We start from the raw sequence: 65,266 nt of genomic DNA on the forward strand, positions 1-65,266 counted from the left end.
GATGATGGAATGATAGTCTGAATCCTGGCAGGAAGGTTTGTGGCAGAGTGATCATTCACCAGGCACATGACTCTTTCCTCACCATCAAACCCAGTTTTCTCAAAGCCTGCATTGCTATATAATGCTTGTGGATCAAGGGAGATAGCAAGAAGTGAGGTGCAGTCTGTGACATCTACTACCTGAACAGTTTGGCAACGCTTTCTGCAGCAATATTTGCTATGGAAACCAGTGAACTTGGCAATTCTACCTTGCATTTTTATCCAGCCTTGGTATTTCTCCATCTGGGATCTCTGGCACAGAGAGCAAACTCAGCTCTGAACAGCACAGGGACGGTGAGGATTGGAGACACCAGGATCTTTCTGCTTGTCTGGTGAAAATAATATTGAGAGAATAGGAGAAGTGGAAAGAAGTGCCATCAAGCTGTACCCTGCAAGAGGGTGTGGTAGCAACACTACAGCGGCAGGGCCACAGCAGGAAGAGGGGAAGGAGAACAGCAGGTCTGGGAAGAGCAGAGGGGAAGGTCCTGTTCTACAGTTAGGAAAGCCCAGGTCCAAGAGAGTCCTTGCTGTCATTCTGAATTTTATTCAAGTTTTGCCAAAAAGTTGTTCTTAGAAGAACATTTGTGGTGAGAATTACAACCAATGTACACTGGTCCTAAATCACCGCATTTCATAAACTAGGGTCTTTTAGAAGTACAGGGGGAAGAGCCCAACTTTTCTTACCAAGATAAAAACAGAGGGTTTGGGACACTAAGGGAGCCCCTTTCTCCACTGGACTCCAGAGGAAAACCGGATTTCTCCACATCACCACTGGAGCTCCGGAGGGAAACTGCACCTTGTACAGGAGCACTGCTCCAGCTGAGCCACATCTGTCACTGCAGGAGGATGCAGCCACCATGGAATGGGACTGCTGCCAACACCCTGCCTGACGGGTGTCAGGTTGTACTCTGACTGTGTCAGGGCTTGGAATTTGTTTCTTTGTAGTACTGTATTTCTATTTTAATTTCCCTAGTAAAGAACTGTTATTCCTATTTCCCATATCTTTGCCTGAAAGCCTCTTGATTTCAAAATTATAATAATTTGGAGGGAGGGGGTTTACATTCTCTATTTTGAAGAGAAGCTCTTGCCTTTCATAGCAGACACTTGTCCTCCAAACTAGGACAATAATCTAAAGGAGATCAAGTCAAATCTCTTGTTTTTACATTTTTATTGAGAATTAGATATCAGTAAGCAATAAGACAGTACTGGAACAGGTCAGCCAAAGTAGGAGCTCCAAATATTTCCTCCTTTGAATATTTCTAGACACACATCTAGATCACTTCTTAATGGATCTTATCTGGTGTTGGCTGTAGTTCTGATTTGAATAGTTGGCCAAAAGTCCCTTCTCACCAACATTTCTATGACTGTGAAAGTTTGTCCAGAAAAGTACAAAAACATATAGTAATGTGGTACAAAGAAACACAAGCTTAGAAAATAGCATAGAAAACATCTACAGGCAAAGAAAGCAAATATTTTTAAAGAAGAAAATGTAGTTATTTTCTGAAAGTGAGCTGTCAATAATCAGTCACAAAACTCAAGTAGGACTATCATCTATGTGAGATTACATCAGCAACACTAACAAATACTTATTTGGTAAAAAACCACAGTGTATAAAAGCTTCTGAGCAAAGGACACATCATAAAAATTACAAATTACAAATAGAATGGAAATTAACTGTTGTTCTGGTCAGCTGGAAGGGACTGATACTGAGCCCGAAAGCTTCCACTGGAATATGTGGAGTCACTGTAAAACCTGACAGACATGAGGTTTGAAGATGAAGTGTATGTGAGAGGAGAAGTAGAACAAATTCTTCCAAGCAGAAGAGAAGATTTGGGTGGTCCATCATAGATCTCAACATACTCATTCTGGCATGCACCTTGCAACCTGAGAAAGAAATGAGAATATATAAAAAAATGTATTTGCTAAACGTTGGGTTTTAAATGCTGAACAAACAACATAATACGATTCTGCACTCACACATTTCCCATGTATATGTATCATTCACTTATAAGATGGGAAATATGCCCAGGAACTGTGCATGCAGTTGATATTTGGAATTTTCTTATTGCCCAAGCAGAAAGTGGTTTACTTACTGAATGTTGTCAAATGTGAGCGCAATGTGGAAGTTGTTTGTTACATGTATTTGCCACAAACAATCTGCTTTATCTAAAGAATTCAAAGAAGGACTCTGAAATGTTCCAGAGGGCTTTAAAAGTGTATCACCACAAATAATTTTTTGACCTGAAAAAGTAAAGGAAAAAAAAAGAAAATAAGGGATAGAAGTGATTAATTTAGATTTACTTCTGCTCAAATAAAAACATGTTCTATGTACTGAAACTGTGGCATCACAAGGTTGAATCTCAAAAGGAACATAATGATTGTACTCCTCCCAGTTAGGATACAAGAACAATGAACTCTTAGCAGAATTATGACCTGTGCTTATGGTTAGTAACTTTGTGGGCTTCAGGCACCTAGGTGTGAAATAAAGTAAAAGGTGTGGCCTAAATACCATAAAATCAGAGACTAAACAGTAGAAAATCTCCCATGTAATCAGCATACTCTGAAATGTCCTCTCAGCAATAGAATCATTCAAACACAAAAGCCCACGGTGTAGCATATAAAGAATTAACGCATTAAGGATTTTTTTCCAATGTATTATACTATGCAAATGAGACAGATCACACCTGCAAAATAGTAATTATTATACTTCCAGAGTAATGGTTCAGAGAAATGGGAAAAAACCAGATAAACATCTAAACCTGGAGTATTTTTAACAGGGGCTACGCTTGTGGCAGCTGTATGTGACGAAAAAAAGGAAGCAGGTGAGGCACTGGAGGATGAAGGAGCATGGCAATGTTTTCTACTACACCTGAGGATGTTGGTGCTACCCAGCCATTTGAGCAAAAGAGAACCTGGGGGTCTAGGCAGAATGCTCCCACATAGGGGAGATCAACCAAAAATATAACCCTCCATGCATCCCAAAATTACAGTTAAAATCCAGTCAACACAGAACACAAGGACGAGGCCTCCCTAAACGGTTTCTTGGAATCACTCTATGATTTTGGGCTCCCACAAATCTCAGTTTCAAATGAATTCAGCTGTGATGTTCTCAGGTTTAGCTGAGCTTTAGAAAAGACTAAACAGCAAAATCAGAGGCACTAATTCTTTTTCCAGTAAACAGAAGACAGACAACACAGGAGAAATTTGGACGCACCTGAACGTGCAGAAATGACGGGGCTGGGTGTAGGTATAGTTATGGCAGCTGTAGGGAAGGAAAGGAAAGAGGTAGGTGAGGCCGGATGGATGGAGGTCTGTGACTGCTTTTCTGCCAGTGCTGGGCATGTTGTTGCCAACAGGAGACACTTTGTGAAATTGTGCCAGCATGCAGACAGTCAAATGAGTGGTACCTGAGCACACAACACCAGCATCTTCACTGTGGCCACATTTGTGGCTGCCCCATCCACGGTGGTTACACTGGAAGAGGGACGATTCTGACCCTGTGCAGTTCACATCGTCCAGGTAGATGCTGCCATTGCCTTGTCCAAAGGAGGCGCTTGATGTTGCAACAATAGCAAAACCACATCCCAGCTGCCTGCACACCACCTCGGCATCTCTCAGGTCCCAGCCGTCATCACAAACGGTGCCCCGGCTTCCAGAGCTTGAAATCTCCACACGCCCCTCGCAGCGGTTCCTGCCGTTCACCAGGCTGATGGTGTAGCCCACTGCTAAAGAAGGACATACAGAAAACTCAGCATGAGGCTCCAGAAAAGGCACCTTCTCTTGCAAAGTTGTTGCCTTTTTTAACCTAGAAATGAAACAGTATAGCTTTGGGGATAAGTTTCCTCTAGGAAGTAATATAAAAGTGGATCCTTATTTGGAGGTCTCCAGGGCAGGTATGGAAAAATATATGCAAAAGCCTGCCCTCATGGGGTTGCCTTCAGGTTCATACGATGGGACAATTAGCATAATTGTGAAAAAGCATCAAGTAGGAGCGGACGTGGTGATGCAATTAGCTCTACCCAGTCCACGTCCCTTCAAAGTCCTCTCTGCCACAGAAGGGACTGTACTTTGTTGATGAAAATGTGTCTGAAGAGTTGTTTCCTGGTCTTGGTATCCAGGAAGAACTAAGAGAACATAGGGATCCAGGAACAAGTTTTGACTTCTCTCCGAGGAATTGTTGTAGCTAAGTTACAATAAGAAGTGACAAAGCCACAAATATATGTCAAAAGGATACAGAGAATACATAAAGAAAAAAAAGATAAAAAACAAAAAGGCATCAGGGCCTTGGAAGTACTCTATGAGTTTCACACGACCACAACTCCCAGTCTCAGCTTGGTTAAACTGCTTTTCCAAGCTGCTCCTCTCCCATGGAGGAAACGTAATGCAAAATTCTGGGACACTAGATGATTCTGCAAAAATCAGTGTCCAGAAAATGCAGGAGAAATTCAGACACATAGTAGGGACAGAGAAGGTGGTGCTGGGTTTAGTTGTGGTTGTTGTTGTGGCATCAGAAGGGGAGGAAAGGAAAGAGGCAAGTGAGGTCTGTTGGATGAATGTCCATGACTGACTTTCTCACAGTGCTGTGCATGATGCTGCCACCTTGGCACATGGGAGATGAAGGGTCTGGGCGTGTCAGCAGAATGGTCTGTCTTGGTGGGATCATTCAACATCATCATCCCACACTCATCCCCAACACACATGAAATTCCAGCCAATAGGGTACACCAAAAAAGTGTGCCAGCATGCAGGCAGTCAAATGAGTGGTACCTGAGCACACAACACCAGCATCTTCACCGTGGACACAGTTGTGGCTGCCCCATCCACGGTGCCTGCACTGGAGGAGGGACGCCTCTGACCCTGTGCAGTTCACATCATCCAGGTAGATGCTGCCACTGCTTTGTCCAAAGAAGGCGCTTGATGTTGCAGCAACAGCAGAGCCACATCCCAGCTGCCTGCACACCACCTGGGCATCTCTCAGGTCCCAGCCGTCATCACAAACGATGCCCGGACCCCCAGAGTGCCAAATCTCCACGTGGCCCTCGCAGGGGTTGCTGCCATTCACCAGGTGGATGGTGACATCTGCCAAAGAAGGAAGAATGGAAACCCTGGTATGAGGCTCCAACACAAAGGCAGCTTCTCTGGCCAGGGCCTTAGCAGCACTCTGTGAATTTCAGACCGCCATTTCTGCCAGCCTTGGCTGGGTTCAACTGCTTTTCCAAACTCCTACTATCCCATGGAGACATGCAGCCCCCCAATTATGACATGTTAATTGTTTCTGGAAAAAGTGACAGCCATAAAACCCAAGAGAAATTCAGACCCACTTAGTGGTGTGTGGGGTTGGGTGTAGTTGTGGTTTTGTCAGCTGTAGGGGAGAAACGGAAAGAGACAGGTGTGACCTGAGGGATGAATATCCATGACTGGCTTTCTGCCTCTGCTCGGCATGCTGCTGCCACCTTTGCACATGGGCAGTGAAGAGCTCCCACCTATATCCTCAACACACGAATTCCAGCAAACTTAGACTACAGTAATTTCATGACCATAAGGCACACAGGACTATAAGGCGCACTGCTGGGAGTCGGCAAATTTCACAACTTTATACATTATATAAGGCACACCGGACTATTAGGCGCACTTTTTATTTGCAGCAAGGATCCGCCCCCAGCTCCCCCCCGTGCAGTTGCTGGCCGAGTCCCCGCCTCAGCCCAGCAGTCATGGGTCCCCTGGCCCACAGGTACCTGGCGGGGTTGGGCCTGCCTGCCGCTGCTCCGTGCTACCTCCCCAGGACAGGGGCATGCCCGTCGCCAGTCCGTGCTGTCTCCCTGGGGCCGGGCTATGCCTGCCGCTGCCCTGCCCCGCCTCCATAGGGCCAGGGCATGCCTGACGCCGCTCTGCACTGCCTCCCCAGCGCCAGGGCATGCCCGCCACTGCTCAGTGCCACCTCCCCGCGGCCCGGGCATGCATGCCGGGGTGCCGCGGGCACCCGGGCTCGCCTGTACCCTGCAGAAGGGGCGCTGCGGGTCCCCGGATCACCCTGCATACGACAGCTGTGGCCTCACAGCCCCGCCTCCACCCGGCAGCCGCGACCCCACGGCCCTGCCTCCACCTGGCAGCCGTGGCCCTGCTGGTTCTCCCTGCGACTCGCGCCTCAATCTTCCGGATTGGGAAATTTCGCAACTTAGTACGTTATATACGGTGCACCGGACTATAAGGCGCACTTCTGGGTTCAGGCCAAAATTTTAGTCAAAAGGGTGCGCCATACAGCTGTGAAATTACTGTACATTCAGGTCCATTGCCTTGACTGGGTCCTGAAATTCTCAGTGAATTTCGGGATACTACAACTCCCAGTCTCAGCTGCATTCTGCTGTGCTTTTCCAAGGGTCTCCACTCCGTTGGAGAAGACCTGACCGCAAATTCTGAGGCAATAATTGTTTCTGCAGAAATCAGAGGTCAGAATACCCAGGAGAAACTCTGACTCACCTGCAGTAGCAGAGTCAGTGAGGCTGGATATGTGTGTGGCATCTGTGTAATCTACAAGGGAGGAAAGGAAAGAAGCAAGTGAGGCCTTATTGGATGAAGCAGGATGGCCAGCTCTCTCCCAGTGCTGAGCATGTACCTCCCCTTTGCACATGGGCAATGGAGAGTCTTGGGATGACAGCAGGATGGTCTAGTTATATAGGATCTATCAAAAACATCATCCTATACTCATTCCCAAGACACACAGAATTCCAACCAACAGGGGACACTTTGTGAAAGTGTGCCAGCATGCAGGCAGTCAAGTGAGTGATACCTGAGCACACAACACCAGCATCTTCACCGTGGCCACAGTTGCTGCTTCCCCAGCCACGGTGGCCACACTGGAACAAGAATGACTCTGACCCTGTGCAGTTCACATCATCCAGGTAGATGCTGCCACTGCCTTGTCCAAAGGAGGCGCTTGATGTTGCAGCAACAGCAGAACCACATCCCAGCTGCCTGCACACCACCTGGGCATCTCTCAGGTCCCAGCCATCATCACAGACGGTGCCCCGGCCCCCAGAGTGGGAAATCTCCACACGCCCCTCGCAGCGGTTCCTGCCGTTCACCAGGCTGATGTTGTAACCCACTGCTAAAGAAGGAGATACGGAAAACTTGGCAAGAGGCTCCATTAAAAGGCACCTTCTCTTGCAAGGCTGTTGCCTTTTTTAACCTAGAAATGAAACAGTACAGCTTTGGGGATAATTTTCCTCTAGGAAGTAATATAAAAGTGGATCTTTATTGGAGGCCTCCAGGGCAGGTATGGAAAAATATATGCAAAAGCCTGCCCTCATGGGGTTGCCTTCAGGTTCATATGATGGGACAATTAGCATAATTGTGAAAAAGCATCAAGTAGGAGCGGACGTGGTGATGCAATTAGCTCTGCCCAGTCCACATCCCTTCAAAGTCCTCTCTGCCACAGAAGGGACTGTACTTTGTTGATGAAAATGTGTCTGAAGAGTTGTTTCTTGGCCTTGGTATCCAGGAAGAACTAAGAGATCATAGGGATCCAGGAACAAGTTTTGACTTCTAGGATTTGCTGTAGCTAAGCTACAACGAGAAGTGACAAGGCCAGAAATATATGTCAAAATGGTACAGAGAATATATAAAGGCAAAAAGAAAAAAACGCAAAAAGGCATCAGGGCCTTGGAATTACTCTGTAAGTTTCAGGCCACCACAACTCCCAGTCTCAGCTTGGTTAAACTGCTTTTCCAAGCTGCTCCTCTCCCATGGAGGAAATGTAATGCAAAATTCTGGGGCACTAGCTGATTCTGCAAAAATCAGTGTGCAGAAAATGCAGGAGAAATTCAGACCCACGGTAGCAGAAGGGAAGGTGGTGCTGGGTTTAGTTGTGGTTGTTGTTGTGGCATCAGAAGGGGACGAAAGGAAAGGAAAGAGGCAGGTGAGGCCTGTTGGATGAAGGTCCATGACTGACTTTCTCACTGTGCTGGGCATGATGCTGCCACCTTGGCACATGGGAGATTAAGAGTCTGGGAGTGTCTTGAAGAATGGTCTGTCTTGGTGGGATCATTCAACATCATTATCCCACACTCATCCGCAACACAAATGGAATTCCATAAACCAGGGGACACTTTGTGAAAGGGTGCCAGCATGCAGGCAGTCAAATGAGTGGTACCTGAGCACACAACACCAGCATCTTCACCGTGGCCACAGTTGTGCCTGCCCCATCCACGGTGGCCACACTGGAACAAAGATGACTCTGATCCTGTGCAGTTCACATCATCCAGGTAGATGCTGCCACTGCCTTGTCCAAAGAAGGCGCTTGATGTTGCAGCAACAGCAGAGCCACATCCCAACTGCCTGCACACCACCTGGGCATCACTCAGGTCCCAGTTGTCATCACAGACGGTGCCCCAGCCCCCAGAGCGCCAAATCTCCACACGGCCCTCGCAGCGGTTACTGCCGTTCACCAGGCTGATGGTGGCATCTGCCAAAGAAGGAGGAATGGAAACCTTGGCACGAGGCTCCAGCACGAAGGCACCTTCTCTTGTCAGGGCCTTGGCAGCACTCTGTGACTTTCAGATCGTCATTTCTGCCAGCCTTGACTGGGTTCAACTGCTTTTCCAAACACCTACTATCCTATGGAGACATGCAGCCCCCTAATTATGACACATTAATTGTTTCTGGAAAAAGCGACAGCCATAAAGCCCAAGAGAAATTCAGACCCACTTAGTGGTGTGTGGGGATCGGTGTAGCTGTGATTGTGTCTGTGGTAGGGGAGGAATGGAAAGAGGTAGGTGAGACCTGAGTGATGAATGTCCATGACTGGCTTTCTCCCAGTGCTGGGCATGTTACTGCCACCTTTGCACATGAGCAGTGAAGAGCTCCTACCCATATCCTCAACACACGATTTCCAGTAAACCAAGACTACAGTCAGGTCCCTTCCCTTGCCTGGGTCCCGGCAATTCTCAATGAATTTCGGGATACTACAACTCCCAGTCTCAGCTGCATTCTGTTGTGCTTTTCCAAGGGTCTCCACTCCATTGGAGAAGACCTGACCGCAAATTCAGAGGCAGTAATTGTTTCTGCAGAAATCAGAGGTCAGAATACCCAGGAGAAATTCTGACTCACCTGCAGTAGCAGAGTCAGTGAGGCTGGGTATGTGTGTGGCATCAGTGGAACCTACAAGGAAGGAAAGAAGCAAGTGAGGCCTTATTGGATGAAGCAGGATGGCCAGCTCTCTCCCAGTGCTGAGCATGTACCTCCCCTTTGCACATGGGCAATGGATAGTCTTGGGATGGCAGCAGGATGGTCTAGTTATATAGGATCTATCAAAAACATCATCCTATACTCATTCCCAACGCACACGGAATTCCAGGCAACAGGGGACACTTTGTGAATGTGTGCCAGCATGCAGGCAGTCAAACGAGCGGTACCTGAGCACACAACGCCAGCATCTTCACCGTGGCCACAGTTGTGCCTGCCCCATCCACGATGGCCACACTGGAACAAGGACGACTCTGACCCTGTGCAGTTCACATCGTCCAGGTAGATGCTGCCGCTGCCTTGTCCAAAGGAGGCGCTTGATGTTGCAGCAACAGCAGAGCCACATCCCAGCTGCCTGCACACCACCTGGGCATCGCTCAGGTCCCAGCTGTCATCACAAACGGTGCCCCGGCCCCGAGAGTGTGAAATCTCCACGCGTCCCTCGCAGCGGTTCCTGCCGTTCACCAGGCTGATGGTGTAGCCCACTGGGAAAGAAGGAGATAGAGAAAACTTGGCATGAGGCTCCAGTAAAAGGCACCTTCTCTTGCAAGGCTGTTGCCTTTTTTTGACCTAGAAATGAAACACTACCACTTTGGGGATAATTTTCCTTTAGGAAGCAATATAAAAGTGGATCCTTATTGGAGGCCTCCAGGACAGGTATGGAAAAATATATGCAAAAGCCTGCCCTCATGGGGTTGCCTTCAGGTTCATATGATGGGACAATTAGCTTACAGTAATTTCACGATTATAAGCCGCACTGAGTATAAGCCGCACTTCTGGGTTTCAGCAACTTTTTGTTTTTTTTGTCCATATATAAGCCGCACCTGATTATAAGCCGCACGTTACAATACAGAGTGTGATAAAATCTATCTATTCTATCACCGTCTGTTGAGGGTGGGGACAGTGATCCTTATCTCAATGGCAGATATTCTGCTAATGGGCCATCCATTGAAACCAGGCGGGGCATTGTTCTTTATCTTTTCACAATCCATCCTTCCTCCAGCGAGTCATTTGCTGCTAATGGCCCATTGAGTCCCATTGTGGGACTGATAAAATTACTGCATCCCATTGGAAGTTGCTCCAGCCAGGGGGAAGAGCCCAACATTTCTTACCAAGATAAAAACAGAGGTTTTGGGACACTAAGGGAGCCCCTTTCTCCACTGGACTCCAGTGGAAAACCAGATTTCTCCACATCACCACTGGACCTCTAGAGGATGCAGCCACCATTTAATGGGACTGCTACCAACACCCTGCCTGACAGGCTGTCAGGTTGTACTCTGACTTTGTCAGGGTTTGGAGTTTGTTTCTTTCTAGTACTGTATTTCTATTTTGATTTCCCTAGAAAAGAACTGTTATTCCTATTTTCCATATTTTTTGCCTGAAAGCCCCTTGATTTCCAAATTATAATAATTTGGAGAGAGGGGGTTTACATTCTCCATTTCAAAGAGAATTTCCTGCCTTTCTCAGCAGCCACCTGTCCTCCAAACTACACCAGCAACTTTTCATTCTTTGTCCATATATAAGCCGCACCTGATTATAAGCCGCACTTTGGGTTCGGACCAAAATTTTTTTCAAAATGGTGCAGCTTATAATCGTGAAATTACTGTAATTGTGAAAAAGCATCAAGTAGGAGCGGACGTGGTGATGCAATTAGCTCTGCCCAGTCCACGTCCCTTCAAAGTCCTCTCTGCCACAGAAGGGACTGTACTTTGTTGATGAAAATGTGTCTGAAGAGTTGTTTCTTGGCCTTGGTATCCAGGAAGAACTAAGAGAACATAGGGATCCAGGAATAAGTTTTGACTTCTAGGATTTGCTGTAGCTAAGTTACAACGAGAAGCAACAAAGCCAGAAATATATGTCAAAAGGGTACAGAGAATATATAAAGGCAAAAAGACAAAAACCAGAAAGGCATCAGGGCCTTGGAATTACTCTGTAAGTTTCAGGCCACCACAAGTCCCAGTCTCAGTTTGGTTAAACTGCTTTTCCAAGCTACTCCTCTCCCACGGAGGAAACGTAATGCAAAATTCTGGGGCACTAGCTGATTCTTCAAAAATCAGTGTGCAGAAAATGCAGGAGAAATTCAGACACATAGTAGGGACAGAGAAGGTGGTGCTGGGTTTAGTTGTGGTTGTTGTTGTGGCATCAGAAGGGGACGAAAGGAAAGGAAAGAGGCAGGTGAGGCCTGTTGGATGAAGGTCCATGACTGACTTTCTCACAGTGCTGAGCATGATGCTGCCACCTTGGCACATGGGAGATTAAGAGTCTGGGAATGTCAGCAGAATGGTCTGTCTTGGTGGGATCATTCAACATCATCATCCCACACTCATCCCCAACACACATGGAATTCCAGCCAATAGGGGACACTTTGTGAAAGGGTGCCAGCATGCAGGCAGTCAAATGAGTGGTACCTGAGCACACAACACCAGCATCTTCACCGTGGCCACAGTTGTGCCTGCCCCATCCTCGGTGGCCACACTGGAAGAGGGACGACTCTGACCCTGTGCAGGTCACATCATCCAGGTAGATGCTGCCACTGCCTTGTCCAAAGGAGGCGTTTGATTTTGCAGCAACAGCAGAGCCACATCCCAGCTGCCTGCACACCACCTGGGCATCGCTCAGGTCCCAGTAGTCATCACAGACGGTGCCCCAGCGCCCAGAGTGCCAAATCTCCACACGGCCCTCGCAGCGGTTGCTGCCGTTCACCAGGCTGATGGTGGCATCTGCCAAAGAAGGAAGAATCGAAACCCTGGCATGAGGTTCCAGCACAAAGGCACCTTCTCTGGCCGGGGCCTTGGCACCACTCTGTGGCTTTTAGATCATCATTTCTGCCAACCTTGGCTGGGTTCAACTGCTTTTCCAAACTCCTACTCTCCCATGGAGACATGCAGCCCCCTAATTATGACACGTTAATTGTTTCTGGAAAAAGCAACAGCCATAAAACCCAAGAGAAATTCAGACCCACTTAGTGGTGTGTGGGGATCGGTGTAGCTGTGATTGTGTCTGTGGTAGGGGAGGAATGGAAAGAGGTAGGTGAGACCTGAGTGATGAATGTCCATGATTGGTTTTCTCCCAGTGCTGTTCATGTTGCTGCCACCTTGGCACATGAGCAGTGAAGAGCTCCTACCCATATCCCCAGCACACGATTTCCAGTAAACCAAGACTACAGTCAGGTCCCTTCCCTTGCCTGGGTCCTGGCAATTCTCAATGAATTTCGGGATACTACAACTCCCAGTCTCAGCTGCATTCTGTTGTGCTTTTCCAAGGGTCTCCACTCCATTGGAGAAGACCTGAACGCAAACTCTGTGGCAATAATTGTTTCTGCAGAAATCAGAGGTCAGAAAACCCAGGAGAAATTCTGACTCACCTGCAGCAGCAGAGTCAGTGAGGCTGGGTATGTGTGTGGCATCTGTGGAATCTACAAGGGAGGAAAGGAAAGAAGCAAGTGAGGCCTTATTGGATGTAGTAGGATGGCCAGCTCTCTCCCAGTACTGGGCATGTTGCAGTCACCTTGGCACATGGGCAATGGAGAATCTCGGGATGGCAGCAGGATGGTCTGTTTAGGTGGGATCTAACACAAACCTCATCCCACACTCATCCCCAACACAGAGAGAATTCTGTGCAACAGGCAACAAATGCTTTGTGAATGTGTGCCAGAATGCAGGCAGTCATATGAGTGGTACCTGAGCACACAACACCAGCATCTTCATGGTGGAAACACTTGTGGATGCCCCAGCCATCGTGGCTACACTGGAAAAGGGACGCCTCTGACCCTGTGCAGTTCACATCGTCCAGGTAGATGCTGCCACTGCCTTGTCCAAAGGAGGCGCTTGATGTTGCAGCAACAGCAGAGCCACATCCCAGCTGCCTGCAAACCACCTGGGCATCGCTGATGTCCCAGCCATCATCACAGACGGTGCCCCAGTGCCCAGAGTACCAAATCTCCACACGGCCCTCGCAGCGGTTGCTGCCGTTCACCAGGCTGATGGTGGCAACTGCCAAAGAAGAAGGAATGAAAAAGTTTGCAAGAGCATCCACCATAGACACCTTCTCTTGCCAGAGCCTTGGCAGCACTCTGTGACATTCAGTCACCATGACTGCCAGCCTTGGCTGTGTTCAACTGCTTTTCAAAGCTCCTCATCTCCCATGGTGACATGCAACCCCCTAACTATGAAGCACTAATTGTTTGTGAAGAAAGTGACAGCATTAAACCCAAGAGAAATTCAGACCCACTTAGAGGAGCCTGGGGCTGGGTGTAGTTTTGATTATGTCAGTTGTAGGGGAGGAAAGGAAAGATGCAGGTGAGGTCTGTGGGATGAAGATCCGTGATTGGCTTTCTTCCAGTGCTGGGCATGATGCTGCCACCTGGGCATGTGGTCAATGAAGAGCCTGGGGGTGTCAGCAGAATGGTCTATCTTGACAGGGTCAACCAGGTTCCCATATTCATCCACAACACACACCGATTTCCAGCAATCCAAGACTACATACAGGTGCCTTCACTTACCGGTACCTTGGCAATTCTCTCTGAATTTTGAACTACTGCAACTTCCAGTCTGAGCTGCATTCTGCTGTGCTTTTCCAAGGGTATGCTCTCCTTCTGAGAACACTATACTCCAAACTCAAACTCTGGGGCAATAATTGTTTCTACAGAAATCAGAGGTCAGAACACCCAGGAGAAATTCTGACTCACCTGCAGTAGCAGAGTCAGTGAGGCTGGGTATGTGTGTGGCATCTGTGGAATCTACAAGGGAGGAAAGGAAAGAAGCAAGTGAGGCCTTATTGGATGTAGTAGGATGGCCAGCTCTCTCCCAGTGCTGGGCATGTTGCAGTCACCTTGGCACATGGGCAATGGAGAATCTCGGGATGGCAGCAGGATGGTCTGTTTAGGTGGGATCTAACACAAACCTCATCCCACACTCATCCCCAACACAGAGAGAATTCTGGGCAACAGGCAACAAATGCTTTGTGAAAGTGTGCCAGCATGCAGGCAGTCATATGAGTGGTACCTGAGCACACAACACCAGCATCTTCATGGTGACCACAGTTGTTGATTCCCCAGCCACGGTGGCCGCACTGAAAAAGGGACAACTCTGACCCTGTGCAGTTCACATCGTCCAGGTAGATGCTGCCACTGCCTTGTCCAAAGGAGGCGCTTGATGTTGCAGCAACAGCAGAGCCACATCCCAACTGCTTGCACACCACCTGGGCATCGCTCAGGTCCCAGCTGTCATCACAGACGGTGCCCCGGCCCCCAGAGTGTGAAATCTCCACACGGCCCTCACAGCGGTTCCTGCCGTTCACCAGGTTGATGGTGGCATCTGCCAAAGAAGGAGGAATGGAAACCTTGGCACAAGGCTCCAGCACAAAGGCAGATTCTCTGGCCAGGGCCTTGGCACCACTCTGTGACTTTCCGACCGCCATTTCTGCCAGCCTTGGCTGCGTTCAACTGCTTTTCCAAACGCCTACTATCCCATGGAGACATGCAGCCCCCTAATTATGACACGTTAATTGTTTCTGGAAAAAGCAACAGCCATAAAACCCAAGAGAAATTCAGACCCACTTAGAAGAGCATGGGGCTGGGTGTAGTTGTTGTTTTGTCATCTGTAGGGGAGGAATGGAAAGAGGCAGGTGAGACCTGAGTGATGAATGTCCATGACTGGCTTTCTCCCAGTGCTGGGCATGTTGTTGCCACCTTGGCACATGGGCAGTGAAGAACTCCCACCCATATCCTCAACACATGATTTCCAGCAAACCAAGACTACAGTCAGGTCCCTTCCCTTGCCTGGGTCCTGGCAATTCTCAGTGAATTTCGGGATACTACAACTCCCAGTCTCAGCTGCATTCTGCTGTCCTTTTCCAAGGGTCTCCACTCCATTGGAGAAGACCTGAACGCAAATTCTGAGGCAATAATTGTTTCTGCAGAAATCAGAGGTCAGAAAACCCAGGAGAAATTCTGACTCACCTGCAGTAGCAGAGTCAGTGAGGCTGGGTATGTGTGTGGCATCTGTGGAATCTACAAGGGAGGAAAGGAAAGAAGCAAGTGAGGCCTTATTGGATGTAGTAGGATGGCCAGCTCTCTCCCAGTGCTGGGCATGTTGCAGTCACTTTGGCACATGGGCAATGGAGAGTCTCGGGATGGCAGCAGGATGGCCTGTTTTCATGGGATATATTAAAACATCATCCCACACTCATCCCCAACACTCGTTGAATTCCAGTCATTAGGGGACACTTTGTGAAAGTGTGTCAGCATGCAGGCTGCCAAATGAGTGGTACCTGAGCACACAACACCAGCATCTTCACTGTGGCCACAGTTGTTGCTTCCCCATCCACGGTGCCTGCACTGGAAGAGCGATGACTCTGACCCTGTGCAGTTCACATCGTCCAGGTAGATGCTGCCACTGCCTTGTCCAAAGGAGGCGCTTGATGTTGCAGCAACAGCAGAGCCACATCCCAGCTGCCTGCACACCACCTGGGCATCACTCAGGTCCCAGTCGTCATCACAAATGGTGCCCTGGTCCCCAAAGTGCCAAATCTCCACGCGGCCCTCGCAGCGGTTGCTGCCGTCCACCAGGGTGATTGTGGTATCTGCCAAAGGAGGAATGGAAATCTTGGCACGAGGCTCCAGCACAAAGGCACCTTCTCTTGCTAGGGCCTTGGCAGCTCTTTGTGACTTTCAGACCACCAAGTCAGCCAGCCTTGGCTGGGTTCAACTGCTTTTCATGCTCCTCCTCTCTCATGGGTACAATCAATCCCTAAGTTCTGAACACTAGCTTTTTGTGAAGAAAGCGGAAGACATAAAGCCCAAGAGAAATTCAGACCCACTTAATGGAGCATGTGGCTAGCTGTAGTTGTGATTGTGGCAGTTGTAAGAGAGGAATGGAAAGATACAGGTGAGGTCGGTGGGATGAATGTCCATAACTGGCTTTCTCCCAATGCTAGGCATGATGATGCCATCTTGGCACTTGGGCAATGGAATGCCTCGGAGTGCAAGCAGAATGGTCTTTTTTGGTGGGATCATTCAACACCGTTATCCCACACTCATCCCCAACACACACAGAATTCCAGCAAAAAGGGGTACTCTGTGAATGTGTGCCAGCATGCAGGTAGTCAGAGGAGTTGTACCTGAGCACACAACACCAGCATCTTCACCGTGGCCACAGTTGTGGCTGCCCCAGCCATCGTGGTCACACTGGAAGAGGGACGCCTCTGACCCTGTGCAGTTCACATCGTCCAGGTAGATGCTGCCACTACCTTGTCCAAAGGAGGCTCTTGATGTTGCAGCAACAGCAGAACCACATCCCAGCTGCCTGCAAACCACCTGGGCATCACTCAGGTCCCAGTCATCGTCACAGACAGTGCCCCAGTGCCCAGAGTGCCAAATCTCCACACGGCCCTCGCAGCGGTTGCTGCCGTTCACCAGGCTGATGGTGGCATCTGCCAAAGAAGGAAGAATGGCAACCTTGGCATGAGGCTCCAGCACAAAGGCACCTTCTCTGGCCAGGGCCTTGGCAGCACTCTGTGACTTTCAGGCCACTAAGACTGCAAGCTTTGGCTGGGTTCAACTGCTTTTCCAAACTCCTCCCCACCCATGGAGACATGCAACCCCCTAATTATGGCGCTCTAATTGTTTCTGGATAAAGGAACAGCCATAAAATCCAAGAGAAATTTCGACCCACTTAGTGGAGGATGGGGCTGGGTGTAGTTGTGATTGTGGCAGCTGTAGGGGAGGGAAGAAAATTGGCGAGTGAGGTCCGTGGGATGAATGTTCATGACTGGCTTTCTGCCTCTGCTGGGCATGTTGCTGCCACCTTAGCACATGGGCAGTGAAAAGCCCCCACAAACATCCCCAACACACACCGATTTTCAGCAATCAAAGACTATTCAGTTGCCTTCTGTTGCCTGGGTCCTGGCAATTCTTAGTGAATTTTGGGCTACTACAACTCTCAATATCAGCTGCATTCTTCTGTGCTTTTCCAAGGGTCTTCGCTCCTTTGGAGAAGACCAAATACGAGTCTCTGCCGTTATAATTGCTTCTACAGATATCAGAGATCAGAATTACCCAGGAGAAATTCTGACTCACCTGGAGTAGCAACCTCAGTGAGGTTGGGTATGTGTGTGGCTTCAGTGGAATCTACAAGGGAGGAAAGGAAAGAGGCAAGTCAGGCTGTATTGGATGGAGTAGGATGTCCAGCTCTCTCCCAGTGCTTGGCATGTTGCTGCCACCTTGGCACATGGGCAATGGAGAGTCTTGGGATGGTAGCAGGACGGTCTCTCTTAGTGGCATCTATCAAAAACATAATCCCACACTCATCCCCGACGCACACGTAATTTCCAGCCAATAGGGGACACTTTGTGCAAGTGTGCCAGCATGCAGGCAGTCAAATGAGTGGTACCTGAGCACACAACACCAGCATCTTCACTGTGGCCACAGCTGTGGCTACCCCATCCACGGTGGCCACACTGGAAGAGGGACACCTCTGACCCTGTGCAGTTCACATCGTCCAGGTAGATGCTGCCACTGCCTTGTCCAAAGGAGGCGCTTGATGTTGCAGCAACAGCAGAGCCACATCCCAGCTGCCTGCACACCACCTGGGCATCGCTCAGGTCCCAGCCGTCATCACAGACGGTGCCCCAGCTGCCAGAATGCCAAATCTCCACGCGGCCCTCGCAGCGGTTGCTGCCGTTCACCAGGCTGATGGTGGCATCTGCCAAAGAAGGAGGAATGGAAACCTTGGTACGAGACTGAAGCACAAAGGCACCTTCTCTTGTCAGGGCCTTGGAAGCACTCTGTGACATTCAGGCCACCATGACTGTGAACCGTGGCTGGGTTCAACAGCTTTTACCAGCTCCTTGTCTCACATGGATACATCCAAAGCAATAAATTCTGAAGCCTTGATCATGTTAGTGGCTGAAAGCAGCAGCCATAAAACCCAAGAGAAATTCAGACCTGCTTGGAGGAGCAGTGAGGGTGGACCTGGGTGAGGTTGTGATTGTGTCAGTTGTAGGGGAAGAAATGAAAGAGGCAGGTGAGGCCTGTGGGATGATGTCCTTTGATTGGTTTTCTCCCACTACTGGGCATGTTGCTGCCATCTTGGCACATGGGCAATGGAGAGTCTTGGGGTGCCAGCAGGATGGTCTCTCTTAGTGGGATCTATCAAAAACATCATCCCACACTCATCCCCAACACATATGGAATTTCCAGCCAAGAGTGGACACTCTGTGAATGTGTTGCCAGCATGCAGGCAGTAAAATGAATGGTACCTGAGCACACAACACCAGCATCTTCACTGTGGAAACACTTGTGGTTGCCCCAGCCATTATGGCCACACTGGAAGAGGGACGACTCCCAGCCTGCACAGCTGACATCATCCAGGTAGATGCTGCCACTGCCTTGTCCAAAGAAGGCATTTGATGTTGCAGCAACAGCAGAGCCACATCCCAGCTGCCTGCACACCACCTGGGCATCTCTCAGGTCCCAGCTGTCATCACAGACGGTGCCCCGGCCCCTAGAGTGCCAAATCTCCACGCGCCCCTCACAGTGGTTGCTGCCGTTCACCAGGCTGATGGTGGCATCTGCCAAAGAAGGAGGAATGGAAACCTTGGCAAGAGGCCCCAGCACAAAGACACCTTCTCTTGCCCGGGCCTCGGCCGCACTCCATGACATTCAGGCCACCGTGACTGAGAGCCTTGGCTGGGTTCAACTGCTTTTCCAAGTTCTTCCTCTCCCATGGACACATCCAAATTCCCACATTCTGAAGCTCTATTTGATTCTGCAGAAAGTGGCAGCCAGAAAATTGAGGAGATATTCAGACTCACCTGGAGGAACGATGACGGTAGGGCTGGATATAGTTGTGAGTGTGTCAGCTGTAGGGGAGGAAAGGAAAGAGGCAGGTGAGGCCTGTGGGATGAAGATCCATGGCTGGCTTTCTTCTCGTGCTGCACATGTTGCTGCCACCTTGGCACATGGGCAATGGAGAGCCTGGGGGTGTCAGCAACATGGTCTCTCTTGGTGGCATCAACCAAAAACATCATCCCACACACTCCCCCAGTACACACCCAATTCCAGCAAATCAAGACTACATGCAGGTGCCTCCCATTGCCAAGGACCTGCCAATTCTCTGGGAATTTCATGCTACTACAACTCCCAGTCTCAGCTACATTCTACTGTGCGTTTCAAGGGTCTGCTCTCCTTCTGAAATGACTACACCCCAAACTCTGAAGCCCTATTTTTTCTACAAAAATCAGAGGTCTGAAAACTGAGGAAAATTCAGATTCACCTGGAGTAGCAGAATCTGTGATGCTGGGTATGTGTTTGCCATCCATGGCATCTGCAGGGGAAGAAGAGCAAGCAGTAAGTGAGGCATCTCTGGATAAAGAAGGATTGCCACCTCTCTCCATGTGCTGGTCATGTTGCTGACACCTTGGCACATGGGAGATGGGGAGCTTGGTGGTGTCAGCAGGATGCTTTTCATTGCTGGGATCAACCACAGCCACAATCCCACACTCATCCCCAACACACACAGAGAATTCCAGCCAACAGGGGACACTCTGTGAATGTGTGCCAGCATGCAGGCAGTCAAATGAGTGGTACCTGAGCACACAACACCAGCATCTTCACTGTGGAAACAGTTGTGGTTGCCCCAGCCATTATGGCCACACTGGAGGAGGGATGACTCTGACCCTGCACATCTGACGTCATCCAGGTAGATGCTGCCACTGCCTTGTCCAAAGGAGGCGCTTGATGTTGCAGCAACAGCAGAGCCACATCCCAGCTGCCTGCACACCACCTGGGCATCGCTCAGGTCCCAGTAGTCATCACAAACGGTGCCCTGGCCCCCAGAGTGCCAAATCTCCACACGACCCTCGCAGGGGTTGCTACCGTTCACCAGGCTGATGGTGGCATCTGCCGAAGAAGGAGGAAGGGAAACTTTGGCAAGAGGCTCCAGCACAAAGGCACCTTCTCTGGCCAGGGCCTCGGCAGCGCTCCCTGACTTGCAGAGTACCATGACTGTGAGCCTTGGTTGGGTTCAACTTTTTTTCCCAGCTCCACCTCTCCCATGGACACATCCAAAGCCCCACATTTGTAGCTCTAATTGATTCTGCAGAAAGTGGCAGCCAGAAAAGTGAAGAGAAATTCAGACTCACCTGGAGGAACGATGAGGGTGGGTCTAGGTATAGTTGTGATTGTGTCAACTGTAGGGGAGGAAAGGAAAAAGGCAGGTGAGGCCTGTGGGTTGAAGATCCATGGCTGGCTTTCTCCTAGTGCTGGGCATGCTCCTGCCATCTTGGCACATGAGCAATGGAGAGCCTGGGGGTGTCAGCAATATGGTCTCTCTTGGTGGCATCAACCAAATACATCATCCCACACACTCCCCCAGTACACACCCAATTCCAGCAAAACAAGACTTCATACAGGTGCCTCCCCTTGCCAGGGCCCAGGCAGTTCTCCGGGAATTTCAGGCTACTACAACTCCCAGTCTCAGCTGCATTCTGCTGTGCTTTTCCAAGGGTCTGCTCTCCTTTTGAAATGGCTAAATCCCAAATTCTGAGGCACTAAGTTTTTCTGTAAAAATCAGAGGTCAGAAAACCCAGAAGAAATTCAGATTCACCTGGAGAAGCAGAATCTGTGAAGCTGGGTATGTGTGTGGTGTGTGTGGCATCCATGGCATCTGCAGGGGAAGAAGAGAAAGAAGCAAGTGAGGCCCCTCTGGATAAAGAAGGATGGCCACCTCTCTCCATGCGCTGGGCATGTTGCTGCCACCTTGGCACATGGGAGATGTGGAGCTTGGGGTGTCAGCAGAATGGTCCGTTGCTGGGATCAACCAAAACCATCATCTCACACTCATCCCCAATACATACAGAATTCCAGCCAACAGGTGACACTTTGTGAATGTGTTCCAGCATGCAGGCAGTCAAATGAGTGGTACCTGAGCACACAACACCAGCATCTTCACTGTGACTACAGTTGTGGCTGCCCCATCCACGGTGGCCACACTGGAAGAGGGACGACTCTGACCCTGTGCAGTTCACATCGTCCAGGTAGATGCTGCCACTGCCTTGTCCAAAGGAGGCTCTTGATGTTACAGCAACAGCAGAGCCACATCCCAGCTGCCTGCACACCACCTGGGCATCTCTCAGGTCCCAGCTGTTGTCACAGACCGTGCCCCGGCCCGCAGAGTGCCAAATCTCCACGCGTCCCTCGCAGCGGTTCCTGCCGTTCACCAGGTTGATGGTGGAGGCCACTGGGAAAGAAGGACATACAGAAACCTTGGCATGAGGCTCCAGCACAAAGTTACCTTCTCCTGCCATGGTGTTGTCTTTTTCAACCTAGGAATGAAACAGTACAGCTTTGGGGATAATTTTCCTCTAGGAAGCAATATAAAAGTGGATCCTTATTGGATGCACTCTGGGCAAGCATGGAAAAATATCAACAAAAGCCTGCCCTCACGGGGTTGCCTTCAGGTTCATATACTTTGTAAATTCGCATAATTGTGAAAAAGCATCACTTAGGAGTGCACGTGGATGTGTAATTAGCCCCACTGTGCAGGTTTTGCATGGAAGTCTTGTAGGAGGAGGGCACACACACAAACTGAGGTTTTTCTCTGTGGGAATTTCCTCTGTGAGTTGATGGACTCATTGGAAGCTGATTTAATAACTGACAATCTGGGAAACTAACTAGAGAAGCTCCTTCACTTCCATGAATCTCATTGGTAAAAGTAGGAAGCTCTCTTTTGACTTCTTTCTTGTGAGGAGGCACGGCCAGTCGGCCCGGCTCGCCTCGGCCCGGCTCGCCTCGGCCCGGTTCACCTCCGTGCGGCCCAGCCGGGCAGGGCTGGGCTCGGGAGTCGCCAGGCCCCCACCCCTCCCGTTTTCAACCACGGGCTCTGATGGCCAGGGGAAAAAAAAGTCTTTGCTAAAATCCTTGCTTTCCCCCTCCAGCGTGGCCGCAGCTCAGTGGGGCCCTGCCGCTGTCTCGGAGCAGCTGTGGGGAGATGAAGCCCACCAGCCACCTGCTGGGCTTTGGGGAATGCAGCTGGGCTCCATTTTAACAGAGCCCCCCCATGCCTGCACTTGTTGGGCTTTGCAGTTTCATCCAGCCTCCCCCAGCACGGCTCCAGCATGGCCTGGCCCAGCCCCGTGTACCTTGTGTGAAATTTTAACCCTTCCAATGCTTGAATGAGGCTTGCAGACTTCCTATCCTCCTGCTTTGAATAAGACGTAATAGAGTAGAAAGAAAATACACTAAAGTCAGTGAAGTAAGAGCCCAGTTTTCAGATGGGAAGAGATTGAGGAGATGCTGCGAAAGTTGGCTGAAAAAATAATTTTGTAAGCTATAAAATGGACTGTACTTCATTGGAGATTCCTATAAATCGTGGAAAAAAACTGGGGGGGTTGAAGTTTTTGAGAAAACATCCTTTGCCCTGAGGGAAAGTGGGGGTCTCTGTTGCTGGAGAATGAAGTAAGGAAAAAGAGATGGAGAGAACTTCTGCTTTTGAACAGTTTACCCTTAATAAAATACCCCATGAGTTTCACATGGCCCACAAACACAGTTCAGGGAAGGCTGTAAACATGGGGAGGAGTTTAACCATTTGCAGTTTTTCCCGGGCAGATGCAAATCGTGAAAGTGAAGACACAAGAAAACTTTTTCTCTTGGAAAAAATCCCTATAGCCAAGACAAGAAGAAACTCCTCACCATGAAGTAAACTGAAATGATTATTCTAATAAAGAACTGACTACAGTGTCTCTAAATGTGATTGTTCAGAGATGTGGGAGGTGGAAGGGAGGACAAAGTGGTCTGAAAGTCCTATTCTGAGTGTCTTTTGATCTGTGCTGTCAATAAAGTTCTTCTTTTTACCTTATTAAGTTTTAGGCCAGCCTTGTTTTTGCTCCTAATCCTATCTCACAGTGGAAATTAAGGATATTAGAATAGGCAATCCCCCATTCCATGTCCCTTCAAAGTCCTCTCTACCTCAGATGGGACTATGTTGATGAAAATGTGTCTGAAGAGCTGTTTTTTGGCTTTGGTAGCCAGGAAGAACTAAGAGAACGTAGGAATGCTGGAATAAGTTTTGGTGTCTTGCCAAGGAATTGCTGTAGCTAAGTTACAGTAAGAAGTGACAAAACTACAAATATATGTCAAAAGGATACAGACAATGCATAAAGGCAAAAAGATAAAAAGCAAAACAGCATTGGGGCCTTGGAATTACTCTGAGTTTCAGTCCACCTCAACTCCCAGTCTCAGCTTGGTTAAACTGCTTTTCCAGGTTTCTCCTCTCCCATGGATGAAAGAAAATGCAAAATTCGGGGGCACTAGCTGTTTCTGCAAAAATCAGTGTCCACAAAGTCCAGGAGAAATTCAGACACATAGTAGGGACAGGGAAGATGGTGCTGGGTATAGTTGTGGTTGTTGTCGTGGCAGCTGTTGGGGAGGACAAGAAAGAGGCGAGTGAGGCCTGTTGGATGAAGGTCTGTGATTGGCTTTCTGCCTGTGCTGGACATGTTGCTGACACCTTGGAACATGGGAAATGGAGGGCCTTGGGATGTCAGCAGAATGGTCTTTCTTGGTGGGATCAACCAAAACCATCATCTCACACTCATCCCCAACACACACGAAATTCCAGCCAACAGGGGACACTTTGTGAAAGAGTGGCAGCATGCAGGCAGTCAAATGAGTGGTACCTGAGCACACAACACCAGCATCTTCTCGGTGGTGACAGTTGTGGTTGCCCCAGCCATTGTGGTCACACTGGAGGAGGGATGCCTCTGATCCTGTGCAGGTCACATTGTCCAGGTAGATGCTGCCAATGCCTGGTCCAAAGGAGGCGCTTGATGTTGCAGCAACAGCAAAGCCACATCCCAGCTGCCTGCACACCACCTCAGCATCTCTCAGGTCCCAGTTGTCATCACAGACGGTGCCCTGGTCCCCAGAGTGGGAAATCTCCACGCGGCCCTCGCAGCGGTTCCTGCCGTTCACCAGGCTGATGGTGGCATCTGCCAAAAAAAAGGGGTATAGAATCCTTGGTATGAGGCTCCAGCACAAAGGCACCTTCTCTTTCCAGGGCGCTAGCAGCACTCTTTGACATTCAGGCCACCATAACTGCCAGCCAAGGCTGGATTCAACAGCTTTTCCCAGCTCCACCTCTCCCATGGAGGCATCCAACCCCCAAATTCTAAAGCGCTAATTGTTTCCGCAGAAATTGGCAGCATAAAACCCAAGAGAAATTCAGACCCACTTAGTGGAGCATGGGGATGGATGTAGTTGCCATTGTGGCAGTGGTAGGAGAGGAATGGAAAGAGGCAGGTGAGGCCTATGGGATGAAGGTCCATGACTGGCTTTGTGCCAGTGCTGGGCATGTTGGTGCCACCTTGGCACATGGGCAATGGAGAGCCTGGGGGTATCAGGAGCATGGTCTCTCAAGGTGGGATCAGCCAAAACTATTATCCTATACTCATCCCCAACATGCACCAAATTCCAGCAAAGACGACATACAGGTGCCTTCCCTTGCCTGGGCCTTGGTAATTCTATGTGAATTTCAGGTTACACAACTCCTAGTCTCAGCTGCATTCTGCTGTGCTTTTCCAAGGGTCTGCTCTCCTTCAGAGAAGACTAAACCTGAAACTCTGAGGCAATAATTTTTTCTGCCTAAGCAGAGGCCAGAATACCAAGGAGAATTTCAGACTCACCTGAAGCAGCAGATTCAGTGAGGCTGTGTATGTTTGTGGTATCAATGGAATCTGCATTGGAGGATGAGAAAGAAGCAAGTGGGGTCCTATTGGATGAAGTAGGATGGCCAAGTTTCTCTTAGTGCTGGGCATGTTGCTGCCACCTTGGCACATGTGCAATGGAAAGCTTGGGTTCGTCAGTAGGACAGTTTTTCATGGTGGCCTCAACCAGAAACATATCGCAGCACTCATCTCCAACACACATCAATTTCCAGTCAACAAGGACCACAAACCTTCCCTTGCTGGGGCCCTGTCCTGTAAGTTTCAGGCCACCAGAACTGTCACCCTTGGCTTCAGTATGATGTACTATTCCTGGTCTCTGCCATCCTATACAGAAAACAGAACCCCAAACTTTGCAGAAATTTCTGGTTCCTCAAAAGCACTGTCCTGAAATTTCAGAGATATTCAGACCCTTCTGGGGACATGGAGAACATCAATGTGGATGTATCTGTGGTTGTGGCATTTATAGAGATGGAATAGAAAGAAGCAGGTGGGTCCTGGTTCATAAAGGAGCATGATGAGGTTCTTCCCAGTGGTGGGGATTTTGGAGTGACTCTATCAAATACATGTGGAGAGCAATGTGTCAATCTGAACACTGATCTTTTGTGGAAGGAGTAAGGAAACCAAGGAATTTTTGGACATGTGTTCGAAATACTTAACATTTGTATAAATGAGTCCTAATTGTCTTGAAATGTTGTGGATTTCCCTTCAATGGCAACTTTCCGTGTCAGACATGGCTTTGGGCATCTGTTTTAAACTACCTCAGCTTCTTTCTGCAGGTTTAAGACAGAAGCTTGTTTAAGTTGCATTGTAATCCAAATCATTCTGTGATTCTGTGATTCCATAAGTCTATTACCTTATGATTCTTGATGTATATGGCTGCTTTCAGTGAGTGAAATTACAATACATATGATCAACAAATTGAGATGAGCTATGTTTTCCCTATAGATCTGTATCTTCTACGATGCAGGGCAAACTATGGTCTCTGTGAAATAAGAGATAATTAGCAATGTCATATTCCATAAGGGCATGTGTCTTAGGTTTCAATACAGGACGTGACCAAAAGTATGTATTCTATCATCCTCTGTTGAAACCAGGTGGGGCAGTGATCCTTATCTGGGAGAAATATTATCTGCTAATGGGCCATGTGTTCAAACCAGGTGGGGCAGTCGTCTTTATCTTTTCCACAACCCATCCTTCCTCCAGGAAGATATTGTCTGTCAATGGGCCCTTGAGTCCCACTGTATGACTGATTATATTGCTTTATCCCATTTGGAGATGCTCCACACAGCAGGAGGAATCAAGCCTTTCCTTCCTAGATAAAAATCTGAGATTTGGAACACCAAAGCAGCCCTTTTTTCCCACTGGATTCCAGAGGAAAAGCAGACTTTTCCACATCATCACTGGACCTTCAGAGTAAAACTGTGCCCTTCTACAGGAGCACTGCTTCAACAGAACAACATCAGTCACTGCAGGATGATGCAGCCACCATTTAATGGGACTGTTGCCAACACCCTGATGGATGAGGTGTCAGGTTGTATTCTGACTCTGTGAGTGTTTTGGGTTTGCTCTTTGTAATACTGTGTTTCTATTTTAATTTTTCCTAGTAAACTGTTATTCCTGTTACTCATATCTTTGCCTAAGAGCCCCTTAATTTCAAAACTATAATAATTAGGAGGGAAAGTGTTTACATTCTGCATTTCAAAGAGATGGTCCTGCCTTTCTCAGCAGACACCTGTCTTTCAAATCAGGAGAGCATGGTAGCCTCACAAAATTATCTTTTCAACTAATGGAAAGATGTAAACAGTGACAACTGAGGGCAAATCTGCCAATTAGCAAACCTAATGTTTGGATTAATATTTGGTCATGCTAATAAAAATAATTTTGGTTTTTCCTAATATATGAATTTTTTAGTGGCAATTCTAAATAAGTATTCGCTAAGAATGCATGGAATATGCTGGGACGTCAATAAACCAAGTATTGAAGTCTTACTGTTAACCTAATGAAGTGAATTACATTAACCTAATGAAGCGAATTAATGAAGTTTGAGTAATACAGAATATTTGTGGAACTCCCTCAAATCTGTGCTTCTAATTTGAAATGCCACAGTACTTGCAGATGTTTATATACACAGGTTTATCTGTAAAATCAAATGAGTTGTAAAAAACCCAAAAGAAGAACAAAGAAACCTTGCATAAACGTATTCTTGATTGTAATGCACGAAGAAATCAGTTATATGCTTAGTCAGGGTCAATGATGTGATATAGCATTTCACAAGTGCTGTGTCTTTCTCAAGCCTTTTTTCATCTGAGTAGCACACACAAAGTACTTGGTAATTTCCAGATACATAGAAAGCGACTTTATACAGTGAGACAGATATCAGACCCTTTTGGTTTCTTTGTTCTACGATGTCATTGTTTTAAATGTCTCTTATTCTGATTTCCTTGGACTAATTTTTGTTTGTCTGATTTCTGTTTGTATGATTGAAGCATTTTGAACTGTGTTTTTGAAAGCAGCGGGCAAAATTAGCAATGCACACTCTATCACCAATATTCCTAGGGATATAATAGGCATTGTTTTCTTATCGATAGCTGCAAAAAACAGTGAACAAAGAGGTGTCTGAGTCAGAAGAAATTCCTAGAAGGAGCATAAGACTTCAGATATCTTTTGTGAAAGAGGAGCGAGAGTCATACAATTTTTCTTTCATTTGTTGTTTTTTTTGTTGTTGTAACTTCTTTTAAAAATACTGATTGCATTTAGAAAGTCTGTAGCAATATTAAATATTGGTTACTGAGGAAACCCAACACTGTTTTGTACTTGCACACGTGCAGGCTGGGTTGTTACAGTCTCCAAGTTTTTATTCCACATGCCTGAAAGTCCTAAGTTTGTATAATGCACACACCTGGGTCTTCCTGATGCCCTATAATTTATTTCTGTTACAATCCCATTAATTTACCCAGATCTAAATAAGTATTGGGTGATTCTGTGTGCATTTGCGAGGTGGAATTTGAAGTATTGTAACACAAATATGCATTATAGCCAAATAAACTATAATCCCTCATCATTTCATACTGTAAACAATAGCTTTATAAAAACAAAGTCTCTTTAATCTCTCATGTCAAAATTATTTTTAAATTTGGTTCAAATGTAGCTACAAGACACAACTGCAACTAACGATAATTTCGTTACACTAAATTCAGTTCAACGAAAATACTTCACTGTGATATTGATTGGTTCATATTTTTTATAAGACAACCTGATGTTATCTAATTTCAACCATTCCTCTAGTCTTTGCAAAGAGTTGATTAGACTGGCCTGTGAATGCCATGTATCGACCCAGAGCAGCGAAATAAGACACCCTTTTTCCTACCTGTTGGGGAAGAATATCTTGTGTGTAGGTTAGGTGAGAGGGCATCCAGGAGTGCTGCATTTAGGAGGAATAACCACAGCAAGTCCCTGGTGGCACCCATCTTTGGTCAAGTGGTCTCAGTAAAACCGAGCACTAGGTTTTATACTCTGCACTGCTAAAAGAGGGGGGCCCCCAAGGTCAACCTGGCTCATGCTATGTCTAATATATTGAGCAATATTTTTAATGATTACCTGATCTTTACAGAAGGATTTCATAAGTGTGGTAAAACTTTCATTTTCAAATTTGTGTTACTAGGGAAAAAAAAGGTTACTCTATGCCATTCAAAACCAGGATATGTCTTTATTATAAATTATCTTAACTGTATGTGCAGCCCCAGAGTTACCTTTGGAACCAGACTGGTGAATATATGTGTTTCTTTGCCTCAGACATCCCAATTTGATCTATTTATTGCTAATAGGTAATTGCTTGGTTTTGCAAACTGCATTGTATTCCAGGATGAGGCAACAATTTCATAGCAGATTTTCTGAAAAATTCTTCAGCAGAGACACCTGGTCTCTTAACTGTTTATACTTTAGTTCTCCATTTGAAACTGTAGGTTTGTTTCCCTGCTGTTTGTAGACAAAAAAATAAAACAAAACAAACCACATCATAAATGGGATTTAGTCAGGAATCAAAAGTGCCAGTTTTTTGTATTATACCCTAAGTGAACCTCACCTGCAGACCTCTGTTGAGCTTGCTCTGCTTTGCTAGTGTCTTCCCTCAGATGCATCTGCCAGCAGGGCTCCGTTCAATCCCTTGAATCACACAGTTTATAAATAAAGAAAAGAATGAGAAACTGAAATCAAAAGTCCTGTTGAGCTGATTTCCTTGGTTGGTTTGTATGAATCTTAATGGAGTTATAGATGGCTTGGGGACATGACAGCCCACAGTCCTGTCTGCTGGGGTCATTGTATTGCATTTCTACTGTTTCTGCTCACATGATGAGGAGAAATGGAGGTCAGCCAGAAACAGGCCTGCTATTGGTCTAATATTCTTTTCATTACACCCCATCCAGACTGTATCTCTCTGTTTATTTTGGCCACGAGACCAGCTACAACCAATCTGCAATAGTGGGACCTAACTCAATATTTCTGCTGGTGTATTCCAACCCTCCTTCTCTAGAAAAGCACAGCTTGGGTCTAGAACAAGAGGAATAAAGAGTGCTTTTCCTACACAGCTTCACAGTGCCTGAATAGAGGAAAGACTAAAGGCCAGAGTCCAGTAACAGAATCAGAAGCTGTTAAAGCCATTACTGAGAAGAACAAACAAACTGAAGGACAATGGTAAACACAACCAACTGTACTCACATGTTAATAAAGAAATGGAAGCCTGAACATTGCTATTCACAGCTCTACTGCTCCAGACTACCCGAGGAGAGCCAAAACAATACTGTGTGCTCAGTGGAGTGATCACTGTCATTGGGAGGGGGTCATGAGGCCAAGGCTGCTTCAAGATTCTTGAAAAATGAGCGAGACTTATCTCAGTGGTGCCTGATGGCAGGTTGAGAAGCAATGGGCATGGACTGAAGTTCAATAAACTCTACTTAACGTGAGGAAAGAGAATTCCACTGTGAGACTGGACAAGCAGTGGAATAGGTGGCCCAGCAATGTTACAGATTTCTCAATTCTTCAAGATATTCACACTGGACATAATCCCAAGCAACTTGTTTTCTTTGACCCTGCTTTGAACAAGGGGATGTACTTGAGGATCTCCAGAACGTCCAGCCATAGCTGCTTTGAGACAGCTGTGAACATTTTCTTTGAACAGAAAATTAAGGGATGATATCAGGGAGTTTCAACAATTGTGGAGGACTAGATGCACAGTGGTTAAATTTATTCACAATAATTAAGTCAGCTAGCAAGGTTCATGAACACATTAACATGTCAGCTACTTCCTGAGTCTCATCAGTTTTACTGGTGTATTTCTGGAACTTCCAGTAAGTGGTTTTGAATTTATATGAGGACCTGTGCCTTAATAACAAGCACCTTTCATTGCAGAGGCTCAAATTCAAATGTAATCAACAAAGCATGCCTCAGATTATCTGTCTTATCTTTTGTACACACTGAGATCAGAGCGGCAGTAAGTTTTAATGCAAACAAAGTACCATAAAAGTTCTGAAAAAATTGTAAGTTATGAAACTGTATTCCTGGTCAGCAATCCGTTGCTATTCTCACATCAGGAATAAATTAAACTTTTGTCTTGTCTCTTCCCCACTTCCCAGTGAGATAAATATATGGGATCAAATTTGTCATATTGCAATCTTCCTGTGCACAGGAAGGTTGTTCCTTCTTGAGACACAGGGAACCTTAAGACATTTGTCTAAAAATATCAGCCTCAAATAATGCATAGTTTGTTTTTTCAGAGGTCAGCTGCTTGTTGGAACAAGAGTTCAGTAAATTATACAGTTTTAGTTAAAAACCAAATGTTTTTAATGCAATTTCCATCAAAAATGAAGTTTCAAACTGTTGAATTTTTCAATCACCATTGTAATTTTTAGTGGCTCTTAGAGCTGTAAAACACTATAGAAAGCTCTGCTATGCTCATTGATCAATCATTTTCTTAACACACCTGTAGTCCTAAGGGAAAGAGAAACCACATTAAATTTATGCAATATTCTTCATCCTAAAGAAGCCTACTGCACTGAAGGTCATGGTTTCCAAACATGTGAGTCTGAGTTTCTAACCTAGAGAGGTTTTGATGATTTCCCAACTCAGTCCAGCTTGTACAAAGTCCTCCCAGAAATCCCCTGGACAGTGGTTGTCTACCTGTGCTGATCCGTGCTTTGTCTCTTGTAGGAGTTTTTTCTTTCAAAGCTTAAAAACCAGAATAGACCCCAAAGAGCCAAAATGAAAAAGTCAGGCTTACTGTTTTTGGATTTTCTCTGCTCCAGGACCCAGTAATTTACATGTTTTGCATAAAAAATGGCTACCTTGATTTGTCATTTACAGCAGAACTAGATTTTTGTTTGTATCTCAGAAATCCTTAAACTTATTAACAATTTTTGCATTCTTCCTTGCACTAATAAAACATCTAAAAGCATCAAGCAGTTTATCTTAGGAATGTGCAACTTTAATAACTAAAATCTGCACCAAAGAAAAAATTACCAGTGAATAAAAGAAATTTCTTTCCTATCTGCAGTCCAGTTCTCAGTGCAACACAATCTAGTTTTGTGAGCTGCATGTTTTATTTCCTCTGAATCACACATGTGGCAAGATAGGAAACAAAGTGTAGTATGTGCCATTTCCTTTCACATTTTACTTTTTCCCCCACCTAACTGGGCAGATAATTTCTGTCAGTGCACTTTTTATGGCGTGAGGGATGCTCTCCATCTGATCATCTGAGGCAGCAGTATTTACTGAATGAGTGGGCAATGACAACTGTAAATGTATCTCACCTTACCCCCCACATTACAAGGCATTCTATAACAATTCATAGACAGGGAAGAGAAGTCAGTTAATTTTACCACAGCAAATGAAAGTAGTTTTGCATGTACATTGCTGTACTAAATATTGCATAATGGCAAATATGCATTGACATTCAACTGTGAGCCAAGAGAAACAACTGAAATTAAATATTTGAATTAGCAAATGTTTAAATGAGCTATGTGTATTACATTTCTACTATGACTAGTGTCCCAAATTCTTCATAAACCACTGGGGCAGTGAAGTGTTTGCCTTACCCTCTGCATGATCAGGCCTCCAACACACCTTGAAACCCATGCTGAAGATATTTGCTGAAATACTCACTGCTCAAGTGAAGCTCTCAGTTTATAAATTTCACAATGACAGTGCATATTGAGTGCAAACATATCTCATTCCCCACACTGGAGAAGTGCTAAAAACCAAACCAGACTGTGCCACACCCTCCTGCACAGTGCAGAGCCTGGCACAACTGGAGCATGGCTGTGCCATGGCTAGCAGCAGGTTTTGTTCTTTACCATTCAAAGACAGAGATGAGCTCTGCCTGGTGGGCTCCACGCTGTGCTTGCTGTTGTATAAATAACCAAGAATTTGTGTGACGAGCAGAGTCTAGAAGTTGGCTGCACCATAATTCATGGGCAGGCAGTGGTTGCAGTATCTGGCTGCCCAAGTGCTCACAGCCTGCTGGAATGAGTTGGCAAGGCTTGCTTGCCTAAACCAGGCCCTTCAGCAAACATCTCTTTGTTAGAAAAGATGAATTTTGTATTGGTCTGTTTATCTAAATATAATGGAAAAAATAAAAGGGGAAAAGGTAATGGAGACATCTTAAAAAGAGAGGATGTAAAATCTTTTTTTATGGCTTTCATTGATATTCAGATGTATTAGACTGACTTCAAGCTCAACAAATATGGTCTCAGAACAGATCAGATCTGTAGAAATGTTCAAAATACTCTGAAAAGATTCTGCATTGTGTTTGCAAGTTAGAATTTCATACATCTTATCTCTTGCTATAGCCTATCCTCATCCCTGACCTATATGCTTTTCTTGAGGATGTCACTGTGCTGCAGCTCTGGCTTTGGTGTTCCCTGGGCCATGTGAATGCAGGAACACAATGAATCTACTCTGTCCTGTCATAAGGAGGGGGGAGTCATCCCTTCAAAAAGAAAAAGACAGTACCCATTGACTTGTACCATTGTTCTCTTTGTAGCTGCTACCCTGCAGAGTAGCATGATTGGTGAAGTTATGAACGAAGCAGTTGAGCTAAGAATTATAATAACATGGGGTTTTACTGAAGTGACCAGTAGCCTTGAAAGAGAAATAAATGCTAGCACAAGCCTTTTCAAATAAGATTTGGTGGAGCACTTCAGAGAAGAATGTTTAAAAAAAGAAAATCTCAGAGCATATTTTAAATAATCATTGCAGAAATTTCACTATTTTAAGTCGCACCTGATTATAAGCTGCACATCTGGGTGTCGGCAACTGTCTTGGGTTACATTGAATAGATTTGATAATTCTGATCTGCAATGCCTGCACTAGCAGGACACAAATATTTGTCACAGAACTGCATAGTTTTTGAGGCTGGAATTCAGGAGGTCAGCAGTTCCTTGAAAGAGGAACCCCCTATTACAATTGCTGATGACCAAAGGGGAGATAGAAAAAAAAATCAAATACTTTTGTTTCAAAAAAAGAATGCTGATAAATATCCAACTCAAAAACTTACCTAAGTCCTCCAAACCCACCTGAGGTTGATAAGAGAGTGGTTGTCTTGTCGATAGCAGTGGGAGCTGGAGGGAGAGAGCAGCAGGTGAACACTCAGAATTTTGCCTAAGAGAAACAGCCCTGTGGTCACCCCTCCCCAGAAGGGCTCCTGAAGGGACACTGAAACACCAGAGCCACAGTCACAGCCTGGACACATGGACACACCAACCCGGGGTGCAGCTTGTGTTCTGCATGTCTGCTCCCATCAGCAGGGCCTTGATCTCCTTGTTAATGGTCAGCAGGGTGGGACAGAGTGGACCCTCAGCGTGTTTGCTGGTGACACCAAACTAGAAGGAGAAGATGGTCAAGCAGATGGTGCTGCTGCCATCCAGAGGGAGCCTGGCACTGCAGACAGAGAGCGGCAGTCAGCCTTGCTCTTCCAAAGCTTCTCAGCTGCCAAAAAGAGGTCACTGTGTCTGAGCATATCAGCTCTCTTGATTCTGGGGAAACGAGAAATAACCTTTGGCCTCTGCAGCAATGAGTGTGCCAGGGCAACTACTCTGCCTGCAGCATAGACCAGGAAAATGATGATAGCTCAGCGGCAGCACTGAGGGAGGTTTAGAGAGTCCCATTCCTGCCCACCAGGCACAGAAAGAGTGTCAGGCAGCAGCTTCATGCCATCCTATCCTGAAAAATGCCCTTGAGACAGGATGCCTTTAAGTGAGGCCAGAAAGTCTGGAAACCCACAAAGTGTTGAGAGTCACCAGAAGCTCTTTGTGATTGAGTTTGAGCTTCTGCCCTGGTGAAGAGTGAAGCACAGCTCTAGTCTTACCCACAGTGCTATTGAAGTCAAGAAATGAAGAGTAGAAGGCGTGGAAGCCTCTGCTGGTGACGCTGCCATCACTGCGGAACAGGACGGTGAGCTGGTTCCCGGAGGAGGTGAAGACACGATGGTCGTTCCTGCAAACCAGGCCGAGGCGCCAGGCCTCGGGGGACCCTCCGTCGTACACCTCGATGGCATCGTAGGAGCAGCCGTTCCCTTCCAGCCTGGAGGGAGAGGAGGATCTGCCTGCACCACAGGCTGCAGGGCCCTGGCCCTGTTCCCACCTCAGCCCAGTGCTCGGGCAGAGGCTGCCGAGGGCCCCGAGCCCACAGCCAGGCCTGGCTGGACTCACTCCACGTCCGTAAACTGCAGCTCGATCCTGCGGGCCGGGTCCCGCAGCCGGATGCGCCACACGCAGTGGGCGTTGTTGGGGTAGGAGCTGGGGTATCCCGGGCTCTGGATGGAGCCAGACAATGCCTGAAGTAAACCACCACAGGAGAAGTACCCTGAGGGAAAGTGCAGAATGAGCAGAGAGCTCTTATCCCATCACCAGAATCCATCAGAGAAGGGCATGGCCACACCAAGGAGGCTCTGCCACAGCCCCACAGAGACCTTCCCTCCTGGGCACCCCAAAACATCACCCCTGCATCCCCCCAGCCCAGGGTATGGGTTGTACTCAGGTAATTTGTTTTAATTAACCAAAGGTAATTATACAATTTAAATACCAGGTAAAAGATTGATTGATTAGTTCTTCACTACCTTCTTCATTAATAAATTATTAATTTCAAAAATCTAGATATTTCTAGAGATCTTTATTATCAGACAATCTCTACACAAGGGAAATAGACAAATAATTTGTTTTAATTAACCCAAGTTAATTAATGCAAATACCATACATTATTTCATCCTTTCCACTGTCTAGGTAAATCTCTTGCAGCAAAACGTTTTGTTCTCAAGGTCTTCTGGCAGCTTAAGGGATTTCCCAGTACATCACTCTGAATGAAACTACGCTAAGCTTTGAAAACACTTGTTCTTCTGCAGACAATCGTGAAGGCACTTTGCAAACATACTGGGTTTTTAAAGGTGAAAATGGAAACTGCTGAAAGGACAAACAAGATTAATCAGCTTTCAGCCATGACTAAAGGAAAGTATCAGCTTTAATTCTTTTAGTGAGTGAAAATGCTAGATACTAGAGTAGAAGAGCAAGTTCTAGCAAAGATTAAAAAACATACTAATTGTAGCATGTTAAGAAACCAGAATTTTAATAAGTTAAGAAGTAATGGTCCAAGTTAGTTTCTTAGTTTGTTGGAAAAATTTTATGTAAGTGTATGTACTAGGGAGAACTGGTGCTTTTTGCCATTGCTTTTCTATTTTGCTTTGCTTTGCTTCTCTCGCCATCATTATCAACACCCAAGAAGAAGACAGGAGTTGCTGCAGCAACATCAGCCTCACCAGGACCTCCGGGAGAGGTTCCTGCTTCTATTTGAGACTCTATGCCACAACTTAGCATAGACTCTAATGTCTGTGACTTTTGGGACTGATGGGCTTTTGCAATAAACAGCCTTTTAGCAACTATTAGTTGCTTTGTTCATTTAGAAGATAATCTGACACACGAAGTTCGGGGCCTAAGAGCATCAGAGGTTTTAACCTCACTCTTACCCACTTTTGGTCAATTCATGGACCAGTGCTCTAAAATCACTAGAATTAGGCAATGCCACACAGGGGTCCACAAACACCATCAGATTTTGGTCAGAGTTGTGAAGAGAAGCTTGGAGGAACAAATTCTGATCCATGTCAACATAGTATGGGAAATCATGCACTGGCCACTGGAAAGATGAGGCATTGTAGAACATCAGGTTCACGTCGAATCTGCTGTACTGAGCTTTGTTGACATTGATGACATCATCAGCAATGTACAGCAATTTCAGTATTATAAGCCGCACCATTTTGACTAAAATTTTGGTCCGAACACGAAATGCGGCTTATAATCAGGTGCGGCTTTTAATAGTGAAATTACTGTACATGACTTGAACCCAGGTGTTCTGCAGCATTTTGCAGCTGATGTGCAAGTGAAGGTCCTTTTGCCTCTTGATGACTCTGCCAGGAGCAGGCACTTTGATCACGTTGGAGTAGGTGATTGTTTCTCTGTTACCCTGTTTTGACACATTAAATGAGTGTTAAATTACCACATGTGGTCACGTTCACTGCAAATACTGTATTACCAACTTCTGTATGTGCCAGGTCCTAGCATTTAGAAAGTACACGTCACACTGAAAAATCCCAAGCATCCAGGATGGGATTGCTCACTTAACTCTCCCCTCGATTTTTGTTCTTTAGAACATCATTCTGAAATAGGTATGGGGAAGGATATAGGTATCCTGGGAAGGATAAGCAAAAATATTTAACCAACTTCAGCCTTCAGAAACACATGCTCCTTTTCTGTGTTTTGCATTCAGGTGGCCTACAACACCCTTTGCAATCCAAGACAATTTTCCAAATATCTTTAAATTCCCATGCCCAGAGCTCTCCCAAATGTCTCGACACCAACCTGTCTACGTGTACCACAGTCACTGTATGAAATGTTGAATATAACCTCAGTTGATGTAATTTTTGGTCTACATTTAGGGTCTGCCAGGCTGATGCTGGCCACTGAGTAGCCCTGGGACTGGAGATAGTGTCTGTCTACCACTGCACGCATGTGGGTTGGCAAGCATAAAAGAGCTAGGGGAAAAAAAAGAATTATTAATGATTTCAGGTACTTGATGATGCTTCCATATTGCAAGTCCAACAAATGCAATCACTACTACCATTTAGAGAAGAGAATTCATAAACTAAATCACTTATTTTCACATTTTATTGAGCTTTAGATAAGAGTATGCAATAGGACAGTACTGGAACAGGTCGCCCAAATTAGTAGCTTGAAATATTTCATCCTTTGAATATTTCTAGATGCACAGCTAGACGACTTCTTAATGGATCTGATCTGGTGTTGGCAATAGTTCTGTTTGAATAGTTGGCCTAGGAAACCTCCAAAAGTCCCTTCTAACCAACATTTACATGACTGTGAAATTTTGTCCGGAACAGTACAAAAACCTATAGTAATTATGATGTGATGCAAAGAAATGCAAGTTTAGAAAATTGCATAGAAAACATCTAAAGGCAAAGAAATCAAATATTTTTTAAGAAGAGAACGTAGTTATTTTCTGAAAGTGAGCTGTCAATAATCAATCACAGAATTCAAGTAGTGATGTCATCTATCTGAGATTCCTTTAACAATACTAACAAATACGTATTTAGGAAAAATCCACACTGTATAAAAGGTTCTGAGCAAACAAAACATTACAAAAATTACAAATTACAAATAGAATGGATATTAACTGGTGTTCTGGTCTGCTGGAAAGGACTGATACTGAGCCCGAAAGCTTCCGCTGGAATATCTGGAGTCACTGTAAAACCTGACAGACATGAAGTTTGAAGATGAAGTGTACATGAGAGGAGATCTAGAACAAATTCTTCCAAGTAGAAGAGAAGATTTGGGTGCCCCATCATAGATCTCAATATACTCATCCTGGCATGCACCTTGCAACCTGAGAAAGAAAATGAGAATATATTAAAAAATGTATTTGCTAAACTTTGGGTTTTAAATGCTGAACAAACAACATAATACAATTCTGCATTCACACGTTTAACATGTATATGTATCATTCACTTATAGGATGGGAAATATGCCCAGGAACTGTGCATGCAGCTGAGGTTTGGAATTTTCTTATTGCTCAAGCAGAAAGTGGTTTACTTACTGAATGTTATCAAATGTGAGCGCAATGCGGAAATTGTTTGTTACATGTATTTGCCACAAACAATCTGCTTTAGCTAAAGAATTCAAAGAAGGACTCTGAAATGTTCCAGAGGACTTTAAAAGTGTATCTCCACAAATAATTTTTTGACCTGAAAAAGGGAAAAAAAACAAAATAAGGGGTGGAAGTGATTACAGTAATTTCACGACTATAAGGTGCACCCTTTTTGACTAAAATTTTGGTTCAAACCCAGAAGTGCGCCTTATAGTCCGGTGCACCTTATATAATGGACAAAGTTGCGACATTTGCCAACCCGGAAGAGTGAGCTGCGAGCCGAGCTGGGACTCATGGGAGCTGTGGCCGCGGGGAGAGAGCCAAACCCGCAGGACCCGCGGCTGCGGGGAGAGAGCCGAGACCTGTGGGAGCCGCGGCCTCCTGGCAGGAGCCGAGACCTACCAGGCACTGCAGCTGCGGGGATGAGCCGGGACGTGCCAGGAGGGAGTCGGGACCCGCCGGGAGACAGCCAGCAGAGAGCCGGGACACAGATGGCAGAGAGCCGGGACACAGGCGGGACACAGCCAGGAGCTGCAGCTGTGGGGAGAGACCCGGACTGTCCGTGGTTTGGCGCTGCCGTGGTTTGGGGCTGCTCGCCTGCGGCTGGGATCTGTTGTGGTCGTCCTTCTCAGCATGTCCTCTGGTATTTGTATGTCTCTGTAATCTCCTGGGAACTGCTCTTCGTTTACTCAACAGGAAGACATGCTAACGAGTATTGCACTCAGTGTCTGTAAGCACTTAATTTAGCAGGATTAGGTAACAAAGGACATTTCATTCTCTAAATCTCCACGCCCTAACAATCCCGGGGGGGAAGCCGGGACCCGCGTTTCTAAACATGATAAACCAATCAGAGAAAAGCTTCTTGCCTACCCGTGGGTGAAGGCGTTACTGAGGGTGGTTGTTAACGGCGAGAGTGAGTTCGACATGGACCACAACAGATTCCAGCCGCGGGGGAGCAGCCCCCAACCACGGCAGTCCCAAACCGTGGGCAGTCTGGGTCCCTCCCCGCGGCTGCAGCTCCCAGCGTGTCCCAGTTGTGTCCTGGCTCTCTGCAGGCTGTGTCCCTGCTCTCTTCCGGCTGTGTCCCGGCTCTCTGCTGGCTCTCTCCTGGCTCCCGCCCGGTCGCCATGGGCAGTCCCCAGCCACTCCGAACTGTGGGCAGTCCCGAGCCGCACCAGCCAGCGTCAGCGGTGTGCAGGAGTGCTGGGGCCCACCCGCGCACGGGGAGGGCACCTGGGGCTACGTTTAAAGGCTACAGCAATCTGTTAAAATGTTTCCAATTTGAGCACATGCCAGTAAACCTGCAATGGCGCGATTCCAATGCTAATTTGTTACTTTGTTGCGCGCAGCACGGATCCTCGCTGCAAAAATAAAAGTGCACCTTATAGTCCGGTGCGCCTTATATAATCTACAAAGTTGCAAAATTTGCTGACTCCCAGAGGTGCACCTTATAATCCGGTGCACTTTATAGTCGTGAAGTTACTGTAATTTAGATTTACCTCTGCTCAAATAAAAATACATTCTATTTACAGAAACTGTGGTAACACAAAGTTGAATCTCAAAAGAAACATAATGTTTATATCCTCCCAGTTAGGATACAAGAGTGATGAACTCTTCACAGAATTATGGCCCGTGCTTACATTTAGTAACTTTGTGGGCTTCAGGCATATAGGTATGAAATAAAGTAAAAAGTGATGGCCTAAATACCCTAAAATCAGAGAATAAACAAAAGGAAATGTCCCGTGTAATCAGCATACTCTGAAATCCACCCCCAACAACAGAATCATTCAAACACAAAAGACCAGTGTTCAGCATAGAAAGAGTTAAACTCATTAAGGATTTTCCCCAATGTATTATGCTATGCAAATGAAAGAGATCACACCTGCAAGACAGTAATTATTATACTTCCAGAGTAATAGATAAGAGAAATGGGAAAAAACAGATAAACATCTAAACCTGGAGAATTTTTAACAGGGGCTATGCTTGTGGCAGCTGTATGTGACAAAGAAAAGGAAGCAGGTGAGGCACTGGAGGATGAGAGAGCATGGCAAGGTTTTCTACAACACCTGGGGATGTTGGTGCTACCCAGTCATTTGAGCAAAAGAGCAGAATGCTCTCATATGGTGGGATCAACCAAAAATATAACCCTGTATGCATCCCAAAAATGCAACTAAAGTCCAGTCAACACAGAGCATAAGGACGAGGCTTCCATTGCCAGGGCCTTGGCATCACTCTATGACTCTTGGGCTGCCATAACTCTTAGTTTCAAGTGAATTTTGTGGTGATTTTCTCAGGCATTATAGTAAACACCAGATTCAGAGGGAGTAAATTTTTCTGCACAAAACACCAACCAGAAAACACAGGAGAAATTCACTTGCACCTAAAGGAGTAGAAATGGCAGGGCTGGGTGTAGTTGGGAGTATGGCAGCTGTAGAGCAGGAAGAGAAAGAAGCAAGAGACGCCTGTTAGATGAATGTCCATGACTGGATTTCTACCAGTGCAAGGAATGTGGCTGCCACCTTGGCACATGAGAGGTGGGGAGTTTGGTGGTGACAGCAGGGTGGTTTTTCACGGTAGGATCAACCAAAATAATCATCCCACACTCATCCCCAAAACACACGGAATTCCAGGCAACAGGGGACACTTTGTGAAAGTGTGCCAGCATGCAGGCAGTCAAATGGGTGGTACCTGAGCACACAACACCAGCGTCTTCACTGTGGGCACAGAAGTGGCTGCCCCATCCACGGTGGCTGCACTGGAATAGGGACGACTCTGACCCTGTGCAGTTCACATCATCCAGGTAGATGCTGCCACTGCCTTGTCCAAAGGAGGCGCTTGATGTTGCAGCAACAGCAGAGCCACATCCCAGCTGCCTGCACACCACCTGGGCATCTCTCAGGTCCCAGTAGTCATCACAGACGGTGCCCCGGCCCGCAGAGTGTGAAATCTCCACGCGGCCCTCGCAGGGGTTGCTGCCGTTCACCAGGCTGATGGTGTAGCCCACTGGGAAAGAAGGAGATACAGAAAACTCGGGAAGAGGCTCCAGCACAAAGGCACCTTCTCTTGCAAGGTTGTTGCCTTTTTCAACCTAGAAATGAAACAGTACAGCTTTGGGGATAGTTCTTCTCTAGGAAGTAATATAAAACTGGATCTTTACTGGGGGACTCCAGGGCAGGTATGGAAAAATATCCACAAAACCCTACCCTCACAGGGTTGCCTTCAGGTTCATATGCTTGGAGAATTAGCAAAACTGTGAAAAAGTATCAATTAGAAGTGCATGTGGTGATGCATTCCAAGTCCCTTCAAAGTCCTCTCTGTCACAGAAGAGACTGTACTTTGTTGATGAAAATGTGTCTGAAGAGTTGGTTTTTTGCCTTGGTAGCCCGGAAGAACTAAGACAGCATAGAGATCTTGGAATAAGTTTTGATGTCTTGCCTAGGAAAATGATATAGCTAAGTTACAATAAGAAGTGACAAAGCAACAAATAAATGTCTAAAGAATATAGCAATACATAAAGGCAAAACAACCCAAAATCAGAATGTTGGCCACTGTCAGAGGCCTAGGAAAATCCAGCCAGGTTTTTTGCCAGGCTGGACGAGCTTTGCTTTCAGCCTTCTCAAAGATGAGAACCCAAAACAAAGATTACACAGCTGCAGTGTACGTGACTTTAGTCTCTGAATGTGTTTCCAAAGGGGTGTTTACTCCTCGGCCCAATGAACTTTCTTGAAATTGTTTTGCATTATGTATACTATTTAGATCCATTATTTCCTTAAATAAATGCGTTTTCTTCCTCTTGTAAGAAAGTACCATGTTACTGTTCTCATAATCACTCTAGAACCCCAAACAGTAACACCAAAAAGGCATAGAGCCTTGGAATTACTCGATGAGTTTCAGGCCACCATAATGTCCAGTCTTGACTTGGTTAAACTGCTTTTCCGGGCTTCTCCTCTCCCCTGGAGGAAACCAAACACAAAATTCTAGGACACTAGCTGTTTCTGCAAAAATCACTGACCAGAAAACCCAGGAGAAATTCAGATACACAGTAGGGACGGGGAAGGTGGTGCTGGGTATAGTTGTGGTTGTTGTCATGGTAGCTGTAGGGGAAGAAAGGAAAGAGGTAGGTGAGGTCTGTTGGATGAAGGTCCATGACTGGCTTTCTCCCAGTTACTGGGCATGATGCTGCCGCCTTGGCCTATGGGAAATGGAGAGCCTTGGGATGTCAGCAGAATGGTCTTTGTTGGTGGGATCAACCACAACCATAATCCCACACTCATCCCAACACACACAGAATTTCCAGCCAAAAGAGGATATTCCGTGCAAGTGTGTCAGCATGCAGACAGTCAAACGAGTGGTACCTGAGCACACAACACCAGCATCTTCACTGTGGCCACAGTTGTGGCTGCCCCATCCACGGTGTCCGCACTGGAAGAGGGACGACTCTGACCCTGTGCAGTTCACATCATCCAGGTAGATGCTGCCACTGCCTTGTCCAAAGGAGGCGCTTGATGTTGCAGCAACAGCAGAGCCACATCCCAGCTGCCTGCACACCACCTGGGCATCGTTCAGGTCCCAGCCATCATCACAAACGGTGCCCCAGTGCCCAGAGTGCCAAATCTCCATGCGGCCCTCACAGCGGTTGCTGCCGTTCACCAGGTTGACAGTGTAGCCCACTGGGAGAGAAGAAGATATAGAAAACTCAGTAAGAGGCTCCAGTACAAAGTCACCTTCTCTTGACAAGGCCTTGCCAGCACTCTGTGAATTTTAGGCCAACATGACTTCCAGTATTGGCTGGGTTCAACTGCTTTTCCCAGCTCCTCCTCTCCCATAGAGGAAACCAACCCCTAAATTCTGAAGTGCTAATCGTTTCTGCAGAAAGTGCAGTCACAAACCCAAGAGAAATTCAAATCCACTTGTAGGAGTGATGAGAGTGGGGCTGGGTATAGCTGTGATTGTGTCAGCTGCAGGGGAGGAAAGGAAAGAGGCAGCTGAGACCTGTAAGATAGAAGTCTGTGACTGGCTTTCTGCCAGTGTTGGGCATGTTGCTGCCACCTTGGCACATGGGCAGTGGAGAGCCTGGGGGTGTGAGCAGGATGGTCTCTCTTGATGGGATCAACCAAAAACATAATCCGACACACATCTTCAACACACACTGATTTCCAGCAAACAACAACCAAATACTGATCCCTTCCTTTGCAAGGTTCCTTGCAATTCTCTGTGAATTTCAGGCTACTACAACTCCCAGTCTCAGCTGCATTCAGCAGTGCTTTTCCAAAGCTCTACTCTCTTTTGGAGAAGACTAAACCCCAAAGACTGTGGCATTAATTGTTTCTGCTGAAAACAGAGGTCAGAAAACCCCGTAGCAGTTCAGACTCACCTGCAGTAGTAGAGCCACTGAGGATGGGTATGTTTATGGCATCGATGGCATCTGCAGGGCAGGAAGAGATGGAAGGATATGAGGCCCAGTGGATGTAGTAGAATGGCCAGGGTTCTCCCAATGCTAGGAGTGTTGCTGCCACCTTGGCACATGAGAGGTGGGGAGCTTGGTGGTGATAGCAGGGTGGTTTTTCATAGTAGGATCAACCAAAACCATCATCCCACACTCATCCCCAATACACACGGAATTCCAGCCAACAGGGGACACTTTGTGCAAGTGTGTCAGCATGCAGGCAGTCAAATGGGTGGTACCTGAGCACACAACACCAGCATCTTCACTGTGGGCACAGAAGTGGCTGCCCCATCCACGGTGGTCACACTGGAATAGGGACGACTCTGACCCTGTGCAGTTCACATCATCCAGGTAGATGCTGCCAATGCCTTGTCCAAAGGAGGCGCTTGATGTTGCAGCAACAGCAGAGCCACATCCCAGCTGCCTGCACACCACCTGGGCATCTCTCAGGTCCCAGTAGTCATCGCAGACGGTGCCCCGGCCCCCAGAGTGTGAAATCTCCACGCGGCCCTCACAGCGGTTGCTGCCGTTCACCAGGCTGATGGTGTAGCCCACTGGGAAAGAAGCAGATAGAGAAAAACTCGGTAAGAGGCTTCAGCACAAAGGCACCTTCTCTTGCAAGGTCGTTGCCTTTTTCAACCTAGAAATGAAACAGTACAGCTTTGGGGATAGTTCTTCTCTAGGAAGTAATATAAAACTGGATCTTTACTGGGGGCCTCCAGGGCAGGTATGGAAAAATATCCACAAAAGCCTACCCTCGCAGGGTTGCCTTCAGGTTCATATGCTTGGAGAATTAGTAAAATTGTGAAAAAGCATCAATTAGAAGTGCATGTGGTGATGCATTCCAAGTCCCTTCAAAGTCCTCTCTGCCACAGAAGAGACTGTGCTGTGTTGATGAAAATGTGTCTGAAGAGCTGTTTTTTTGCCTTGGTAGTCAGGAAGACCTAAGAGAGCATAGGGATCCAGGAATAAGTTTTTGATGTCTTGCCTAGGAAAATGGTATAGCTAAGTTACAATAAGAAGCGACACAGCAACAAATATATGTCTAAAGGATACAGAGAATACATAAAGTTAAAAATATAAAAACAAAAAAGGCATTTGTGCTTGGAATTACTCGATGAGTATCAGGCTGCCACAGGTCCCAGTCTCAGCTCGGTTAAACTGCTTTTCCAGGCTTCTCCTCTCCCCTGGAGGAAACGAAATACATTCTAGGACACTAGCTGTTTCTGTAAAAATCACTGACCAGAAAACCCAGGAGAAATTCAGATACGCAGTAGGGACAGGGAAGGTGGTGCTGGGTATAGTTGTGGTTGTTGTCATGGTAGCTGTAGGGCAGGATAGAGGCAGGTGAGGCCTGTGGGATGCAGGTCCATAACTGGCTTTCTGCGAGTGCTGGGCATGTTGCTGACACCTTGGAACATGAGCAGTGGAGAGCCTTGGGATGTCAGCAGAATGGTCTTTGTTGGTGGGATCTATCAAAACCATCATCCCACACTCATCCCCAATACACACGGAATTCCAGCCAACAGGGGACACTTTGTGAATGTGTGTCAGCTTGCAGGCAGTCATATGAGTGGTACCTGAGCACACAACACCAGCATCTTCACTGTGGGCACAGTTGTGGCTGCCCCATCCACGGTGCCTGCACTGGAAGAGGGACGACTCTGACCCTGTGCAGTTCACATCGTCCAGGTAGATGCTGCCACTGCCTTGTCCAAAGGAGGCGCTTGATGTTGCAGCAACAGCAGAGCCACATCCCAGCTGCCTGCACACCACCTGGGCATCGCTCAGGTCCCAGTAGTCATCGCAGACGGTGCCCCGGCCCCCAGAGCTTGAAATCTCCACGCGGCCCTCACAGGGGTTGCTGCCGTTCACCAGGCTGATGGTGTAGCCCACTGAGAAAGAAGGAGATACAGAAAACTCAGTAAGAGGCTCCAGCACAAAGGCACCTTCTCTTGCCAGGGTCTTGGCAGCACTCCGTGACATTCAGGCCACAATGATTGCCAGCCTTGTTTGGGTTCAACTGTTTTTCCCAGCTCCTCCTCTCCCAAGGACACATTCAAACCCCCAAATAAGTTTTGTTACATCCAAGTCCCAAGTAGAGGTAGAAGCTGCTCCTGTCAAGGCCCTGGGTAGCTGTTGTTGCTGTGGCAGCTCCTGTTTTTTTCTCTGATGATGAAGATGCTGGCAAGGAAAGCAATAGCAAAATAGAAAGCAATGGCAAAGTGATAGCAAAAAGCAAAAGCAAAGAGCAATGGCATAAAAGCAATGGCATAAAACAATGGCATAAAAGTACTAATTTTCTTTGAAACATAATCTTATATAGGACTTTTCGAACAAGTTAACACCTAAACTAGAACCACTACCACTTAATCTATTAGAATTCTAATTTTCTAACACGTTAGAATACGTATGAACCACGTATACGATTTATCTTGTTTTATTAGAAAAATGTAAGCAATATTCTTACTGCAGTACTATTTTGTCTAAGCACTGCTAAGCTTCTGGAGCCTGCACTGAAAACATTAATATGTTTGTTAACTTGTGCTACAACTTATTCTTCTACACTAAACCTTTTACTAAAAGAACTGCAGTTTATATTAAAACTTACTTACTGACTCACTTACTTATGCTAAAACTGAAACTTACACCTCTACTTTATGTATAAATAACTTAACATACTTTAATCCATCCAAAAACTTTAATTCAGTCTCTACACTCTAATTTCTCTCTAAAGAATTCAATGAGAAACCGAGCTCACTGACTCTGACACCCAGGGCTATAATAGGCATTGTTTTCTTATTGATAGATGCAAAAAACAGTGAACAAAGAGGTGTCTGAGTCAGAAGAAATTCCTAGAAAGAGCATAAGACTTCAGATATCTTCTGTGAAAGAGGAGCGAGAGTCATACCGTTCTTTTTCATTTGTTGGTTTTTGTTGTTTCAGCTTTTTTAAATATACTGATAGTGTTTAGAAAGCCCCTAGCAATATTAAATATTGGTTTCTGAGGAAACCCAACACTGTTTTGTACTTGCACATGTGCAAGCTGGGTTGTTACAGTCTCCAAGCTTTTATTCCACATGCCTGAAAATCCCAAGTTACTAAAATGCACACACCTGGGGCTTCCTGATGCCATAAAACAAAGCAACTGTGTCTTTCTGTTACAATCCCATTAATTTATGCCAATATAAATAAGTATTGGGTGGTTCCGTGTGTATTTGCACAGCGGAATTTGAAGTATTATAACACAAATTTCCATTATAGCCAAATAAACTATAATCCCTCATAATTCCATACTGAAAACCACACATTTACAAATTATCTTCAATCTTTTATGTCAGAATTCTTTTTAAATTTGGTTCAGACATATCTACAAGACACCACTGCAAAACAGTGATAATTTCATCACACTAAATTCACTTCAACAAAAATAATACTTCACTGTGATATTGATTGGTTCATATTTTTAATAAGACAACCTGATGTTATCTAATTTCAACCATTCCTCTAGTCTTTGCAGAGTTGATTAGACTGACCTGTGAATGCCATGTATCGACCCAGAGCAGCGAAATAAGACACCCTTTTTCCTACCTGTTTGGGAAGAATATCTTGTGTGTAGGTTAGGTGAGAGGGCATCCAGGAGTGCTGCATTTAGGAGGAATAACCACAGCAAGTCCCTGGTGGCACCCATCTGGTCAAAATATCTCAACAAAACCAAGTACTAGACTTTGCACTCTGCACTGGTGAAAGAGGGGGGCTCCCAAGGTCAACCTGGCCCATGCTATGTCAGATATATTATGCAATATTTTTAATGATTACCAGATCTTTACAGAAGGATTACATAGGAGTGGTAAAGTTTTCATTACCTCAATAATTTGTGTTACTAGGGGGAAAAAAAGTTACTCGATGCCATTCAAAACCAGGATATGCCTTTATTATAAATTATCTTAACTGTATGTGCAGCCCCAGAGTTATCTTTGAAACCAGACTGGTAAATATATGTGTTTCTTTGCCTCAGACATCTCAATTTTATTTATTTATTGCTAATAGGTAATTGCTTGATTATTGTCCTAGTTTGGAGGACAGGTGTCTGCTAAGTAAAGCAGGAGCCTCTCTTTGAAATGGAGAATGTAAACCCCCTCCCTCCAAATTATTATAATTTTGAAATCAAGGGGCTCTCAGGCAAAGATATGGGATTTAGGAACAACAGTTCTTTACTAGGGAAATTAAAATAGAAATACAGCACTACAAAGAAACAAACTCCAAACCCTGACACAGTCAGAGTACAACCTGACACCCTGTCAGGCAGGGTGTTGGCAGCAGTCCCATTCCATGGTGGCTGCATCCTCCTGCAGTGACAGATGTGGCTCAGTTGGAGCAGTGCTCCTGTACAAGGTGCAGTTTCCCTTTGGAGGTCCAATGGTGATGTGTAGAAATGTCGTTTTCCCTCTGGAGTCCAGTGGAGAAAGGGGCTCCCTTAGTGTTGTAGGCTACCTACAGGGCTACCTGCACTGTGTTTGCACGTTAGAATTTCGTACATCTCATCTCTTGCTATATCCTATCCTCATCCCTGACCTATATGCTTTTCTTGAGGATTTCACTGTGCTGCAGCTCTGGTTTTGGTGTTCCCTGGGCCATGTGAATAGAGGAACACAATGAATCTACTCTGTCCTGTCATAAGGAGGAGTGAGTCATCCCTTCAAAAAGAAAAAGACAGTAGCCATTGACTTATTCCATTGTTCTCTTTGTAGTTGCCACCCTACAGTGTAGCAAGATTGGTGAAATTTTGAGCCAAGCACTTGAGCTAAGAATGATAATAACATGGGCTTTTACTAAAGTCACCAGCAGCCTTGAAAGAGAACTAAATGCTAGCACAAGCCTTTTCAAATAAGATTTGGTGGAGCACTTCAGAGAAACATGGTTTAAAAAATAACATGTCAGAGCATATTTTTTAATAATCATTAATTGCACTAAGGGCACTATAATGACTACACCATTTGCCCAAACCTTAAGATTTTATGTAGAGTTAGAAACGACTTAGACGTCGCTGAGGAATGGTGAGGAAAACTTCAGACCTTAATGCAAATATGACAGTGCAAATTCTTTTTTGTGGACTTTCATATATTTTATGTTCATTCACCAGTATTTAATGGAGGGGTAAATTCTAGAAACATACGGGGTTTTGCTGCAATTCTCTAGATTGTGGTTGCATGATAAGAGAAAGTCATCAGAAACCATTAGCTACTCCACTGATTTAAGTCACAAATACTAAACCCTTGTGTGTCACTAAAATTTCATCCATTTCAATCCTCCAATCATGCTGTCTCCCAGTCCTCTTCCCCTTTTTCAACCTTCCACTGAAAAATTTCCTCTGGCTTTGGTGCAATTACTTTAGCACAGTGGTTCATGATATGTGAAAGGCATTGAAGTCTGATCTAAGGTATTTTTCCATTGGGAAGTTTTGAACACATTTCCAGCTCCCACTCCTTATGAAACTTGTGGTCCAGACCCTTCCCCAGCTTCTTTGCTCGCCTCTGGACACCAGCAGCCCAATGACATTTTACAGTGAGGAGTTGAAATCAGAATCAAGGATTTGAGGTGCTTCAGCAGTGCTGGTTCCCTGAACACGGCACATGAAGGCACTCAGGATGACAGATATGAGGTGTTACAGAGATAAGGTGTTATGTTGTGCTGATGTCACAGCAGATCTGCCTGTATTTTTCACTGGCAGAATCAAGAGAACCATCTTGAGAAGAGGGAATTTATGGCTCATGTATTATAATGAAATAAGAGAGCCTAATATTACAGGGTGGCAACCAAATTGAGAGTTGTTAAACTTTCCCTGGTCTTTTGGCTTCCTTCAATGTTGAGTTGTTATATCAAGCCCACTTCTTTTCATGAAGTGCACCTCTACCAAGGAAAGCCTGTCAGGCTTGGATTTTAATCTTGAATCATCAATGGAATTACTCAGTGCAAGGAAATTGCTAAATCCATCACATTACTCAGACAGTGTGACCAGGTGTTTAGCAAGTTTTACATAATCTGGTGTGGAATTATTTTCTGCATTTTCTGCTTCAAGAGAAACCCATCCAGAGAGAAAACAGTGACTGAAGGGAGACCTCATTATGCTCCACACCTGTCTTATGAGGGGAAGTGAGGCACAGCACAAATCCCTGGTGGCCAGTGACAGGACTCAAGGACATGGCCTGAAGTTGTGTCAGGGAGATTTATTTTAGACATCAGGAAAGGTTCTTCCCCCAGAGAGTGCTGGGCACTGCCCCGGTTACCAGGGAATGGGCACAGCACCAAGACTACCAGAGCTCCAGGAATTTGGACAAAGCTCCCAGGGATGCCCAGGGTGGGACTGTTGGGGTGTCTGTGCAGGAACAGCAGCTGGACTGATGATCCCTGTGGGTCCCTTCCGACTCAGGAAATTCTGAGATTCTATGAACTGCCAGAGACTGACAGCAAAAATTAAACTATGTACATAAAACATCAGATGGAACTGCAACTGAATTCATATTTCAGCTCTGGGACAGCTGAAAAGATCTGGTTCATGCTTTATCCCTCATCGTGTTATGTCCAAAACATAAAAAATGCTGGAAAATAGTATTCTAGATTAACAGATTTCTTGCACTCCAATACATCCAGACTCAGGTGTGTATTAATAGAACTTGTTTCTAGAATCTAAACTGCAATCTCAGCATTTCAGTTTTACCATTAAGAAAGCAAACAACAAATAGAAAGCTTAAAGATCACAAATTTTACTCCCCATAGAACTGTTGAGGTAGCATTTTGTTATATGGGGGTGACTGATGTGAAGAGAGATTAACAGACATGAGTCAGTAAGCACATTCCTAATATTTATTCTAGAGTTTCTGACAATCTAGCAGCATAAATTTGATTGGCATTTAAAGATGCTGTCTGTCAAAGGAGACAGTTTTATTCAGATCCGTATCCATATTCATTCCCAATCTCAGAACCAGGTTTCCAGAGCTGTATTGGACCAGCAACAACAATCACACTTTCTTCATCAGAGTTTGCCTCTCTCTTGTACCTTTGAACACAGCCTTGGTGGCATCTGGAAGAATAGTCAAAGGACCTGCACACCACCAGCTCACACTGCAGGTAAATCTCTGGGTTACTGCGGACAAACTGGAAGGCATTGAATTTAAACCGGAGCTTGTGTCTGTAGGGTGAGTAATACGAAGAATAGGTAGGATCTTTAGCACACCTAAAAAGAAACAAAAATACCCCTCTGATGAATACACACTGCAGTCAGTCATTTGCATGCAATAAAACATATTACATGGGAAGTGATTTTTAAACATAATGAAAAGGGTTTAGAAAGCTGCAAATGGGAAAACCAAAATGCCTTTCTTTGTCAGAGTTGAACCCCATTGCCTTTCCTTAGCCCGTCGTGTCTTATACCTGGTGTTTGTATGATTCTGTGAAGGTAAATTTACCTTACCTGAGGTATGCCACTATTACCTTTTTAATAATAATAATAACAACAACAATAATAATAATACTACATTGTGAGCTGACCATAGCCATTTTGTCTACTTGTTATTTGAAGTTTTGGGGTGTGTGTGTTATATTTTGGGTCAATCCATCCCCTTTTTTCCAGTAAACTGTGGATAGCCTGGTCCATTAATTAATTAGAAGCTGTCATTAATGTGTTCTATGTTCACGCTATTCCATTAAGTTAAAAAACAATTTCATAAGAGATACAGGAGTTCAAAGGCAGTTGTATCTGTAATTGCAATGCATAAGAACTCACCCATTCTGGATTATAGCATAGGATCTTGTTGTAAAATTCTGGTGAGTGGGAGATGCCACACAAGTGTCCAGAAACAACTCCAGCGATGGATCAGAGTTGTGCAGGGAAGCTTCCAGGTACAAATTCTGGTTAATGCTGACATGGTAGGGTGAGTCATACACTGGTCGTGAGAAGCTTGAAGAGTCATAAAATGTGAGATTTACGTCGTATCTCTCATATTGGGTCTCATTGACTTCAAAATTGTCATCCGCGATGTACATCGTTTTTGCCCACGTGTTGTGGAGCATCTTGCAGTTGACATGCAAGAGAAGATTTCTATTTGTTGTGATTAATGTGCCAGAAGAGGACCCTCTAATAATGTTGGAATACATGATTGTGTCGTTGTTTTCCTGTTTGGCACATAAAATAAAATGCAAAATTAGGTCATATAGTCAGGTACCCTATTGCATGTTCTAAACAATGTGCACTGTAAGAACGTCATTCCCCATAAAGCCTGATGTGGAAAAGTCTGCATCTAGTAATTTCTGTCTTCAAGATAAGAATCTGTCATCTTCATGTGATATTCAGTGCCCACAATTTTGGCCTAGAAAACTACTCACAATAAATGCAGACTTAACAGAATTAAATACAACCTGTACAACATAAACTACATGAAGGTTCAGGTCCAGCACATTATTTAAGCTGAAATCTGGATACAACATTATTAGTCTTATTTAGTGAAACCTTTGAAACCTTTTTAAGTCTCACACTCAGACTGGGGCCTTGGAAATGCCAAGTATTTGTATCCTTGCACAACTTATTCCTTTGGAGATTGATAACGGGCTGTAAGGGAATGCTCTGTTAATAGAGGAAATGCAAGTGCAAATAAGCCTTATCCTTCAGGAGATAAGGAGACAACCCATAATCACCAGGACACTTCCAGGCCCTGCAGAAGCCAGGTAGATTTCAAGTTGTGCTGGTTTTCAAAGCAATTTTTTCTGTTTGAATTTTTATATCCTCCCATTATTTGCCCACTTTGTTGAAAGGTTCAGTCGTACCTCTCTGACAGTGCCACAGCGGGTGTATGAAATATCAAATACCACATAATTTGATGTAATGTTGGGTGTGCAAAAGGGGTCGTTCAGGGTGAGGTTCCAAGCAGAGTAACCGTGGGACTGAAGGAAGTATCTGCTCACAACCACGTGCATGTAGTCTGGCAAACACAGCAGTGCTAGTGGATGGCAAAAACATGTTACAAACTCAGTGAAGTGACCAAAAAAGGTTGTAAGTAGTGGATTAAATAAACACTATCATTTGCAAAAGCAGCTGATAGGACAGAAGGAGTTCAGAATCCAAACCGTGGACTTGAATCTGCATGAAAACACTAAAGATCTAATTTAAAACAACATTAACAAGATTAACAAGCAGGGAATTAGGAAATCATTGAAGAGGATGTTTCTGCTTTAAAGATGAGCTTACTGGTGCTGTCATCAGCTGGAGTGGAATAATAATTGGCCTGAAACCCTCTGTATGTGAATCGGGAGTTACTGTGAAAGCGGACGGTCAGCAGGTTGGAGGACGATGTGTACGAGTGGTAATAACCAGAACAAATCTTCCCAAGCAGGGGAGAGCTGTGCAGGGGCCCATCATAGATTTCCACATAGTCAGAGAGGCATCTGCCACCTTCCATCCTGGGAAGCAACAAAATTATTTAGTTTAATGGTTTAAACGATTTAGGGTTTTGTCATGTTCTTTGTTTTTTGTTTGCTTGTTGGTTTGTATTTTCAGTCAGATTAACTCTTTGTAGCAGAAGAATACATTTAATTGATATGACTGTCAAATCTTTGGAACAAAAACTACAGGCTCCAATTTCTGTCTCAGTAGATGCCAGTCACATTTTTTGACTAAATAGGTAAAAATGAACACATTTTCTCTCTCCAGATGTACTAAATGCTTTGATAAAGATCCTTGGAACCAAGTAGACTTTTGCATAGATCCTTGGAATCAAGTAGACTTTTGCATAGTAAGTCCAAGTTGTCAGTCCCATACATCCATCTTCCCAAGTAATAAATACTTACTGAATATCTGTAAATACAAGTGTGACAAGGAAGTTGCTCTTCACTTGTATTTCCCACACGCAGTTGGCATTGTTTGGATAATTTCTGGGGTAAAAAGGACTCTGTATGGTACCAGATGAAAAGGAAAGTGAGCCACCACAAGAATAATCTTCTGCAGAGAAAAATACAAGGAAAAAAAAAATGTATGCACTTTTAGGGTTGAGTTTGGAGTATGTCTGTACGAAGTTTATGTCTAAATGTAGAGATAGTAACTTCTACCAGTTTCAGTGGCCTCTCTCTTAAGTTCATACACATCTGAATGCAGTTTGGAGATACTAACCACATAGAATAGATTTGATAATGCTGATCGGAAGTGCATGCACTAGAAGGACACAAATATTTGTCACAGAACTGCATAGTTTTTGAGGCTGGAATTCAGGAGGTCAGCAGTTCCTTGAAAGAGGAACCCCCTATTACAATTGCTGATGACCAAAGGGGAGACGGAAAAAAAAATCAAATAATTTTGTTTCAAAAAAAGAATGCTGATAAATATCCAACTCAAAAACTTACCCAAGTCCTCCAAACCTACCTGAGGTTGATGAGAGAGTGGTTGTCCAGTCGAAAGCAGTGGGAGCTGGAGGGAGAGAGCAGCAGCTGAACACTCAGAATTTTGCCTAAGAGAAACAGCCCTGTGGTCACCCCTCCCCAGAAGGGCTCCTGAAGGGACACTGGAACACCAGAGCCACAGTCACAGCCTGGACACATGGACACACCAACCCGGGGTGCAGCTTGTGTTCTGCATGTTCTGCTCCCATCAGCAGGGCCTTGATCTCCTTGTTAATGGTCAGCAGGGTGGGACAGAGTGGACCCTCAGCGTGTTTGCTGGTGACACCAAACTGGGAGGAGAGGATGGTCCCTCTGCCATCCAGAGGGAGCCTGGCACTGCAGACAGAGAGCAGCAGCCAGCCTTGCTCCTCCAAAGCTTCTCAGCTGCCAAAAAGAGGTCACTGTGGCTGAGCACATCAGCTCTCTTGATTTTGGGAAAACAAGAGGTAACCTTTGGCCTCTGCAGCAATGAGTGTGCCAGGGCAACTCCTCTGCCTACAGCATAGACCAGGAAAATGATGATAGCTCAGCGGCAGCACTGAGGGAGGTTTAGAGAGTCCCATTCCTGCCCACCAGGCACAGAAAGAGTGTCAGGCAGCAGCTTCATGCCATCCTATTCTGAAAAATGCTCTTGAGACAGAATGCCTTTAAGTGAGGCCAGAAGGTCTGGATGCCCACAAAGTGTTGAGAGCCACCAGAAGCTCTTTGTGATTGAGTTTGAGCTTCTGCCCTGGTGAAGAGTGGAGCACAGCTCTAGTCTTACCCACAGTGCTATTGAAGTCAAGAAATGAAGAGTAGAAGGCGTGGAAGCCTCTGCTGGTGACGCTGCCATCACTGCGGAACAGGACGGTGAGCTGGTTCCCGGAGGAGGTGAAGACACGATGGTCCTTCCTGCAAACCAGGCCGAGGCGCCAGGCCTCGGGGGACCCTCCGTCGTACACCTCGATGGCATCGTAGGAGCAGCCGTTCCCTTCCAGCCTGGAGGGAGAGGAGGATCTGCCTGCACCACAGGCTGCAGGGCCCTGGCCCTGTTCCCACCTCAGCCCAGTGCTCAGGCAGAGGCTGCCGAGGGCCCCGAGCCCACAGCCAGGCCTGGCTGGACTCACTCCACGTCCGTAAACTGCAGCTCGATCCTGCGGGCCGGGTCCCGCAGCCGGATGCGCCACACGCAGTGGGCGTTGTTGGGGTAGGAGCTGGGGTATCCCGGGCTCTGGATGGAGCCAGACAATGCCTGAAGTAAACCACCACAGGAGAAGTACCCTGAGGGAAAGAGCAGAATGAGTAGAGAGTTCTTATCCCATCACTAGAATCCATCAGAGAAGGGCATGGCCACACCAAGGAGGCTCTGCCACAGCCCCACAGAGACCTTCCCTCCTGGGCACCCCAAAACATCAGCCCTGCATCCCCCCAGCCCAGGGTATGGGTTGTGCTCATCTTATACAGTAACTCGAATCCATGGCATTGGCTGTCCAGTGGGACACCTGGAGAAGGAGATAATCAGAACCCTTAACTCCTCTGGACCTAAATGTGGTTGGTGACAGAGTGGAAGTTAAGCTGGAGGTACCTGGTGCTGCAGGGAGAAATCAGCAGGGTTGACTACCAGCATTTTCCCTAAGAGATCCATCCTGCTGGGAGTCAACCCTTTTCTACAAGCCAGGCTCTTTCCAGTTGTGCCACTGAGGGGACAAGAGACCGTGGAGACAAACTTAAACACAGGAGGTTTCCTCTGAACATCAGGAGAGACACTTTGGCTCTGCTAGGGTGACTGAGCCCACACACAGGTTGCCCACAGAGGTGGCAAACAGTCAAGAGCCCTCTGGATGTGGTCTTGGGAAGCCAGTTCTGGCTGATCCTCCTTTTAGCCAGGAGTGGGACCAGATGTACTCTAGAGATCCCTTCCAACCTCACCATCCTGAGATTCTGTGATGTGTAGCTGAGGGCAGAATCTAGCCCAGCCCCATAGCTCCTCTAGACTTACCTGGTGTAGTCCATGACCACCAGGGGAACATCTGGGACCATCTGGGGACAGCTGGATCTGCAGGGAGAGAGCAGCAGGTGAGCAAGCCTCTTTGCCTAAGAGAATCATCCTGCTGGGAGTCCCCCCTCTCCAATGGGAACCCCAATGAAAGCCAAAGCACACACAGTCAGCACTGCAATATGACAGGACTGAGAGGCTGCAGTGCCAATTGCACCAGCACTCACTCAAGAACTTCCCCATTGCAGCACCGTGAAGACCAGTGCCAAACCTCTCCCACAGAAGAATCCCAAGAACCAATCCCAAAGACTCCCAAGTAATCCTGCATCTCCCTGAATGCTAGGGACAGAGCCTGTAAGTGCAGCTTTCACAGAGCACCCCAGAGAAAGAAAACCATATATAAAGAAAGAGAGCTATATATAAACAGAAATCTCTGGTTACCTGTTGTTGGAGGCACTGTTATTCCCCAGCCTGGAAGGAGAAAACCAGAGGGTGTAAGGCACTAAATGACATGTAAATGTGGCACATGTAGACATGTAAATGTGTGGGACTGCTGGGTTAATGGTTGAACTCGATGATCTTAAAGTCTTTTTCAGCTGGAACAATTGTTGGATTTTATCTGCTGGTTTCACCTGAGCTGATCAGGAGCTGATGGCTTTACTACTGATATGAGTAGTACTACTGATATGAGTAGTACTACTGCCTCTTTCTCCCTCTCTCCAAATCAAGAACAATGGAAACCTCAACAGAAATGAAGATCACATAAAATATCTGGGAGGCTGTCAGAACAAGGCCAGTGACAAAGGAGGCTGGGCATCTCATCATTTTCATCGTGCAGCTAAAAAGGGAGCCTCTGAAAGCTCCCCATCCCAGGCTCTGCTCACATCCCCACCACATCTAAGCTACCTCTTACTCCCTTCCACCTCCAACAGCACTGATTCCATCAACACCACGCGGCTGCTATCAAGAACTGGGTCAAAGAAGGGTTTTCACTGCCAGGGCCGATGGAAAACCTCCAGGTGGCACTAAGAGATCAGAGGTGTCCTGCAGGACAGGGCTCTGGCCCGCGGAGAAAGGCGGTCTCTTTCTCGGTGTTTTTGGAAAAGGTGACAACACCGAACCTATAATCAGAATTAATAAAGGCATTTCATATGAGTCCTGCTCTGCCCCTCCATAGGTCACTGAAAAGCAGTATATAAACCTACATTCAAACAAAATTTGTCTGTTTAAACTGTGGATAACTTTGCTTTGGGCTTTCAGAGATACTCTGAAACTGCTGTCTTTTTGTCTTCACTTTTAACCTGGCTTTATTACCCTAAGTTTTTAACCTACTTTTAAAGCAGTGATTTAGTTAAGCTCTTCATTGCAGTGATAACTCTCATTCTTTCTGTGAGTGGAGCAACAAATATTCAATTATATGCTGTGTTTTAAGTGCACATATGTGCTGCCATGGGTGCATTCAGCATCTGGGACCCCAGTCTGAAGGACACTGACTACCCTGGTATGTTGGCTACCACTGGACTAGAGGAGTTTTCATCAGCCTGGAGAGAGAATATTTAGCAAGGCCAACTCTATAAACAATGTGCATTTTTATATTACTTTAAAGTTATCGTTGTCAGAGGCATTTTTGTTGGAGAATCTGCTAGTGTTAACACAAGAAACAAAAAAAAAGAAAAAAACATGTTGAAGGAACATTACATGAATTCAGTAACGAGGATGAGGAGTTTGCATGCACAAAATCCCCTGGTGGCACTGGCAAAGGGATGTCAGTGGATTTGCAATGGAGTGGATTAGCTCCAGCTACTGTTGGGAATAAAAATCCTGCTCTGTGTGGATAGTCTGAGAGGTGGGAGTATGCCCTCACTAATATCATGTTTGATAAGACCTGTGACAGTGGCTCTCAAACTCACAGTCTATGTGCTTGAAGTGATTTCTGGATGCAGAAGATCCTGATGGGGGCAAGGGTCATTTATTCAGATATCAAGAAACTTTCCAACACGTCCCATCACACTGCTTCTCACACATGCAAGGTTTTAAATCTAAATTAGCTTGATGGTAATAAAAGGGTTAAACAGCAACTCAGTATTTTCCAGCTGAACATCAACATCCCAGCTTAGTGTTCAGTATCACTAATTGCACCTCAAATATTTATGGAGGGAGCAAATAATAGGGGCATTAAAAACCTGAGCCTGGAAACAGCCCTGAATGTTATTTCTTTCTGCTGTGTGAGTACATGGAAAAGGAAAGCAGTTTTTGCTTTTAATTCATTGGTTCAAGTCAAGTTCATTCCAGAACTTTACACCTGAAAGAGGAAGGGGTGGAAAGACAGCAGCTGTGGCAACACTTCTGATGTTTTTCCATCCCTGCATAGAGGATGCAACAGCAGCTGCTTTAAAAAGAAAGGTTTTTGTCTCTCCCAGCACCAGGCTGGCACCCTGCTTAGTCAGGAAAGTCTCACCTGGGAAGAGGAAAAGCATTTTTTCAATACAAAAAGCCTATTTCACCCTTTTTGAAATATCCCCCTCCCTCCAGATCCACCAGTATCTGTATTGGTCCCTAAAGGAGTGAAAGTGGCTGGGCAGATCATTAATTCTACAACCAAATTAAATTACACTCTGAACAGAAATTAGCCTATGGGAAATTTGACTAATAAAAAAATACAGTAATTTCCATTATAATCTAATAATAATAATGGCGACAGGGATATGTACCATACTTGTTTTATCGAGGGCACTGTTATTAAACACCAAAGGGTTAGATGTAACAATCAAATCAAATAAAAACCCCATAGTTTGTACACCTCACCCTCTTTAAAATAAACATGTATTTAGTCCAGAAAATACTTATTAGTCTTTAAATCCTTTATCCCAATATAAAGCATCAGAAAATGTTATCATTGCCTTTGCAGCATATTCATTTTAATTTCCTTTACTAGGCTCTTTACAAAAAATGATGGGAAAAAAATTAAATTCATTAAGCAGCTTTGATAACATTGATTTACTCAGGTCATAGGTTTGACCTGCTCATAGTTTTCAAAAGAGCTGGGCCATGTTGGTAAATCCTCTTTTACCATTAAATCTCAACGTTGGCCCAAGGCGAAATATAACTATGAAGGTGATGGGAAGTGAGGTTCTTTACCTGCATCCTGCATGTGGAGGATTATCATCACCATCCAGGACAAGATTCTGATGGCAGCCATCTCCTCAGAGCTCCTGATGCAGGAGGACACCAGAATTTATAGGAAGAGTTACCAAGGGGTGCAGCTCAGCAGCCCAATCCCTGGTTTTGTAGCTCAGTACCACATTCCCCACTGCTCTCACTTCCCTGACTTCCATCACCATATGTTTGATTTGTAAAGCAATATTTACAGTTTCCTGGTTTTACAAGAAGACAACACCTGGCATCTGATCCAGGGAAAACAGAGATCAAAAGTGGTTGCAGTCACTGCTATTTTTCCATCCCATCCTTCTTTGGCTGTGGAGTTCTCTTGTTGTCACTTATGTAACTTGTCCCTTTCTTGGGTTTGCACTGTATCTGAGCCAAAGCTACTTTTTAGGCTGCAAAATGTGTGTTCATGACTGAACATGTGGAAGGATAGGACTACAGTGGGAAACAGCCCAAGGGCTTATGAAAACTCTTTGTACTCTGTCCTGTTAGATGTCACAAAAACATGCAGTAAAAGTCAGTACATTCTTCTTTTTCTGTTCTCCCTCTCATCCCTCAGTGTGCTCTATCCTCACCAGAGCAGCAAGACTCAGGATGTTTAAGCTCTGCAAGTTCATCAAAAGTAATCTTTTGATTTTTGTCACAAACTCAAGCCAAACTTCAGTGGTTGTATACTGATCATTGTCAAACTGCACAAAACCTTCCTAGAGAACAAGGGTACTAAGTCTGGAGATGGGGGAAAATATAGAAAACAAGTGAAAATTCATCCCAAATTCTCTATTTCTGAAGCTCTTAAAAACTTGGTAGAACTCCTGACACAGTTGTTCCCCTGGGATTTAAGACAGTGGATAATTAAGGGCATCCAATGGAACTTACAATGGATTTTTATGAAGAGAAAGTATCTCAGGTCATGATGAAGTTTCAGTGAATTTAAGTGCTCATCAAAGAACCCACATTTGCACAGTAAATTTGGAATGTTTGAACACTATATAAAATCTCAGAATCACAGAACTTGTCCAAGCCCTGGTCCAAGCCTCAATTCAGAGTAGGATTATCTTCAAAGTTCAATCAATCTCTGAAAAGTCTCAGGGTCTTAGTAATCTGTAACTCAGAATTCTGCATTTTCTTTTCTAGAGAGAACGTGCAAAAATATTTAGTAGATGAAAATTTGACATCCTGGTTGTTCCTGCTGTTAGTTTTGGATTTATTACTGATGGGCAAACAAATTACATCTCAGAAACTCAGGAACAGGTTTGTTGTGCCTACTGAACCATGCAGTGCAACAGTCCTGGACAACCAATGACCAAACTCAACCTCACACAGCAGAGGAGAACCAAAAGAAGATCAAAAGGAGAAAGGTACAAATGCCATTGTGAGAATGGGAGAAAAGGGAAAGCATTGGTTAGACCTGCAAACAGTTTGTTGACTCTGTAAACATGGTGAGACTTTCATTCTCATGGTTTTGCAAGGCAGGTGGAGGAAGTGGTCTTTTGGAGGGACTGGAGGAAGTAAGGGATGTGGCTTGGTAAATACATTGGAGCAGCTGTTGGAGTGATGAAAGAAAATTAAAACCAGACTAAAACCATTCAAAAGTCAATGAAAATTAGTACTATTTGAACACAAGAAGAGAACATGTGAGACAACCCTGAGCTCAGGGTGACTGGTCCACACAGATCCCAATGGCAATCACCACTGCACGGCCATCCCACTCCAGGACTGGCATTCTCTGTGTGGAGCACAGCTCAGTTCCTCACACAAAAAGGAAGTGTGGTGGAATGCCTTTGGCTGGCTGCAAGACACCCAGCCAGCCCCTCTCTCATTCCCCCTCCTCAAGAGGGCAGAAGGAGAAAAAAAGGTAAAGAAGTTCATGGGTTGAGATAGGGACAGGGAAGTCACTTATTGCCACAGGGGAAAACAGATTCAGCTTATAGAAAAATATCTTGATTGCCAATTAAAATAGAACTGTGTAGTGAGAAACAGAGTTAACTTAAACAACACCTTCCCCACTCCCTCTTTTGCCAGGCTCAAGGTCACTTCTTCATTCCACTCCTGTACCTTCCCCCTCTCTGAGTGGCACAGGGGGACCTGGTCAGTCTGTGGCAGTTTGTCACTGCTGCTCTGCCCTCCTCACTCTTTTCTCATTCTCCATTGTGGGTCCTTCCCCTGGGCTGCAGTCCTTCAGCACTAACCAACAGATTATCCTTCAGGATAATCCAACATCAGGTCTCCATGACCACAGCTCCTTCAGGAAACATCCTCTTGCTCCAGCACAGGATCCTCTGTGGATTGTGGGGACATCTCAGGTCTGACACATGGACAACCTCCTCCTCCTCCATCTCTTCTAACTTTGGTGCTCACAGGGCTGTTCCTCACATTTTCTACCCCAAATCCTCATTTCCTGCATAGAATTTTGTACTCTCTTAAATACAGTTTGATAATTAAATACAACTGAACCATGCCCTGAGGTGGGACTGTTGCAGAGTTGTCTGGAACACAGCAAAGCACCAGAGCTGCTGGGTCAGTAGTCAAGACACCATCTGGCACCTGTTAAACCATCCCCTCCATTTAATTTAATTTGCTTCATTTGCAGTGGTCACTACCCTGATGTTGCAGAAAAAATTCAAAGAGCCAGCAACAAAACGGTTCTCTGGTACTGACCTGTGTTTTTGCACAAAAAGACCTTCCTTCCCACCAGGTGGGATGGCTGATGGAGTGGGGGATTTTCTTGACTCTTGGCTTATTTAACCAGAGAGAACTTGATGAGAATGTGTGGAAACAGTTTCAGTTTGGATCCTTGCTTTAAAAGTCAACTATGCAATGAAATGCTTTTCCTTTGGATGGGAGAAAGGATGCAAGTTGCTCACACTTTTTTACAAATTGTTATAAGTAATCAGCTCCCACAAACTCCTCCAAATTCAATTGATACCGTAACTTCTATTCTAGCATCAGTGATGCTTCTCCCCTACAACAGGGCATGGCAAGGGCCAGAAAGAAGGTACCAGTCACTCATCCCAAGCTGAAATAACCTCCATGCTTCCCTGCTCCCTGTCCACTCTCCCCATCTGTCCGCTGCCCTTGCACCTCTGTCCGAAGCTCTGTTTGCACAAGCGACACCAAAGCAAATTGTAAGGCAGGAATGGTTTCATTGCACCAGGAGATCAAGATTTATGATTAAGCTGTGTTTGCTTGGGATGGGGAAGATTAAATTATTTAATCTGACACTGGACACAGCCTTGCTGCCTGGCCATGGGAACACTAGTTCCCTCCTGATAGCCTCCTACCATCCCTCTGCTGCACTTGGTTCCATCTCTCACTGGCCATCAAGTTACAAATGTGTTCCTTAAGTACAGTGGTGCATCTGGTAAGGAGAGAAAACAGGCTCAAATTGACTTTCCCAGCAGAAGCCTTGCTGGCACTGCTCTGTCCCTGTCATCCCCAGCTGCTTGTCTCAGCCCTACAGCCCTTCCACTGATCCTCTAGAGATTCCCTCTGCATCCCTGCAGCTTTCCTTCAGTTCTCCTGCTGTTCTCCTTGTTATGCAGCTGTGCCTGTGTTCACCATGGATGTCTGACAGCCCCTGTACAGCTGGAACAGAACCAATTAAAGGTCTTGATTGCAAGGTACCAACAGAGAAGTCTCCACTGCAGACACACAGACACTGAGCTCCCCCTGCATGGCTGTGGGGGTCTTCTCTCTTCATTCCTCTGTCCCTTCTCTCCCTTGGCTTGCTGTTCCCTCCCCAGCCCACTCCCCTCTGCTCCCCTCCTGTCTCCCTCACTCCCAAGAGGAATGACATTCAGATCCACACCAGCAGCTCACAGGAGGGCACAGAGTGTTTGTCCAAACAACTCGTGCCTGGTGAGTTACGGGTGAGAGCATCCAGGTAAGCAGGTGGGACCTGATCTCCGTGAGAAAGAGCTGTATAAGGAAATAATTTCATTGTTCTTATGATAGTTAGGATCTATGACATTCCAGAGCAGTAACCATACTCCAGCCAGGAGTAGAGCTGAAAAATAGGGAGAAAAAAGGCTGAATTCACTAAAGAATTTCATTTGATCAAAATAATCAAGTGTTAAAAATTTATGTTCTGGACCTGTCATAACAAGATGTTTCAAATAAAGTCATAGAAAATTGAGCCAATTTATTATTTAAAGCTTGAAGAACCTGAGAGCCTGAGACACAGTTCCTTTGAGTCAGTGAAAGATTGCAGCTGAAACATTTATCAGGCAACTAACTCTGCTATTTTTGAATTGCTCTCCCGTTTTTGGAAGAGATGTTGAACAGTTGAGGAAGTGAGGGGACTTGGGATTTTTAGGGAAGATGAAAGGACATTTGTGCCTTGTCTCATTTTGTGTTCCTGTTGGTTGCACATCATCTGCTTCCAACACTCCTCCCTCTCCCAGGTCTCCACTGGCTCCAACCCACCCCAGCTAATGAACACCAACCTCTTTGAATGCAACAAAATTTGTTTAGCAAATATAACTATGAGAGAACAGAAATCTTTCACCTTACAGTGAGGGAACATCGTGCAAAACAGGAACTCTTTGATCTCTGTTTGCTATCTGGTAGCAAATACCCCAATATTTTATACACCATGTTAGAGTACAAGATATTCCTTTGTATGAACATAAAGTCACCCCTCCTTAAATCAACACACTTAGGCCTGCAGCTGTGAAGATAGATAAAGGGTCAATGACAATGGAAAAATATACGAAAAATATAATTTTTTGAGAATATCCTTGTCACTAGGATGTCTTAGATACTAGGATCTACATAAACAACTATTGCAACAGAGACAACAATGAGACCCAGAGTAGGGACTAGGACTGAGGTTTCCACACTTTCTAATGTTTAAAATTGCAGAAAGCTGTTCCTTACTGCAATTCTCTGGCACCACGGAGGTAGAAGCAGAGAGACCTCTCCCAGTGTTTAGGTAGGTTTTCTGGGATGAGATTGATGCATTTGACCTGGGCCAATTCTTTGCTGAACAGAATTCTTTGCTTAAGCCATTTTAAGATGAGAACCACCCATGCTCAGAGAGAAAACAACTTCTGCTTTCCTGTCTTTAGTACCCTCATCTGGCACTCGCTGGTATCTGCCACCATTTCAGACCTTTTTGACACTTGCTAAATGTCTGAGCCCCAATAACCAAATTGAAATACCTCCAAGGTTTGTGGCAACGGATACCAGCAAGAGGTAAGGTTTAGGGCAGTTCAGCTTCCATCTGTCCCAGATCTCCCTTGGATCTTGCCTATGTTTGTTGAACAAATTTGATCTCTTACCCAACAGACAGCAGAGGCTGAAAAATGCACTGCTGTGATTTGCAGGAGGAGGGTGGGTCTGAAAGATTTTATTGTTTGCTGAACCAAGAAATGAAAATAATTAGTGGAATGATCCATTAAACCACAGTCCCATGAAATTTCCCCGAAGAGTAAAAAAGTTGCCATAAACTTAAGGATAACCAGAAGCACTTGACAGCTATCACAGCTCAAAAAGTTGCATTTACTTGCAACTAAGAACTCCAGACCCAAAGCTGGTCCTAATGCTCACAACTTGACATGAGTTCCTTCACCCCCCAAAATGCTGAAACATTTTGTTTTGTCATTAAATAAAGTTTAATACTGCTGTCAAACAAATATTGACAATCTTTCCCACATAGTTTCTCACCCAGTGCATAAAGAAACAGTCCTATGTATTATTAAACATACTTTTGCCTATACAATTTGGCCAACTTCCTAAATAATCCATCCCACCTGGTTTTGAATCTAGGACAATGGTTCCATTAATTCAGCTGGGCTGATAACTGCTGGTTATAAACTTTGCAGTTCTGCCTTCTTTTCTCAATATGACTTTGTGTAATTGCATCAAACACTTCTGCCACTCTGACAAAATAAATAAGACCACAGCCAGACTAAAAAGTGTCAAAGCCAAGGGCATTTGTATTCAAAAGGAGAGAGACTATCCATAAAATCATTTAAAAGACAAAATGGAAAGCACAAAAATATCGTTCATGATGGGAACAGCTGTTTGACCAGCACAGACACAGGACTGAGTTCTGCAG

General features: G+C 45.5%; 2 protein-coding genes across 2 annotated transcripts; both read right to left on the reverse strand.

The window, feature by feature from the left end:
- Positions 1-5,867: 5,867 nt before the first annotated feature.
- DMBT1 (deleted in malignant brain tumors 1) lies at positions 5,868-45,626 on the reverse strand. The gene is made up of 22 exons (XM_042779521.1): positions 45,175-45,626; positions 43,874-44,232; positions 42,550-42,861; positions 40,883-41,197; positions 35,960-35,971; positions 23,954-24,265; positions 21,181-21,516; positions 19,865-20,177; positions 18,462-18,858; positions 17,599-18,016; positions 16,397-16,708; positions 15,527-15,859; positions 14,281-14,592; positions 13,965-14,015; positions 12,949-13,269; positions 11,665-11,994; positions 9,448-9,762; positions 8,187-8,498; positions 7,849-7,932; positions 6,825-7,139; positions 6,515-6,565; positions 5,868-6,034 (listed from the first exon to the last, which is right to left on the reverse strand). The coding sequence occupies exons 1-22, from the start codon at positions 45,624-45,626 to the stop codon at positions 5,868-5,870; spliced, it is 6,129 nt and encodes a 2,042-aa protein (XP_042635455.1).
- A 4,882-nt stretch (positions 45,627-50,508) lies between these two features.
- On the reverse strand, positions 50,509-59,613 carry CUZD1 (CUB and zona pellucida like domains 1). Its single transcript, XM_033065500.1, has 11 exons — positions 59,179-59,613; positions 56,482-56,511; positions 56,044-56,100; positions 55,172-55,325; positions 54,829-55,043; positions 54,049-54,093; positions 53,481-53,631; positions 52,882-53,093; positions 52,461-52,633; positions 51,424-51,812; positions 50,509-50,874 (listed from the first exon to the last, which is right to left on the reverse strand). The coding sequence occupies exons 1-11, from the start codon at positions 59,237-59,239 to the stop codon at positions 50,583-50,585; spliced, it is 1,779 nt and encodes a 592-aa protein (XP_032921391.1). The 5' UTR covers positions 59,240-59,613; the 3' UTR covers positions 50,509-50,582.
- Positions 59,614-65,266: the final 5,653 nt, after the last annotated feature.

This window comes from Catharus ustulatus, chromosome 8 (genome assembly GCF_009819885.2).
Source record: "Catharus ustulatus isolate bCatUst1 chromosome 8, bCatUst1.pri.v2, whole genome shotgun sequence".
NCBI lineage: Eukaryota > Metazoa > Chordata > Aves > Passeriformes > Turdidae > Catharus > Catharus ustulatus.

Coding starts and splice junctions, on each gene's coding strand:
- DMBT1 (XM_042779521.1), bottom strand. CDS start 45,626: ATGTCACGGAGTGCTGCCAAGACCCTGGCAAGAGAAGGTGCCTTTGTG. Junction 42,862..43,873: donor TGTTGTGTGCTCAGGTACCA/CCCATTTGACTG, acceptor CTCTCCCAGTGG/GCTACACTGTCAACCTGGTG. Junction 7,140..7,848: donor CGTGGGTCTGAATTTCTCCT/GCATTTTCTGCA, acceptor CTTCTTTAGCAG/TGGGTTACAACATCAGCCTG.
- CUZD1 (XM_033065500.1), bottom strand. CDS start 59,239: ATGGCTGCCATCAGAATCTTGTCCTGGATGGTGATGATAATCCTCCAC. Junction 55,326..56,043: donor GTGGTCATGGACTACACCAG/GTAAGTCTAGAG, acceptor TCTTTCCCTCAG/GGTACTTCTCCTGTGGTGGT. Junction 50,875..51,423: donor TATGCTATAATCCAGAATGG/GTGAGTTCTTAT, acceptor GTTTCTTTTTAG/GTGTGCTAAAGATCCTACCT.